This window comes from Callithrix jacchus, chromosome 19 (genome assembly GCF_049354715.1).
Source record: "Callithrix jacchus isolate 240 chromosome 19, calJac240_pri, whole genome shotgun sequence".
NCBI classification, from domain to species: domain Eukaryota; kingdom Metazoa; phylum Chordata; class Mammalia; order Primates; family Cebidae; genus Callithrix; species Callithrix jacchus.
Window position 1 is genome coordinate 37,858,146 of NC_133520.1, and position 66,200 is coordinate 37,924,345.

General features: G+C 37.9%; 2 pseudogenes across 1 annotated transcript; both read left to right on the forward strand.

The window, feature by feature from the left end:
* The first annotated feature begins 14,930 nt into the window (after window positions 1-14,930).
* Window positions 14,931-23,451, forward strand: LOC108589112 (olfactory receptor 2AK2-like; annotated as a pseudogene). Its single transcript, XR_013529634.1, has 2 exons — window positions 14,931-15,106; window positions 21,010-23,451. The product of XR_013529634.1 is annotated as an olfactory receptor 2AK2-like (transcript).
* Window positions 23,452-44,231: 20,780 nt separating this feature from the next.
* On the forward strand, window positions 44,232-45,542 carry LOC100414123 (olfactory receptor 2L3-like; annotated as a pseudogene).
* The last annotated feature ends 20,658 nt before the right edge of the window (window positions 45,543-66,200 follow it).

Genomic DNA, 66,200 nt, shown 5'->3' on the forward strand with positions numbered 1-66,200 from the left:
AAATATCCATTTCATTCTTTTTTTCACTCTTTTATTTCTTTATTGGGATGCTTTATTTCTTTGTTGAGCCTTCTTATTTATTTATTTCATCTGTGTTTAAAGTTAATCACTTTTTCGTTTTTCACAATATCTCTATTAAAGTCCTTGTCAGAGAAATTGAACACCTATGTTTTCACTATCGACCTCTGTTAGTCATGATTTTCATATAGCCATTTTCTCACTTATTTGTATAAGAAGCTATATTCAGTTGTATTCTGGGCGATCGCGCTTTTAACTTTGGATCTTATTTAAACCTTCCATTTTACTCAATCTTCTCTGACACCTTACTGTTGGAGGAAGAGGGTTGTCACGTTGTTTCAGCCTGGCGGGAATGCAATTCAAGTTTTCCACACCGTCTCATTTGACACCTTGTGGCAGAGACGCCTCACCACTGCTCCCAGATGGTTTCCACTCACACTTCTAGAGCTGGCCTCGTTATCAACCAGGGGGTAATGATGCATGTGCATGAGTAATGGACACTGATATGTATTATTTAGTGTAATTTCTCATATCATGATATCAAAGTTTTGTTAAACAACATGAGGTGGGATATGTTCCTTCCTACTCTATGTTATTAAATTGTTGTTTAATATCAGTAGTGTTATTTTTCCCTTAAATAATTGATTGAGTATACTGAAACCATATGGACAAAGATTTTTTTCTTTTTCTGAGACGGATTTTTTTCTCTTTTTTCGCTCTTGTTGCCCAGTCTGGAGTGGTGCAGTGGTGCCATCTCAGCTCATTGCAACCTCCATCTCCCAGATTCAAGCAATTCTCCTGCCTCAGCCTCCCGAGTAGCTGGGATTACAGGCATGTATCACCACGCCTGGCTAATTTTTTATTTTTAGTAGAGATGGGGTTTCTCCATGTTGGTCAGGCCGGTCTTGAACTCCCGATCTTAGGTGATCCACCCACCTCAGCCTCCCAAAGTGCTGGGATTACATGCATGAGCCACTGTGCCCAGCTGGACCAAGATTTTTTGTTACTAAATGTGTTAATAAATTACATGATTATTATCATTATTTTTTGTTTGTTTGTTTTAGGCTTTTTGCTGTAATTTTTTTCTTTTACCCTTCTTTTGATCTAGAAGTTTTCAACCTAATTGAAAAAAAAAAACCCTCAAATGAAATAGAAAAAGTAAACAAGTATGGAAAAGTGGCAGAACATGGAGTACAGTTCAAAACAAAACATATTGCATTTATTTCTACAACTATATATAAAACGTTTAAAATAAACATTTTGATTAAACCAAATAACAACATGCATAAAAATAAATGTATGAAAATCTATGCAAGATGTTTATTTTTGATTTGATAAAAATTTTCTTAGAAATATTTTAGAAAAATTAATATGTAGATAAATAACACGCTTTGACTAAAATATGATACACTTAAGAAAACACAAATCTCGGTTGATCTATGGACTATATAAATATTAAATCTATAAAGCTCTAAAAAATAAGATGCCATATTTTAATTCTTGGAGTATCTAATTTTTTTGTATAGGGAATGCATACACATAAGGAAAGCCCACTAATTGTATAAAACAAAATTATATATTGGACTTTATAAAAATTGAAATCTCTGCTCTGCAAAATATGCCATTAAAATAATAAACAGTCTAACCAAAAAGCAGGAAAAAATATTTGTAGTACAGATATTTGACAAAATACTTTCATCCAGAATAAATAAATAATTTAAAATTGAATGAAATAAACAAAAGCAAAAATATTTTGGCCAAAGATATGAAGATACTCTTCTTAAAATACCTTATATCAATGGCCAGGAAGCATCTAAAAAGGCACTGAACTTCATTATTCTCTAGGTAACGGTATATTTTAAAATGACATAAAGATACCACCACAAGAAGGGTTAAAAATTAAAATATTCAAATGCCAAACACTAGCGATGATGGAGATTAGTACCATCTCTCACACATTGGTGGTGGAGAGGTAAAATGTGATTTAAAAAAATAAAGAAAGAAGAAGTCAGATTAATTTTCTTCATCAACAATATGAAAATCTAGAAAAACCAAAGACAGCTAAAAGGCTCCTGGAACTGTTAAACAACTTCAGCAAAGATTTAAAATACAAAATAAATATACAAAAATCAATAGCACTTTTATACACCAGTAACATTCAAGCTGAGAACAGGTACAGAAAAACAAATAATGCATGTTCTCACTTACAAGTGCAAGCTAAACATTGAGTACACAAGGACACAAGCACGGGAACAAAGGACACAGAAGACTACTAACAAGATTGAGGAGAGGGAGATGTGGGGTGAAAACTTACCTGTTGGGTGCTATGCTCACTACCCGGGTGAAAGAATTGTATCCCAAACCTCAGCATCATGCGATATACCATGTAACAAACCTGCACATGTACCCCTTGAATCTAAAACAAAAGTTGAAGTTACAAATAAAAATAAAAATTTTAGAAGACATAGAAGAAAATCTTCAGGACTTGGGAGTCGGCAAATAACTCTTCCGCACAACAGCAAAGACATGATCCATTAAGAAAAAATGTGTAAGTAGGACTTAATGAAAATTAAAACCTTTTGTTCTATAAAAGGCAGGTTAGGAGAAAATATTCACCAGTTACATCTTCGTTAATGGACTTGATAGAGAATATACAAATAATTATAAATTTAACAGTAAATAAAAACTAAATGCAATCAGACTATTAGCAAAAGAGTTAAATGGACAACTCACAAAGGAAATATACGTATGTCAATATATGCAAATCACAAATAAGACAAAGGGCTATTCTCTAGAATGTATCAAGAACACTAAAAGTCAACAGTGAAAGTAAATGATAGAAGACATTAAGAGACATTTCATCAAATAGGATAAACACCTAAATAAGCAAAACAAGAAAAACACTAAAGTGGTTTCCAATATATTTTCATAAAGAATATTAAATCTGTGATAAGATAAACTACATACCTATCAGAATAAAAGTATTGATTATACCAGGTGCTAAGGAACATGCAATACTTACTGCAATCTCAGTTTAAAAATTACAGCAGTTTTGTGTCTGAAATTACAAGCAGATTCTAAAATGTCTACAGGAACGCAAAGAATCAAAAACAGAAAAACTTGAAAATAGAAAGAAAGAAAAAGAACAAAATGGGATGATTATTCTACCTAATATCAAAGCATTTTATAAGGCTACAGAAATCAATCTGATGTGGTATTCGTTCAGGAATAGAAATATAGATAAAGCGTAAAAATAACCAGTCTATTAATTGTCCCACATGGATACATAATTAGTAATACTGAATATGCCACTGAGGCCTTTCCAATAAATGCTGCTGGGTCAGTTTGTAATGATCATAAAACATATTTGCAAAAACTAATTTGAAAAGATTTTTAACGTTAACATAGTAGACCATGTTTATGACTTAGATTATGCCAAGATTTCTTAAAGAAGACCAAAAGAAAAACCATGAAATAAAAGCTTGATGAATTTATCTTTATACAATTAAAACTTTCTGCTCATGAAACATCTCCATTAAGAATAAAAATTCAAGCCACACATTGGAAGATATTGGGCAAAATATTGATATCCAACATGCATTTTTTTTTTTTTTGAGACAAGGATTTGCTCTTGTTGCCCACACAGGAGTGCAATGGTGAAATCTCAGCTCACTGCAGTTTCCACCTTCTGGGTTCAAGCGATTCTCTTTCCTCAGCCTCTAGCCTTCCGAGTAACTGGGATTACAGGCATGCCCCACCACACCTGACTAATTTTGTATTTTCAGTAAAGACGTGGTTTCTCCATGTTGGTCAGGCTGGTCTTGAACTCCTGACCTTAGGTAATCTGCCTGCCTCGGCTTCCCATAGTGCTGGGATCACAGGTGTGAGCCACTGGGCCCAGCCAGGAATTCTTAACAAATCAGCAAGAAGAGTCAGTCAGTTCTCCTTCTCCACCAATATCTTAGAATAATGATTTCTTTTGTGAAGGTATTGACTTGGAAGAGACAAAGGAAGATATAAAGAGTATCACATAATCTTTGTTATAGTTACACAGATGCATACATATGTAGACAAATTATTAAGCTGTACAATTGAGATTTGCATTAACTGTGTTAAATTCATCTGTAGTAATGTATACAAATTGCACCTTGAAGATGAATGAATTCTTTATTTTTCATTGTATTAGGTATTTGTTTTAATTTTTTTATTATACTTTCAGTTCTGGGTTATATGTGCAGACCCCGCTGGTTTGTTACATAGATATACATGTGCCATGGTGGTTTGCTGCACCCATCAACCTGTCATCTACATTAGGCATTTCTCCTAATGCTATCCCTCTCCTACCCCCCACCCTCCAACTTGCCCCAGTGTGTGATGTTCCCTTCCCTGTGTCTATGTGTTCTCATCGTTCAGCACCCACTTATGAGTGAGAATATGTGGTGTTTGCTTTTCTCTTCTTGTGTCAGTGTGCTGAAAATGATGATTTCAGGCTTCATCCATGTCCCTGGAAAGGACATAAACCCATCTGTTTTTTATGGCTGCATAGTATTCCATAGATGGGCATTTAGGTTGGTTCTAAGTCTTTCTATTGTGAACAGTACCACAATAATCATGCTTGTGCATGTGTCTTTCTAGTAGAATTTATAATCCTTTGGGTATATACCCAGTAATGGGATTGCTGGGTCAAATGGTATTTCTAGTCCTAGATACTTAAGGAATCGCCACACTGTCTTCCACAATGGTTGAACTAATTTACACTCCCACCAACAGTGTAAAAGTGTTCCTGTTTCTCCACGTCCTCTCCAGCATCTGATGTTGTCTCCTGATTTTTTAATGATCGCCCTTCTAACTGGCATGAGATGGTATCTCAATGTGGTTGTGATTTGCATTTCTCTAATGACCAGTGATGATGAGCTTTTTTTCATATGTTTGTTGGCTGCATAAATGTCTTATTTTGAGAATTGTCTGTTCATATCCTTCACCCACTTTTTGATGGTGTTGTTTGTTTTTCTTGTGTATTCGTTTAAGTTCCTTAAACAAATTCTGGATATTAGCTCTTTGTCAGATGGGTAGTTTGCAAAAATTATTTCTCATTTTGTTGGTTGCCGGTTCACTCTAATGATATTTTCTTTTGCTGTGCAGAAGCTCTTTAGTTTAATTAGATCCCATTTGTCTAATTGTGGCTTTTGTTGCCATTGCTTTTGGTGATTTAGTCATGAAGTTCTTGCCCTGCCCAAAGTAATGTATAGGCTCAATGCTATCTCCAACAAGCTAACATTACCTTTTTCACAGGGTGGAAAAAAAAACACCTTAAATTTTACACCTACAGCCATCTGATCTTTGAAAAAACTGACAAAAACAAGCAATGGGGAAAGGACTCCCTATTTAATGAATGGCGTTGGGAAAACTGACTAGCCATAAGCAGAAAGCTGAAACTGGATACCTTCCTTACACCTTATACAAAAATTAACTCAGTATGGATTAAAGAGTTAAATGTAAGACCTAAAACCATAAAAACCCTAGAAGAAAACCTAAGCAATACCATTGAGGATGTAGGCATGGGCAAGGATTTCCTATTTAATAAGTGGTGTTGGGAAAACTGGCTAGCCATACACAGAAACCTGAAACTGGACCACTTCCTTACACCTTATACAAATATTAACTCAAGACGGATTAAAGGCTTAAACCTAAGACCTAAAAGGACATAGGCATGGGCAAAGACTTCATGAGATGAAAGTCATGAATAAATTCTAGTCAGAGCTGCAACATCATTTTTCTTAATGACTTAAAAATTATACATTAAGGAGAATATATAGGCAGTGTAAAAGAAAGAACCAGAAGGATTGAAGATAGCAGGAAATATCCAAGATCAGTTCAATGCCTCATCCTGATTCGACTTTTCTGGGTGCTAGAGCTTCGTACATTCAAAGTAACTCCTCATTCAATATTTTGTTTCTACCGTTTATACTGTGGTATAATCTGTCTCTATCAGGTACTCTTTCTTTAGAGATTCATGAGAAACATATCTGCTCATACATTTTGAAGATTTTCTATGCAAAATTTTATTAAGAAATTAAGAGTAGAAACATCCCCAAATTACAAAAACAATAAGAAATGAACATATAATATCTAAAATTATTTCAAAATTTTATTTTTGATTTTATATTTAATTTTGTTGAGGTTGGACAGTCTGTAACATCATTTCTTTGAAACATATTTCTATTTTTATAAGTATTTTGTCAGTTTTTATTAATGCCTTACATTTGCTTGGAGATAATGTTCATTCCGTGTTTTTGTTGTTTCTGTTGTTGTTTTAGTTTTCTAAAACTATATTAGGCTTATTAATTTTCTGGTTAAAATATTTTATCCGGCCGGGCGCGGTGGCTCACGCCTGTAATCCCCGCACTTTGGGAGGCCGAGGCGGGTGGATCACGAGGTCAAGAGATCGAGACCATCCTGGTCAACATGGTGAAACCCCGTCTCTACTAAAAATACAAAAAATTAGCTGGGAGTGGTGACGCGTGCCTGTAATCTCAGCTACTCAGGAGGCTGAGGCAGGAGAATTGCCTGAACCCAGGAGGCGGAGGTTGAGGTGAGCCGAGATCACGCCATTGCACTCCAGCCTGGGTAACAAGAGGGAAACTCCGTCTCAAAAAAAAAAAAAAGAAAAAAAAAGAAGACCTGTATTGTTAGGTCAGACAGAGAAAGAAAAATGCCACATGTTCTCTCTTATAAGTTTGAGTTAAAAAGTGTGTATACATGAATGCAGAGAATGGCATGATAGACAATGGAGACTCACAGTGTGTGGGGTTGGGAGTGGTAGATGATAGGAAATTACCTAACAGGTACAATGTGTGTTATTTGGGTGATAGATACCCTAAAACCACAAGTTCACCACTAACCAATCTATGCATCTAACAAAATTACATTTACCCCGTACATTCGTACAACTAAAAAGAGAAAAATAAGTAAAAGTCTGTTTTTTAATCTGTAAGTATTTGGAGGTTTTCCAGGTATCGTTGTTATTGATTTCTTGTTTAATTCCATTGTGGTCTGAGAGTACGTACGCCTTGTATAATTTGTGAACTTCTAAATTTGTGAAAGTCTGTTTCGTGGCCCAGAATGTGGACTACCTCAGAGAATGTGTATTTTACTGTTGTTGATGGCGCCCTCTAGAGATGTGAATTAGACCCAGCTGCTTGACGGTGCTGCTCAGTTCAGTTATATTCTTGCTGGTTTCCTGCGTGTTGGGTCTATCAATTACTAAAAGAGGGTGAGTCTCCAACCTTAATAGCAGATTTATCTGCTTCTCTTTTGTTGTTCTGTACGTTTTTGCCTCACATAGTTTGCCTCACTCTGTTTTTAGGGGCACACACATTAAGTATTATTACATATTCTTTGAAAATAGATACTTTTATAATTATGCCCTTCTTTATCCCTGATAATCTTCCTTGTTCTAAAGTTGGCTTGGTCTGAAATTACTAAAGCTACAAATAAATATTTCTCTTGATTGGTTTCGGCAATGGTATATTTTCCTCCCTCCCGGGATTTTTAATCTATATGTCTATTTATATCTAAAGAGGGCTTCTTGTACACATGTAGTTGGGTCTGATTTTTTGATATCTGACAGCCTCTGTCTTTTACTTGGTGTGTTTAGACAACAGGTATTAAAAGTGGTTATTCATATAGTAAAATTAATATCTACCAAATTTGTTACTATTTGTTCTTCTATTTTTATTTCTATTCTTTTTTTTTTAACCTTCTCTGCTTTTTGGTTTATTTTTGTTGTTGTTGCTTTTATGATTTGTCTCCTTGGCAAGTAACTGAACCTCTCTCTCAGCGTGGGCTCCTTGCCCCGAAAGACAGGAACCAGAGTACCTATATCTTTGAGAGCTATTGTGAGGTTTCACCCAAGCAGCACAAGCAAAGCAGTCAACAGCAAGAACAAGTGGCACAGAGGATGCATTGGAATGCTGAGCAGTATCTCCTATAATAATTACACGCTAGAATAAAGACTTCCTACACAAAATAGCATGATTAGTGTTGAAAATCTGGTGGAGATCCCAGGAAGTGTCCATCTTAGATGGGGCTTTGGAGAATAATGAATGTGGAAAAAAATCACAGAGGATAAAGTTCAGTATTACAGTGGATAATAGGCAAGAAGACTACCAAAGAGAAGAAAATCAGTGACTATTTCATGGGCTAAACAAGAAAGCAAACACACCACTATGGGAAAGAATAAAGGTTCTCACTGCTCCAACCTGTGTCTGAGAATAAGAGGGTGATCTGTGCACCCGGTTTACCCATTTTTGAATGTAAATTTTTACTAAAATTGTGTTACATCTCCATCTTTTTGTATATATCTTCTCAATGAGATTGCACAGCTTTTCTTTTGATTTACATTTCCAGAACCTGAAGAGCTAAAACTAGATGTTTGGAGGAAAGCTGTGCCTTATTCAGATATCCAAATTTTGAGACAAATACAAGAACAGAATTGGACTTTGGAGTTTGTTTTCCTGTGGAGAGAGCACGACTATGTTCCCGAAACAGTGAGAAAGGTAGGTGTGTGTGATGGACAGGCAGAGAAATGTTTCATCCTAAGAGAAGAGGATCTCAACATTTTAGGGATTTTCTTCAACCACGAATTTCATCGTGAAAAATCATCTTATTCCAAAGTTTTTAGTGTGTTGAAGAAGACAAGTATGCTTGAGACTATTTTATACCCATTATCTGTGCTCCTCTTTTGGTTCTAATGACATTTCTATTTTCATGAATGACAATGTAATCTTCGGCCTTTTTCTCCCCTTCTGCTGTTTGAGGGTGCAGCAGAAGGCCCTTACCAGGCACTGAATGCTGGCGCCTTGATCTTAGACTTCCTAGACTCCAGAACAATGAGAAAAAAATCATACTGTTTATAAATCACTCAGCATCGGGTCTCTTGTTAGAGCAGCACATGCAGACTGAGGCATTTGCCACCAGTTCTGCATAAAGAACAACACAGAGGGAGTTGTTGCTTATGAGGCCCATCTACCAGTTACTATTTCGCCAAATTGGTTTTAAATATGAGCCAAATTTGATACATTGTCACATCAATCTTTTACAAAAGTGAAATTTTCCTGAAGTTAAATTCATGACTCTTATTCAAATGTGGAAGGAATGTCTGCCAAATGTATATTTAACTCATCCAAGATGGAACCAGCGTGGTGTTAGTGCTGGTTCAAAGACTATCTGAGTTCAATAGAGCTTTTTATAATGCTCTAGGAAAGCCATACTGAATGAAATGCTATTGATTTTTATTTACTGCAGTCTTCTGTTGTATAATGGGAAAAATGCTTGTTTTTTCTTTCCAGTTCTTAGCACAGACTTTCTAAAACTATTGCAATTTGCTGAGTGCTATAGGTGATAAGAGCACATTTTGTTCTAATGATGCACCTTTAGCAGACCCATACATATTTTCAGAATGGTGGCTTGCTGTCACAAAGATTAAATCTTGATTAAAACTTAGAACTTTATTCCTATTGCCCAACTTCTGGGCAGGGGAGAGAGGCTGAAGGTTGATTTAATTACTAACAGCCGCATCATGCCTATAACAAAACTTCCGTTTAAAAAAAAAAACCTAGATGGGCCAGTCTGAGTGCACACAAGAATGCCACAGCCCCATTTATACTGGCACATTGCCCCAGCCAACACGTGTGCACCCGTCTGCATTGTGGTTGCTGCTGCCACGCATCAGCAGGCATAAAATGAAGCAAAAACAAACAAACAAATCCATCCAAGGAACAGGAGACTCAAAGGCTGAAGGAACATCAGCCCGCACAGGTAAGATAGAACCAGCACAGAATAATGGCAATGCAACAACCTGGAGACCTTACCTCCCACTCAACAATCTTACCTCCATATGATCACATTAGTTCCCCATCCGTGGTTCGTCACTAGGCTGAAACGGTCGCAATGACAGAAATAGAATTTAGAATACAGGTGAAAATAAAGATCATCAAGATTCAGGAGAAAGTAAAATCCCAGTTCAAGTATATTAGGAAGTAAAGCAATAAAAGAGATGAAAGACAAAATGGCCGTTTTAAGAAATAACCAAAATAATCTGACAGAGCTGAAAAACTCTCACTTCAAGGATTTCAGAATAAAATCATAAGTATTAACAGGAGAATTACCAAGCTGAAGAAAGAATCTTAGAGCTCAAAGAGTCATTCTTCAAAATAACTCAGAAAAAAACTAAATAAAAAACAATGGGAAAGAAAGAACAAAACCTCTAAGAAAAATGAGATTATAAGGAGATCAAATCTATTACTCATTTGCATCCTTGAAAGAGAGGGAGAGAAAGCAAGCCACTTGAAAACCATAGTTCAGGTTATCATGCATGAAAATTCCTCAACCTCACTAGAGAGACCAACACTTAAATTCCGAAAATGCACAGAGACCCTGTGAGATACTATACAAGATGACCATCCCCAAGACACATAGTCATCAGATTCTCGAAATGAAAGAAAAAATATTAAAGGCAGCTAGAGATATGGGGAAAGTGACCAGCAAAGGAAACTCCATCAAGCTAACAGTGGGTGCTTCAGCAAAAACCCTACAACCCAGATGGGATGGGGGCTTACATTCAGCATTCTCAGAGAAAACCAGTTACCACCAAGAGTTTCATATTCAGCCAAACTAATCTTCATAAGCAAAAGAGAAGTATCAGAAGTAATAGCCTTTTCAGAAAAGCAAATACCATGAGAATTTGTTACCTCCTGCTTTGCAAGAGGTCCTGAAGGGAGTGCTAAATATGGAAAGAATATGGAAAGGAAAGATGATTACTGACCACCAAAACACACACACACACACACACACACACACACACACACACACACAGGAGTACAGAGACCATTGACACTATAAAGCAGCCACACAAATCTGCATAAGCAGCTAATGATACAATGACAGGATCCGATCCACACGTGTAAATATTAACACTGAATGTAAATAGGCTATATGCCCCTAATTAAAAGGTGCAGAGTGGCAAATTGGATAAAGAAGCAAGACCCAACAGTATGCTGTCTTTAAGAGATCCATCACACATGCAATGATACCCATAGGTTCAACATAGAGGAATGGAAGAAAAATGTACCAGGCAAATGGAGAAAAGGAAAAAGCAGAGTTACAATCTTAAATTAATACGAAAAGGACTTTTTAAGTCAACAAAGATTTTTAAAAACAGACAAAGAAGAATGATACATAATTGTAAAGGTTTCAGATCAGCAAGAAGACCTAACAATCTTAAATGTATATGCACCCAACACAGAAGCATTCAGATTCACAAAGGAATTTCTTAGAGACCTAGGAAGAGACTTAAATAAGCACATAGTAACGCTGGAGTACTTCAGCACCCCATTGACAGTATTAGACAGATCATCCAGGCAGAACACTAACAAAGATATTTGGGACTTGAACTTGACACTTGACCAGATGGACATAAGAGACATCTGCAGATACCTCCACCCACAAACAACAGAATATACATTCTTCTCACGTGCACACGGCATATACTCTGAAATCAACCACACACTCAGCCCTAAAAAAAACCCTCACTAAATTTTAAAAACACAGAAATTATACCAACTATACTCTTGGACCACAGTGCAATTTTAAAAAAAGAAATCAGGGCTGGGCACGGTGGCTCACACCTATAAAATAATCCCAGCACTTTGGGAGGCTGAGGTGGGTGGATCACGAGGTCAAGAGATCCAGACCATCCTGGTCAACATGGTGAAACCCCGTCTCTACTAAAAATACAAAAAAATTAGCTGGGCATGGTGGTGCGTGCCTGTAATCCCAGCTACTCAGGAGGCTGAGGCAGGAGAATTGCTTGAACCCAGGTGACGGAGGTTGCGGTGAGCCGAGATTGTGCCATTGCACTCCAGCCTGGGTAACAAGAGCGAAACTCTGTCTAAAAAAAAAAATCTGTACTAAGAAGGTAGCTCAAAAATATGCATTTACATGGAAACTCAACAACCTGCTTCTGAATGACTTTTGGGTCAATAATGAAATTAAGCCAGAAATCAAGAAATTATTTGAAACAAATGAGAACAAAAGTATAGCATACCAGAATCCCTGGGGCACACCTAAAGCACTGTTAAAAGGGAAGTTTAAAGAGTAAAATGCCCATGTAAAAGGGTACAAAGATCTCGAATCAACAACCTAACATTACACCTACTGAAACGTGGCAAAACCCAGTCTCTATTAAACTATAAAAATGTTATTTGGGGGACGTGGTGATAGGCGCCTGTTAACCCAGCTACTAGGGAAGATGAGGCAGGAAAATCACTTGAACCCAGGAGGTGGAGGTGCAGTGAACCGAGATCACACCACTGCACTCTAGCCGGAACAGCAGAGCAAGACCCCATCTCAAAAATAATAATAAAATACAATACAATAAAAAGCCTTAATATGCCTGAAGGAAAGCTGCATGACATAATGATTCATGTAGTCTGCTTTCTTCATGATGTATTTCCTTTAACTTCTTTATTAAACTTAATCAAGTTGAAAAGGTTGGACTTGTATGTTTGTTTTCTTTGGTGGGATTTAAAAGCTGAAATCTGGAATTAAAAGACTGTTGGCTCTCTGTCAGTCAGATCTGTGGACTCAGATGCCCATGTGTGTGATCTCGGAGTGGCTGCTAGGAAAAGCAGGAATTTGCCTTGAATGCAATAATGAGCCTAGAAAACACATCCTGCCATCTAAGTGGGAGGAAACCAGCCTGAGAGCTGGTTATGTGGTTTTGTTGGCCTGGGCACGTGGGCAGAGAGAGTGGCTGTGTTCACACTGTTGAATTGATATTCTCTGTCTGGATGTTCTTTGTAAAATTTTTTTCTCTTTGTTGCAGTTTTAATGTTTCTGTTTACTGAAATGTCATAGTTGTACAGACTTTGGGGCACATGTGATATTTGATATATGTAAACAATATGTAACGATCAAGTCAGGGTAACTGGCATTTCCATCACTTCAAACATTTATCTTTTCTTTGTTTCAGGAACGTTGCAATTCTTCTCAAGCTATTTTAAAAGATACAATTAATTATTTTTAACTACAATTTTCCTACTGTGCCATCAAATATTAGAACTTACTCCTTATAGAACTGTGTTTTTCATGATTTAAGCATTTTATCTTTGGGCCAAATGGCTTAATTTGAATAAAAGAAAAAACCAGGAACTCATTGGTTGCTTTTTTATTCATTTTCTGTTGTTGAGAAAAAAAAGAGTCTTGCTCCACAGACTGAAGTGTGATGGCGCGATCATAGCTTAGCACAGTGTTCAACTTCTGGGTTTCAAGCTAGAGAATCTCACCTCAGCCTCTCAAGCAGCTGAAACTATAGGCGTACTCCACCGCACCAAGCTAATTTAAAAAATAAAAAAAAAACTGTAGAGATGGGATCTTGCTATATTGTCCAGGGTGGTTGGTCTGAAACTACTGGCTCAAAGAATCCTACCACTTCAGCCTTAGAGTCGCTGGACTGCAGGTGAAAGCCACCACACTGTCTGCTCTTCTTATGCAGACTTTAACTCCTTCCTTTCCATTATGTCTGGGGAGAACATCTACCACTGAAGTTGACTTTTGAAAAGCAAATAATACAGGAAAATGACTCACAATGTCTGGCACAAAACAAGCCCTCAATAAACATTATTTTAAATGATGACTAATGTTGTTATTGCTGATATTATTGTCTTTTTAACGTCATCATTCTATGACTATTACAAGAAAATCAAAAAACAGCAGGTGCTGGTGAGGTGGAGAAAAGGAATGGCTTCACACTGCTGGTGGGAGTGTAAATTAGTTCAGCTAATGTGGGAGCCAGTGTGGCAACTCCTCAAAGACCTAAATGCAGAAATGCCGTTCAACTCAGCAATCCCATTATCGGGTCTATGCCCAAAGGAATATAAATGGTTCTGTTATAAAGACACATGCACGCATATGTTCATGGCAGCACTACCCACAATAGCAAAGACATGGAGTCACCCTAAATGCCCCTCAATGGTAGACTGGATAAAGAAAATGGTACATACATACCATGGAGTACTATGCAGACATAAAAAGAATGAGATCACGTCATTTCCCCCAGCTGCAGAAACAGGGATGCAGCTGGAGGCCTTGGAAAACTGATCCAAGAACAGAAAACCAAATCCTCTATGTTCTCACTAAGTGGGAGCTAAATGATGAGAACACATGGACACATAGAGTGAAATAGCACACGCTGGGATCTATGAGACGGTGGAGGATGGGAGGAGGGAGAGAATCAGGAAAATTGATAGGTGTTAGGCCTAATACCCGGGTGACAAAATAATTTCTATGACAACGCCCCATGATACAAGTTTACCTGTGTAACAAACCTGCACAGGTACTCATGTACCTAAAATAAGTTAAAATTATCATTCTATGTAAACTAAGTGGCTTCAGAGGTGCAGTCATTCACTGCTTTGCTCCAAGGGAACACAAACCCCTTTAATACTTATCCATGGCCTGGCGCGGTGGCTCAAGCCTGTAATCCCAGCACTTCGGGAGGCCTAGGCGGGTGGATCACGAGGTCAAGAGATCGAGACCATCCTGGTCAACATGGTGAAACCCCGTCTTTACTAAAAATACAAAAATTAGCTGGACATGGTGGCCTGTGCCTGTAATCCCAGCTACTCAGGAGGCTGAGGCAGGAGAATTGCCGGAACCCAGGAGATGGAGGTTGCGGTGAGCCGAGATCGCACCATTGCACTCCAGCCTGGGTAACAAGAGCAAAACTCCGTCTCAAAAAAAAAAAAAAAAAAAAACGTATCCACTTCCCATTGTGACCTGGTCTTATGAATCCATAACTGCGTGGGAGAACAATCGGTGAGTTCCTGTCCTATTCAGACGGAGCGAAGCCATCCCGCCCAGCTCCCCTCCCCATAGCAACTCTGTTCACTCCCGCGCTCAGTGTCTGACGTACCTTCGTTCAAGTTAATTTTCTCATAACCTTTCTAAATCACTTACTTTTCGGGATGAAATAACCTCAAAACATATTTCTCATGCAATATCAAGTGAAAATAATAAAGCAAAATTGGTAGGTACTGCTGAAATGCATTACAACGATATATTCAGAGGCAGACGGGAAGCTAAAGAAGCCTAGTATCGGAGCCTCTCCTGCCCATAAGCCCTTCCTAAGCTGTATCTTGATTTTGTGGTTGTATTTTTTTTTCTGGAGGGAGCCCCCAACACAATGTTTCTGGCTTTGCAAAATGAAGGTTTGTCCTTCAATATTCTCCAGATATCCCTGTCAGTGATTTCCTTCAAAAACTTACATTCAGTGATGTCTGAACACTGGAGTCTTCATTCTGTAGAAATTATTGTGAGTTGTTTTACCAAAAAAAAGCGAGGCAAACTAGTCCGTACTAAAGAATATGATATGATAGTGACAGAAATGAAGAGATATGTATGATTGTTTACCTGGAACTTTCAGCTCAAGGAAGTACTGAACAGAGTAAGCCTGTGTATCTTCCCTTTAAATTCTAGCTCACATCACCTTGTCTCCTAAGCTACTGTACTTCTCTTGTTTTTATACCTGAGCAAAGGGGTTGCCTTGTGGCATCTTTGAAATTTTGTAGAGAGACTGGTTAAAATTAAACTTCACATTAATGTTCCCAGATTAAATAAACCTGTTGTAACCGACAGGTAAATACATGGCATTGTCTGACTTCCTCTCTGTAAACCTGGGCACAAAGAACTGTTAGTGGTTACAACAGCTATCACTCTATCTGTGGACTTACAGATATTCTGACTTTTCTGTTCTATGACCATAACAATCTTTTTAAATTCCTTTTAGAAAAATATATTGTAATATGTTATACAGATCATTTCCTGGGTTATGTAATTCCTTAGAATGTCATTGTTATGTTGTTTGCAGAAAAAATTTATATCGGTTGGTTAATTATGCAGAAACTAGTCTGTATGTTTATCTTAAATGAAGAATAGAATAAGAAATATTTTTTTTAAACTCATCAGTTTAAAAATCCCGGTTGCTTATCATTTAAACAAATATGTTTGAGCATTCATCCTTATCTCAATTTTATCTTCTCTTTTGTAATTAAAGCCAGCAGTTCTAGTAAGTGCTTAATTGCGGTCTAGAGACCAAGTTTTCCCAGAAGGTCTTTTACACAAGAATATGAGGCTCAATCTTGATTAGGCAGTTAACCCATTTAATTAGAGATATCGGCAGCCTTATGTAGAATGAATTTTTTGTTTAAATTCTGCTTTCCACTGAATTTCTTATGCTAAATGAATGAAGGCTTACTGTGTGGGGTAAAAAGAAAAGAAAAAAAAGACTGTCTTACAAATTCAGTGTGATAACAATTCCTAAAATGTGTTTCAAATTAGATTTTAAAATATAAGACTTATTTTTCAGAAGTATCATATTAAATAGCTTAACTATTTAGAATATAGGTGGTTTTGCTGTTTCTCTTTGATATATATAGTCTATAAGTACTATAATTTTATTTGAAAGTTAATAAGAAAGAATTGCTGTGGGCCGGGGGCAGTGGCTCACACCTGTAATCCCAGCACTTTGGGAGGCCGAGGCGGGTGGATCACGAGGTCAACAGATCGAGACCATCCTGGTCAACATGGTGAAACCCCGTCTCTACTAAAAATACAAAAATTAGCTGGGCAAGGTGGCGCGTGCCTGTAATCCCAGCTACTCAGGAGGCTGAGGCAGGAGAATTGCCTGAACCCAGAAGGCGGAGGTTGCAGTGAGCCGAGATTGTGCCATTGCACTCCAGTCTGGGTAACAAGAGCGAAACTCCGTCTCAAAAAAAAAAAAAGAATTGGTGTGACTTTGTAGCTACTACCTCCAATGGGGAGGCTCATTCTTGTAGTTAATTTTGCAGATCTGTTAAGACACATCTCCTATTACTTAAAAAAAATATCTTTTCTTTCTGGGAAAAAACCCTTGAAGAACGAGATTTGTCTCTATGAAAGAGGTTACATATAGTTCAGTTGAAATTATGTTTTAATTAATTACTTCATAAAATAAAAGACAATCTATATGTCTGTTTATCTAGGGGAAAAAATGCTTTCAAAACCAGCCTTGGACAGTTTAAAAGACATGATTTGGTGGAGGTAACAAGGCTTATTCATGGTAGCAATCACTTAGCTAACAAACAGCTGTTTAACCAACTCATTACTGAAGCAACAGAAAAAATTGTAGCCCCTTGACAAACTTACTGTAACTCATGTAAGATAAAAATATTCTGAAACTAGTTTCAGAATAATGGTATTTCATTTAAATAATTATGTAGAATTAATTGTATTATTGGCTGCACAGATTATTCAGGTAAAATAATGTCTGCAAAAAGGATCTTGAGGTATGTATATGAGACATATTTGGCCTTATATTGAGTTTCGATAACCTCCGAGTTACCAGGATGCAGGAGCTGGGGGCATGTTGGGGTAGTGATGTAGGGCAGTGCCGGTGAGTTAAGTGCATCCCTACGTTAGGGAACACAACTTGAAGGATCTTTGAGGTCTTAATTGGGATAGAAACATATCTCTTCCTTACTTTAGCCTGAAATTTTAACATTACACTTAGTATGTAAATTATTCTCAATAATATTTTTGGAATGATGGAAACTTAACTTATCTTTGAACATAAAAGATAAATTCTCAAGATAACATAACTATATTTTGAAAAGAATTTTACCAAAAGGTCATACTGGGTTTTTCAGTCTTACTTTCATATACATAGAATTCTATATGCTGTCTTTTTCTTCATTGCAAACATATGTCTTCCTTCTTGTTCAGTTTAAAAATACATTTTATTCAGCCAAAAAAATTAGGCAAAATATTTCAAAAACACAATATATGATGAAATTTTTATTCAGTCATATCAAAATAAAATACTTCGTAAGTTGTATGGCTCCCTAGCATACAGAGTTATTATTGACACTTCCATTGTTAGAACTTTATTTTTTATTGCCTGATAGCAATAACAGTAATAAGGAGATAATATGTTTGCATATCCATAGCTTCTATTCTGCACCTTTTCTAGTTCTCATCTCCTGTAATGAGTTACCTAACATCTTTCCATCTTTCTATAATAAGAATTTGTATAAAAGCAGAATGCAAACTTCAAGATAAATGTGGAGGTCAATAATGCCAAAATATATGTAGATGATGATAAGAATGACAAGAGGCCATATTATGAAAATAACAATGAATTAAATTCATACTTCAAAAATTATTTAGGGGAAAATGTGTGGCTTTCAGTTTATGGGTCCAGTAAGAGTAAACTAGTTCTCAAAACGATCATGATCAGCAGAAATGATAACGTTGCCTCCTCTCTACCTGGTGAAGGACTGGGAGTGGTTTAGAAAACACTTCAGATGGATGTTTCATTAAGTTGCTGAAGGTCCAAGCCACTACATAATGGAGTAGGCTACATTATAATTATATGTCTTTGAGGTTGGAAATTGCAATTTATTGAATGTATTGGTGAATAGAGTATCATAAAATATATCATGCTTAATAGATTTATTTTACATTAATTTCAATTGAACTTTTTGTTTGGAATTTCATCTAAATAAAGAAAAGTGTGGTGGTTCAGGCCTATAATCCCAGCACTTTGTGGGGCCAAAGCGCTGGATCACCTGGGGTCAGGGGTTTGAGACCAGGTTGGCCAACATAGTGAAAACTGTTTCTACTGAAAATACAAAAATTAGCTGGGCCTGGTGGTGCATGCCTGAAACCCTAGCTACTCAGGAGGCCGAAGCAGAAAAAAATCACTTGAACCCTGGAGGCGGAGTTTGCAATGAGCCAAGATCATGCCATTGGACTCCAGACTGGGCAACAGAGTGAGACACTGACTCAATAAAAGAAAGAAAGAAAAGAAAGTAATATTTGCTATTGGGTGAGGAGGTTGGGAGTTGAGAAAATTCTTTCTTGGGACTAAGGAGACTCTGGATGTGTTTTAGGAGCTTCTGTGTTCATCTTAGCACATCTCTTTCACCTGTCAGGTAAAATATTTATATTTATAAAACATTATATTTGCTATAGCCTTGGTCTTCAGCACTATGAAGAGAATTTTGTAGCATTTAATGTTGTTGATGTTTACCAGAGGATTATGTTTTGTAATTAGAGGTGGGAGAAAATTTGATTAGAAAATCTTCCAATGCACTTAACAAACAGCTTAGGGATTCTGCTTAATTAAAATTAAATGAGGAGGATGATGAATAGATCTTTTTAAATCTCACAGAATTTTAAAGTGTATTTAATGTTTGGTAGGTAGTTGGGTGTGATTAGTATTCCTTTAATATCTCTTAACCACACACTCTCAGCAAGTTGATTTGTGTAAAGAATCTAATTAAGCCTGACATACCAAGGCCTATGTCGGAAAGGTACTGTAATTAACATAGAATTTTACTAACAACGCAATTTAGGAGGAGAACAAGAGCAGCATACAAGGCAGTCTTTTGCTTGGCTGTGGAAAATGGAAGGGAGGCATGGATTTGTTTCGGGAGTTTAGTGAAACCGGTGGCATGCTTCATAGCCAAGTAAGATTTGCAACATCAAAACACCAGTGTGTTTCTGTTCTGGAATATTCTTTTGATGTTTCCAATCATAAAGCATTTTTGACTGAATTATGACCAGTAGGTATTGTAATTGTTTATTTGTATGTGTATATGCAAAATCTCTATTTGTCCAGTTTTTATAGCTACTTTTTGAACATGTAACATGTCATCAGATTAATCATTTAAAAAAAATTTACCATGTGCTTTTCTAAACTGTTCTTAGAGAATATATCATCTTTAACATGTTTATACCAAAGATGCATTTCATATATTATGCAAGTAAAATTGCCACTAATAAAACTGCTAGTCCAAAATGTATGCAAATGATAAAAGTTTACCATAAAAAATAATTTTTAAAAAATCTATCATGTGTTACCAAAAATATATTAGTGTACATTGAATCACATTCTTGACCTTTTAAAAAGTAACTTAATAAGGTTGTTTTATTTGCATGACATTGATTTAGGCTTAGATAGGTAATTACCCTATTTTAAACTTTCTATTTTTTTTTTATGAATCGCCTATTTATTTCTTTTTCCTGGTTATTCAGTCAGGTCTTTTTTTTTCTTTCACTTAATAGAGCCTTTATATTTAACACAGTAAAAAATTAACTTTATTGCCCTAAGAATTTTCCGTGTGTTCTTGTTAAAATCTATATTTTTCTGCATGTATTTTTTGAGAAGTAAACACTAATAAGTTTGAAAAATGATCATCATATGATGACATGATAATTCCAACAATTCCAAAACTGTTGCTCATCTTCTTATTTTTATTTTTAAGGCAATTTCCCTACCCTGTAAAAGTGATTGATAATATATATTATATGAGATATATTACTGTATTTTATATAGTAATTTATTCTATTACATAAATTTTATTATAGCTATCATATTATTTTTCTATCATACTCAATTATACCCAATATTTTATTCATTTACCTCTATACAGTCTTATTGTTCTATTTCCTTCCTGTTAGCTTTTGGTAAAGAATTTTCACTCTTGTTTTGAGTTAAATGTCTTCTTTCTAGATTTTATAAAAATAATTATGTCAAATCTGAAATATATAATCTTAAAATTTAGGTTGAATTTTTATTAATTGGTTTAATAAGTATTACCTTATGATGATATTTATTTTATGAATTCAGTGACATTCCATATTTTATATTGCATACATATTTTATAATATAATCCTTCTGGTATAATATTAGAATATAGTTTAAATATTAGTGAGCAATTGTAATTAGTTATGTGACAATATTTTACACTAGTACAAAAGGAAAGATAACTCAATATTACTAGTTTCATGTAATTATAAGTTTTTAAATCAATTTATATACTTGCAGCAACTATTTGTATTATTTTTAGTTTTTCAAAAATAGCCAAGCTCTTGCCATGCTCTTTACAGTGACTCTGACGGGAAATACCATGCTGATCCACCTCATTCGACCAGACACCAGACTCCACACTCCAGTGTACTTTCTGCTGAGTCAGCTCTCCATCACACTCCAGTGCACTTTCTGCTGAGTCAGCTCTCCATCACTGACATGACGGACGTCTCCACCACGGTGCCCAAGATGGCAGTCAACTTCCTCTCACAGAGTAAGACCATTACATTTTTGGGCTGTGAGATTCAAACATATGTGTTCTTGGCCCTTGGTGAAACTGAAGCCCTTCTTGGTTTTATGTCTTACCATCACTGCGTAGCCATCTGTCATCCTTTACATTATCCTATACAAGCAAGAAGATCTGCTGCCTCATGGTCGCACGCGCATGGGCCAGTAGTTCTGTCAGCACTTTCATGCATACGTTGTATGTGTTTCAACTTCCATTCTGTAGGTCTCGGCTCATCGACCACTTTTTCTGTGAAGTTCCAGCTCTACTGTCATTGGCGTGTCAGGACACCTCCCAGTATGAGGATACAATCCTCCTGAGTGGATTTACTATTCTGCTGCTACCATTCTTGGCCATTCTAGCTTCCTATGCCCGTGTGCTTATTGTGGTATTCCACGTGAGCTCAGGAAAAGGACAGGCAAAAGCTGTTTCTACTTGTTCCTCCCACCTGACTGTGGCAAGCCTATGCTATGCAACTGCTCTCTTTACCTGCACAAGGCCACACGCCTTGCATTCCCCATCACAGGGCAATTTTACACCATTATCACACCTCTACTGAACCCATCCATTTATAGCCTGTGAAATAAGGAAGTCATGGGGGCAATGAGGAGACTGTTGGGATAATGGCTATGCTATGGAAAATGCGACTGTAGAACCCTGTATCGATTGAGAATTAACATCAAAAGCTGTTCCTGAAAACTATCTGGAAAGATATAAATATGTGTTTTCTGTATAGAAGTCACAAAAACAATGTTTATCAAACTTCTTTAACTTCTAAAGAAATAGAATTTAACCTTCTCAACTCAGTGTTCCCCTGGCATGTTCATATTTTGACTTGCCCTCTTGAATGCTCTGAAATGTGAACCATAGAAGTAAAATCTACCTAAACATGTAACATCAAGATAATCTATATCACAACAAAAGTTGACAGAGAAAAAAATGTGTAAGACATTCATTCATTCTTTCACTCAGGTGTTTTAATGCTTTAATTTTGTGTGAGACACTGTTACAGGCACTGGTCATGTGAGAGTAAACAAAAAATAAATGCTGACAGAAATCTCTACTGATCAGCAACCTTAATTCCGTCTGCCACCTTAGTTTCCCTTTGCCACAGAACCTGATGTATTCACAGTTGCTGGAAGTTAGGCCTTGTGGACATCTTTGGTGGGCCATTTTTCTCCCTCATGTGTAGTGTTGTGTACAATGGTGTATGTTTAACAGAAGAACACCAAGGCCAACTCCTGGCAACACTAAGGCCTAACCGATAAAAGCCGGTCATCCCTGAATTGCAGGGACTGCAATTTTCCAGGTGAATCAGACTTAAATGAAAAATCTTTAATCTCTTCACTTAGATCATGTCCACCATACTGAACATGTGTCTCCTTTGGATTCATTTTCCTTACTATGATGGTTTCCTTTTATTTTGTTCATCTATATTCAATAATGTTTAAAATATGATTACTTCAATAACACATTTTAATCTAGTATGAAGAATTGTGCAAACCAGGGTCCCAGTGATTGATGGTGTGCTATTGCATTTTGTAACAGAGAGTTCTCCTCAGTTATGCTTCTAAACATTCACTAGGAGGGTAACAGCATTACATCCTAAACACTTCTCAGTAACCAAGTACTATGCAAAGCTCAGAAAGCATATTTTGTTAATTAACACACACATACTAAAACCTTATTCAATGGTTTGAGCAAGTATCACTGTGTTATCTTCATTATATAGATTGAGACCAAAGTTTACAGTGGTTAAGAACTTCTCCATGAACAACTCACTGATAAATAGACAAATCCTGATATGAACTATATTGCCTGATTCTCAGATCCTCCCCCCAAATTAATGACTCTATTACGATTTAAGTATTTGGTACAATGTAAAAAAAATCTTTTTAGGACCCAGCAATCCCATTACTGGGTATCTACCCAAAGGATTATAAATCATCCTATTATAAAGACACATGAACATGTATGTTCATTGAGGCACTGTTTACGATAGCAAAGACTTGGAACCAATGCAAATGCCCATCAGTGAAAGACTGGATAAAGAAAATGCAGCACATATACCCCCATGGAATACTATGCAGCCATAAAAAAGGGTAAGTTCATGTCCTTTGCAGGAACATGGATGAAGGTGGAAACCATCATTCTCAGCAAACTGAAAGCCAAACAGAACAGAAAACCAAACACCACATGTTCTCACTCGTAAGTGGGAGCTGAACAAGAAGAACACATGGACACAGGGAGGGGAACATCACATACTGGGGCCTGTTGGGGGGTAGGGGGAGCTAGGGGAGGGATAGTAGGGGTTGGCAGTTTGGGGAGGGATAACATTAGGAGAATTACCTAATATAGGTGATGGGGGGATGGATGCAGCAAACCACCATGGCATGTGTATACCTATGTTAACAATCCTGCACGACCTGCATATGTACCCCAGAACTTAAAGTATAATAATAGTAAATTAAACATTAGTATATCACATTTATTTAAAAAATTATTTTTAGTGGAAATTATGTTTACTAGCTAATACAGTTTTTTACACTGTTGAAGAATGCCAGTGTTATGATAACTAACTCCTTTGGGAATAGTAAATGGTGTAACATCACAGCCAACTTTTTGTAAGGGAAGAAACATGAGGAAGTGTGGATGGCTGGGCTGATTATAGTGTTTAGAGAGTGCACATCATATGGATTCTACAAAGTCAAAGTTTTAAAGCATAACCCAGATGGAAACCAGGGAACCCTACCAAACGCTGTAGATAACAAAGCTAGAGAAAAAGAGACTATGTCAAACATTGTGAGCTGGTATCGTGGCCACAGGGTTATGAAAAGATCCTGCATGATATGAGCCATTATGGGAACTAAGGTTTGTAGATATTAGGAGAATTCAGCCTCAACAACCAATCGTGTACTGGGGACAGGGGAGAGAAAGGGGAAAAGCTAACAAAAAATCTATCACAGACCACTTAATAACTTCGTATTTCTGAAGATTTGTTTGAGAAAACAATTCACTTGTGTGTGGACAGATAGACAGACTTCCTCTTCCTTAACGTCCTAGGAAAGTCAGGAACCACAGTGCTACAGTATCTGCAAAACGAATATAGAGTAAGTGATTTCCAGCAGACTCAGAAGTGTTATTAATACACAGAAATATATTAGCATGAAAGTTTACATTTTAGACCCAGTTAAATAACATCTAAATATATTATCTTCTTTTTCTGGTTTGTGTGTGTGTGTGTGTGTGTTTGTGTGTGTGTGGTTTTCATGCCTGATTAATGAAAGTTAAGAAAATCCTGTGACTGAAGTTTATTAATATTTAATGATGTATTTATGGGAAGGAAATTGCTGTTTTCTCTTCTAAGCTTGAGTAAGGGAAGAGTCAAAGCTTACAGCATCTGAAGGGAAAATCAGGGCAGGTGTCAGCAGAAAAGAGAGTAGGGTAGAAAAAAGACAGGGGTACCTATGATGTGACTCTTTTCCTCCTGCACCATAACACCCTTTGCGCATGCACACACACACACACACACACACACACAAGCTGCACACCCAGGCCCATCCTGGCACTTCTGCCAAGTTCCTTTAAGGGGGATTACACAACTGCTTTCCCATTGCCTCTATTCTCATAAAACATTCTAAGAAATTTTCAGATTTAGTCACTATTCCAACCTGGAAATTAATGCCCTTGACTTTGAATCCTAGATTTTACTCATATTATGGCTTCATTTTGGGTAGTTACATAACTTTATTGAGACAAGTTTTCTCATCTATAAATGGGGGAAAAATACAACACCATTTCACAGGCCAACTCAAGTAAAATCAAGCAGTCATTTATTTATTTATTTATTTTCTTTTTAAGATTGAGTCTTGCCCAGGCTAGAGTGCAGTGGTGACACAATCTCAGCTCACCACAACCGCCGCCTCCTGGGCTCAAGCGATTCTCCTGCCTCAGCCTCCCAAATAGTTGGGATTACAGGCACCTGCCACCATGCCCAGCTACTTTTTGTATTTTATCAGAGACAGGGTTTCACATGTTGGTCAGTCTGGTCTTGAACTCCTGATTTCAAGTAATCCTTCTGCCTTGGCCTCCCAAAGTGCTGGGATTACAGGTATGAGCTACTGTAGCCAGCTTCAGTCATTTCTTAATGCAAAATTAATATATTGAGTCATTGTTATTGATACTATTAATGTTCTTTAATATTGTCAATATTATATTATCAATAATTCAATTATTTCGTATTTAATCAATTTGTCCATAAAGACCAGCTTTTGATTTCTATTTTTGCTCTTTTTCCTCTGCTCTCTTACGTCATTGGCTGCCTATAATTACCTACCTATTTGAATATGAATCTCAAATAGCTCTTTATATGTTGTTTTTGAGAACCCTAGTATAATTATTAAAAATAATTCCACAAAGTCTTTTACTTTCTTACTAGTTGTGTAAGTCAAAATGAAAATATAGAAACAAGTCTATAAATTTAATATTTTATTTGGGAAGAACAAATTACAATTTGGGGCACACTGGTAGTCATCGGTATGCCCAAAGAACAAAGAGGTTAGAAGTGTTATAAAAAAGAAGAAATGTTACATATTACTCTTTGAAAAAAAAAAAAGTTTATTGGCACTAGTGAGAGTTTGGGGAGCTGGCAAACTCTGACTGGAGAACAACTGCGGTGGGCAAAATTAGCCCTAAAATTGCAACAAGTTATCTCAGAAGCTGTAGATAATCTGGCTTCTGGCTACAGTAGCAGTTTCAGCAGTCAGGGTTGCAGAGAATTACATCCTTTTGGAATGTTTTGTACCCTCAGTGCTTTTTACTTCCGGTTTGTCAACTCCATGTTAGTTGGGTAGGGCAAGGATGACCCAGTTCTTATGATCACCTTAGAAACGCAGAACTATACTTCAGGCAATTACCGAATGCTTACATTTTGGTCATGACACAGAATTGTAATAATCTGCCAGACTTAGGAAAATCTTTGTTGTCAGGAAGGACTACTTTCCTCCTCCTCCTCCTCTTCTTCTTTCTTCCTCTTCTTTTCTTCTTCTTCTTTCACTTCTTCTTCTTCCTCTTCTTTCACTTCTTCTTCTTCTTCCTCTTCTTCCTCCTCTTCTTCTTCTTCCTCCTTCTTTTCTTCTCCTTCTTTCTTCTTCCTTCTTCCTTTCTTCTTCCTTTTCTTCTTTTTCTTCTTCCTCTCTTCTTCCTCCTCCTCCTCCCCCAACCCTCCCCCTCCTCTCCTCCTTCTCCCTCTCTCCTTCTTCTCCCTCTCCCCTTCCTTCCTTCTCCTTCGCCTCATCTTCCTCTTCCTCCTGCTCTTCCTCTCCCTCCTCCTTCTCCTTTTATTCTCCTTCTTCTTCCTTTTAAATCTCTTCTCATTATTGTGTATCAGATCAGAAATTGAGACTTTGTTAGATGGTAGAAAGAAGAGAGGAAGAAACATTTGTTTGTATGTAAAAAGGATATGTCTGGTGCTTTTTGTTCATGTATAAACTTCATGAATAATTATAATAATTATAAAGAATAAGATATAAACTTTATAAGAGGAGACTATGACTCCACTTTTATGAATAAACTGAATGTCGGAGAGTTTATGTAACTTACCCCAAATCATAAAACTAGGCAGTTTCAAGTTTAGAAGAGTTCAAGAGAACCATCCCCCTTTAGAAGAATATCTTTTGGGGGAAGACATTTTTATAACACACTATCCCCTCTGTAATTACCAGCTGTTTCTTGACACATTGGTTATTACCAAAGTGTAATCTAGCAGGACTGGGTGCTTTCTCTGGAATAAGATAATTACTTTACGAATGCTATCTCATTTAACAGTATTTCATGCAGACCTCACTTGCAAATCACTCACATCCTGATGTTAGCAGTATATTAGCAAAACAGGTCATTTTCCGCAGGGATTAAATATCTCAAAATTTGAAATAATCTGCATAAAATGGTAGAAAATATTTCGTAATCCATATTCTCCTTAATGTGATCCAATTGGCATCTTCAGAGCCTGAAGCTAAGGGCTCTATTCTGGTGCCTTGCCTTTATACCAGGAACACAAACACCAGTGAGATCTACATGGTGATTCACGGGGCCAGAGCCATGTAACACTAGGAAGTTTCTTTGTGGTGACTCCTCCTGATGCAGATTAGTGCTGAGACTCTGAGACTGAGTGCGTACAACATGGCATGGCGTTCTCTGAAGTTTCCCGGCTAGCTCACATGCAGAGCAATACTTCAGTTAATGAGTGAATGTTTACGTCTTGGTCATGTACTACAGCATTGTAATAATCTGCCAGAATTAAGAAAACCTTTGTTGCCAGGGAGGACATTTTATTTATTTTTTTATTTACAAAATTATTTCCACAATTTTAAGAATTGCATCACAATTCATAGCATTTTATAAACAAAGCATCTGGATCTCTCCTAATAATTTAATAACTATTCCATTTTACTGTCTCTTATGTACATTTTATAAAATTTGCAAAACATGACATTGGCCTGTCAATTAACATGGTCTCTGAGATCACCCTGACGGTTGTATTGTATTCCATGGTAACAATGTAATATCTGTAATAGTTCCTCTTGTTATACATTACAAAGAACCTTGAGGAAAAAACCCACCATCTATATGTTTTTTATCCCCCTTTCTTTTGGGTTACTGCTTAGACTGCAACTTGGAACATCTATCAATGGTACCAAGGGATAAGGCTAACTCTAAAGTTTTCATTCTATATTGTCAATCCAATTGCATAAAGATTTTTTATTTTTACTCTACAACCAATCTTCACTATCTTCCAATTGGCAAAGCATATCATAAAGGAACACATAAATTTTTGGATGAGTCAGTAGGAGGTATATGAAGGGTGTAAGAGTCGTAGAAGTGTTACACCAGTAACTATTCGTTCAGATCCATTGCAGCCCAGATCCCAGCGTCTGGTGTAAGGGCTATTTTCTCAGCTGGTGCACAGAGGGTCACCTCCCAAGGTGTCTTTATGGCTTTGTGCATGCAGGAAGACACTGGTCAGCTGGGCTTTCCTGAAACAACCATTGCGCCTATGTTTTTAATTCAAAGTAATCAATATTCCAATTTTTGGAATATTGGGGGATGGCATGCCCTTCACTCCTTTACTGGCAAATGATTATGTAGATATAGTAATTTTCAGGAAAAAAATTTGGCACTTTTAAAGAGACTGTTGATTTTACCAAGGAAACAAACATAAACATATTTATTTCCATATCAATTTATTTATAAATATATACTCATGTGATAACCAAAGACAAAATTTAAATCGAAAAATCAACTGTAATTCAATAGTTTCACACACTTACAGACTGTTTTTTTTCTTTGCTTTTTTTAGTCTGAATCTTTTCTTTTCTTCAAATAAGGAGCAGAGGAATGTAGAGCAGACACTATCAGAAAACATCAGCCACTGAGATCCAGGTTGGAAGGTCCCTGCAGTACTTTGGAAGTGGTGGCACCCAGGGATTGAGGCAGAGAAGAGGGAAAGAAGCAAAAATGAAGAGAGGGAAATGGAGAAGAGGAGGGGGAAAGAGAAGGAAAGAGAAAAAAAAAGAAAGGAGAGAAATAGTGTGAGCAAACTGCCTAGAAATTTAGAATGCATGGTGAAGGCAGGTAGAAATCATATAATTGTTTATTAGTATTAACTCTGGGCCACCCATTTTCCTAAAGAAACATCACATGTAAATGTGTTTTTCTTTCAAAGTGAGGATTGTAATCTAAATTTTTGAGTAAGCAAAGTAAAGTCCCAGAATGTCAGTGGACCTAAAATTATGAGCCTATAACCGGCAAAATTAGATTACAAATAAAAATGTGTCTAACAGAAAACCCTACTTTCTGATAATGATATCTCTAGTACATTTATACTGGCTACCACTTTATGGTTATAGCGTAAGTTTCTCTGAACAATAAAGAGCAATTAGTTGATTCCTGCACTTCATTAGTGGCATAGAAAGAGAAGAAAGTGATGGGAAATTTAAAATACTGGCAAAATCTACAAAAACTCTGATAATTAGAGAAAAAATAATATAAAATGAACAGTCTTTGGTACCAGGAATTACCAAGCATTATAAAGGAAAAATAACTTGTCTTCTACTCAGCCACTTACGTGCAAAGAATAACCATCTACCCTTGACAATCTACAGTACTAGCATGATAATGGCTCTTCTGAGGCAAAGTTTCAGTCTATAGCACTGGCACAATGGATGGAAACACGCAGACCAATTGCTTTCAAAGCCATTTAATTTCCTTAGTTAGATCTGGAACTAATCAATTTGCCTGCTTTATTATGAGAAAAAGTTTATATTTTGGGCCAGGCACGGTGGCTCATGCCTGTAATCCCAGCACTTTGAGAGACTGAGGTGGGCTGAGCATGAATGAGGTCAACAGATAGAAAGCATCCTGGCCAACATGGTGAAACCCCGTCTCTACCGTAGTCCCAGAAACTCGGGAGGCTTAGCCAAGAGAATCACTTGAACCCAAGAGGCAGACGGTGCACCACTGAGCCAAGATTACACCACTGCACTCCAGCCTAGTGACAGAGTGAGACCCTGTCGCAAAAAAAAGAAGAAAAGTTTATATTTTAATTATATTGTTTGATCATTTTATAATCTAACAATTTAACAAGTATATATTGCCCTTTAACATATTTCAGGAATGAGAAGTATTTAAGGCAGATGGCTGATAATCTTAATTCTGGAAGTGGTGAGTTAAGTGGCAGTTTACAGTGTGTTCAGTGCAACAGGAGCACGTTGTTACTTTATTTTACTGTCCAGGTAGTCAACTGTTGAGCAAGTGTGGTCAAACCGTGCTGCTATTTTTTTTTCCTGTTTATATTTTGAATTACTTATCATGAGGATGAATTATCTATTGATTTACTCTATTGTCTAATGGCATTTTTGTCTGTTTTGATTATCCAAAGTATTACATTAAATGTTTAAATGCAAATACACTTAGATTACAGAACACATTATTCCTGAAACGTTAACATGAAAACATTTTTGTAATTTAGCATTCACTAGTAACTACCATCTTCATCATCTCATAAACCATCAGAACATCATTTTGAAACATGAGCTTTATAACATACAGATTATTAGAAAAGAGCTGATAATATTAAATCACAAAGTAATTGAAAAATATCTAGGAATCAATAATTTGATTGATTTTACTAAATAGTACGTTGGCCTAATAAAAAAATGTTAATGCCTCATTAAGACTTTTTGATTTACTGTAGTTTTCAAGAGAAGGATTGAGACCAATTCTGGAAGGAATGTTTTTCTTATGCTAATAACTCAGCAGCTGATAGAGGACAAAGTCTGTCGCATATTTGAACAAAGGCTTTCCTGTTTTGAGATGAAGGTGCGTGCAGGTCACTCTGTGGGGCAATAGCAGGAGAGGATTTCCAGGGAAAACAGCACTGCAATCCAGGGTGTCGCTTCTTCGTCACAGGGGTCAGTAATCACAGGGAGAGTAACCATCTCCCCATTTGTTCTTGGAAGTTGGGGAAAGGCCCAAAGAATGGATGCTAATAATATTTGTGGGGAAACTATGCGTAAAATGTTCACTATATATTATAAACTGTAGGTATATGAAGCAAGAAAATTATGTAAAAAATACAGAATCAATTTAGAATTAGTTTCTATTAATTAACACAGACCCCATTCACACTTAGATCTATAGTGATGTGTCCATGCTCATCATTTAAACAGACTTGCTTCCAGAGCATCACTGTGTTCTAGACATAAAAGTTATGAGTCCAACAGGAATGTGCAGAGATGCAGCAAGAAATTCAGTCTAACTGGTTATATTTCACTGGAAGTGCTGGTAAATCACTAATGAAGCGACCTTTCTATTCAGCCTGTTTTGCACAAAAGAACCTGTTTCCAATATGTATTTAGAGGTTACAAAATGTGTCTAAGTGATTATTTTACATCATGTAACATTACATCAAACAAGAGAAATATCCTTTGATCAATTTAAGTCTGATGAAGTCACCAGTGTTCTCAGAAATTTTCTTACTAGATGAACAATGTTTTTGATGGGTTGACTTCCATCACGGAATTCATTCTCCTGGGTCTGTTGCAACACACCCCAACGTACTTCTGTCTCTTTGCACTTATCACCTTGCTATTTCCTGCCACACTGACTGGAAACAGCCTCCTGATCCTGCTCACCGTGGCTGATCCTCGTCTTCACACCCCCATGTATTTTTTCCTTTGGCAGCTCTCTTTCATGGACATCCTGTTCACACTTGCCGTTGTCCCTAAGATGATGTCTGACTACCTTCTGCACAACAGCATCATCTCTGTTTCTGGCTGTGGGACCCGGATTTTCCTGGGACTGGCCCTAGGTGGAACTGAGTGTATCCTCTTGGGCCTCATGTCCTATGACCAATATGTTGCCGTCTGCAAGCCTCTGCACTATCCTCTCCTCACGAACTGGCCCCTCTGCAGGCAGATGGCTGTGGGCTCATGGATGAGTGGTGCTTTCAATGCCATGGTACATACTGTCTACACCTTGAGATTCTCCTTCTGTGGACCCAGAGAAATCCATCATCTCTACTGTGAACTTCCCAGTGTCCTGCGTCTCTCCTGTGAAGACACCTTGACTTATGAGACAGGGGTGTTGATCAGTACCATCATTTGGCTTCTTATTCCATTCCTGGTCATCCTTTCCTCCTACACACTCATCCTGGTCACCTCCAAATGGTTTCTGCTGAGGGTCAGAAGAAAGCATTCTCCACCTGCTCATCTCATTTGACCATGGTCAGCTTACATTACGGTGCCATCATTTTTATGTAGATGAGGCCAATCTCTTCCCATACTTCAGGCCAAGATAAAGTGGTATCTGTTTTCTACACCATTCTGACACCCATGCTCCATCCCATGATCTACAGTCTTTGAAATAAGGATGTGATGGGTGCCTTGGGAAAAATTCTATGGAAGTGTCCATTACATTCTAAAGTCTGACTATAAAGATTCAATGGTTGTTGTATGTTCTTGGATATAACTATTGCTTTTACTGTATGGTGACTTTTTAACTATCTGGTAGAGTAAGAAACATATAAGTCTGTTGGGCAACGTGTTGTATTCAGTCAATTAACATAAACTAAGCTTGTTCTCTAAGAGATAGACCTAAATAGAGCACAATGCTATAAAACGTCATTGAATTACTTTTTTTTTGACAAAGTTGTGCTCTGTCACCAGCCTGGAGTGCAGTGGCACGATCTCAGCTCATTGCAACCTCTGCCTCCTGGGTTCAAGCAATTCTCCTGCCTCAGACTCCTGAATAGCTGGGACTACAGGTGTGCACCACCATGCCCAGGTAATTTTGTATTTTTAGTACAGACAGGGTTTCACCATGTTGGCCAGGATGGTCTGGATCTCCTGAACTCGTGATCCACCCACCTCAGCCTCACAAAGTGCTGGGATTACAGGTATGAGCCACCGCACCCAGCCATTGTATTGCTTTTTGTATTGAGAACGCAGTTCAAATAATAAATTCCAAATCTAGAGCACCAATTAAAAAAAGAAGTCTAGAAGCCATATTATCGCCAGGCAATAATCAGAAACATGAACCCAGACTTTCGTGTGAAAGGACAGGAAGAAAGCAAGGTAGCAGGAATGGGAGGCCTTCCCACTGTGTTTAACCCCACCTTGGCACCAGCGACAGAAGTATGAACACCTTATGCCATTAAAGCCTCACTGTTTGGGGGTGCTCCATCAGAAAGCTGTAGCTTCTAGGCTTTTTCTCCCTGCTGGCTTAGAAATAATCCCAGCACTTCGGAGGCCAGGGTGGGCAGATCACGAGGTCACGTGTTCAAGACTAGCCTGTCCAACATAGTAAAACCCTGTCTCTACTAAAAATACAAAAAAATTAGCCTGGCATGGTGGCAGGTGCCTGTAATCCCACTTACTTGGGAGGCTGAGGCAAGGAGAATCACTTGAACCTTAGAGACGGAGGTTGCAGTGAGCCGAGATCGCACCATTGCACTCCAGTTCCGACAAGAGGGTGAGACTTCGTCTCGAAACAAAACAAGAAATCAACCTTTTACAATTTGCTAACAGTATCAGAATCCCTGAGCCTTGGTGTCCCGTTAAGTGTATTACAGCCTTGGGCAATGATCTCAGTAATGGTATCATTGATTGATTGTTACTGTTGCTAAGTTAATATTATGAACTGAAAATAAGCCACCATTGTGCCTCATAACTGCTGTGTAAATGCATATTCATCAAGTTTGTAGTCTCAGCTAACACCATTTTAGAATCTAAAGGCAGATGAAGAGACCCTGATGCTATGCAGGAAAAGAAGAAATCAGGATGGAATATCGCATTTGCTCTCTGAGCTACACAGCGAGTATGAGGGAGGAAATGTAACTTAACTTGTCTCAAGGATGCTCAGCAAGACAGCAGCTAACAACTCAAGTAGAAAGAATGAACAGCCATGCCTCTAACCTTGTATGCTTTCTTCTAGAATTTCAAGTTCATGGCACAAAGCCTTTACCGCGGCAGGTCAAACAGGGGCTAGGACAAAAGGGGCCCTCTCCTAAGTCCCCAGCGTCCTCATCACCACCTCCCCTGGAGGACTGGATGAGGCACAGAGGTCATGAGGCAGTGAGTTCAAAGTGTAATAAGCCCGTGGCATAAAACCTACTGACCGGATGATAACATTATCAATTTGCAGACAAGTACAATTAATAAAGTTGTCTGTCTATTAACATAGCTAGACTAGTTTAGTGAGGAAACGTACCAGGCATCCATTTTTTTTGTCTCACCCAGTATCTAATGAAATCGTATAAGGTAATTTGTTTAAGTTTAGTATATCGGTTTCTGCACTTGTCAATTGTTACAAAATAATGTTATCCTCACAGTAATACCCTGAGGATTAAAAGAAAGTTTCCAGTAAAGGGCTTATTTGTGATTTTCTCTATCTCTTGACCCCATCTACGGTTATATATTCTTATTTTCATTCACATTCATTTAAGTATTTTAACTCTCATTTGAAAACAAATTTTTCTGTACCAGGACAAAGAAATAAAAATTAAATAGAAGAAATATCTAATTTTATTACCACCCCTATTTAAGTAGATAAATGGTGAGTCTACTCACTTAGTCTGTGTATTTTTCCACCCCATGAAGCATTTGTGCCAAAGACAGTGCTTAACGCATACTCAAGTGATCTTCCATATTTCCTGGCTTCCATGGAATTAAAGTCGTAGCTGTGTAAAAACCTATGCAAAGGTTTAGGAAAATGTAAATAACTAGATCAAATCTTTCTAAAATATATATAACTTCCTCAGTCAATATGAATTCTCTTGATATTAATTATTAAGAACTTTGAGATTATTTGACTGTGTTTTATTATAAAGCAGTGATCTGGAAACTAAAGTTATCTAAGATTGTCTGAAGTTTCCCATATGTGAAGAAATACATGACGTGCTATAATACTCTGAGGATACTCTCTGGAAATAGCACAGGTAGTCACAGGCTTCCTGAATGTGTTATGATTATCCACGTTTGTATCTGCATTCTGGTGATTTTTATTTCCTTTATACTTTACCTTCTGTACTTCACCACTCTGAAATGTTAGTTTATTTTTCAAGAACTGAACTCACCTAATCTCATGAGGCCCTACTTTTATTCACAGAAGGAAAAATAAAAATAAACTTCCGCCTATGAGTGAGAGTTGCATGTTCTTCACATGTCCCCCAAAACCTAAAATGCAATAAAATATCTATTAAAAATAATAATAATAATAATAATGAACTTGCCCCTCCCAGGCGTCCGAAGCACATATGGATTTGCAGCTGGTCAGTGTAAGGCTAATCCTCTGCTGAATCACTCCCCTTCCCCCTGCGACTCAGTGAAAACAGAGGAGTGTCCTGTGTGTGCCTCGTGATAACAGCCTCACTTGGGAACTGCTTTGTGGTCTGAGGCCTTCCTGTGGTTCTCACTGACCTACCCTCAGGCATATCGATTCCAACTATCTGCACGAGTCGGATTCTGATGCATCCCCGTTTTGGCCTCAAGAAACTCCTAGTGGGCTCTCCAAGCACCGGCACTGCACTGTGGGAAATGTGGGGCGGGGTCTTGGCATTAAGCTTCACACACTAGCTTGATCTCCACCTCTCACTTCCCCGGCACCAAAGGGCTTCTGAGCCCAGCCTCATCCTCCAGTGGCTCTTTGCTCCAGCTCACAGCTCAGGCAGGTGCCAAGACCCCGCTCGGCATGCTCAGGGCTGTGGCTTCTCCTGGGAACACAGGCAGCCATCCTGACCTGTCTATGCTTCTGAGGCCACCACACACCCTGGCCACTGCGGTCCCCTGAGGATGACTCTGCCCTGAGGCTCAGATCAGAAACATCTCTGGTTTCATGTGGCCACATTTCCTGCCCTTGTTTGTCATCCTCAGTGGGTCGTTGTCAGGCAGGGTCTAAAACGTCTTCTTTCCCTTTACCATTGTTTTGTTACCGCCCTTCACAGGCCAAATAAAGGTTCTTGACCACTCTTTCCCCACAGGCACTTCTTGTCCTCTGAGGAAGGTAAAATAAGCGCTTTGGTTTTCATATGCAAAGCTATGTTTTTTAATGTGGAAAACCAACTGTTTGGTCTTCAAAAAAGATCACTTTTTGAGTGTCTTGAAATGACAAATTTCATGCACTTTTAGTTTGACAAAATTTTCTTTGCCAGGGAATTTTAAACATTTTCTATTTCAAAACTTTGAACATGGTCCACATTACCATTAACTCAGTGATGGGAGAGCACGGAAGCATGACCAGGGATAAATATTGCATTAGTGTGCGTTTCCAAAATGACACACATCGTAGGGAGTAACACTCACTTTCCTTAATAATATACATGATTTTATCTGAAATTTCCAACAAAATGAGAAAAAAAATAATACCTTGTACTAAAAAGTTTTAATGATACCATTTAAATGGTGTGAAAAGTTAAATATTTCAGCCATATCCACTATGTATACATTATACAATTTAAAAATTTTTAAATCAGTTATATATAGGTATGTGTATGTTACACAGGTATGTGCATGTATGTGTCTTTAACTGAATTAATCCCAATTTATTTATTTTTTTTTTAATTTTTTATTGCATTTTAAGTTTGGGGGTACATGTGTAGAACATGCAAGACAGTTGCGTAGGTACACACATGGCAGTGTGCTTTGCTTCTTTTCTCCCCTTCACCCACATTTGGCATTTCTCCCCAGGCTATCCCTCCCCACCTCCCCCTCCCGCTGGCCCTCCCCTTTTCCCCCCAATAGACCAGTGTTTAATAATCCCCTCCCTGTGTCCATGTGTTCTCATTTTTCATCACCCGCCTATGAGTGAGAATATGCGGTGTTTCATTTTCTGTTCTTGTGTCAGTTTGCTGAGAACGATGTTCTCCAGATTCATCCATGTCCCTACAAACGACACAAACTCATCATTTCTGATTGCTGCATAATATTCCATGGTGTATATGTGCCACATTTTCCCAATCCAGTCTATCATCGATGGGCATTTGGGTTGATTCCAGGTCTTTGCTATTGTAAACAGTGCTGCAATGAACATTCGTGTGCATGTGTCCTTATAGTAGAACGATTTATAGTCCTTTGGATATATACCCAGTAATGGGATTGCTGGGTCAAATGGAATTTCTATTTCTAAGGCCTTGAGGAATCGCCGCACTGTCTTCCACAATGGTTGAACTAATTGACACTCCCACCAGCAGTGTAAAAGTGTTCCTTTTTCTCCACATCCTCTCCAGCATCTGTTGTCTCCAGATTTTTTAATGATCGCCATTCTAACTGGCGTGAGATGGTATCTCAATGTGGTTTTGATTTGCATCTCTCTGATGACCAGTGATGATGAGCATTTTTTCATGATTGTTGGCCTCATATATGTCTTCTTTTGTAAAGTGTCTGTTCATATCCTTTGCCCACTTTTGATTGGGCTTGTTTGTTTTTTTCCTGTAAATCTGTTTGAGTTCTTTGTAAATTCTTGATATCAGCCCTTTGTCAGATGGGTAAACTGCAAAAATTTTTTCCCATTCTGTTGGTTGCCGATTCACTCTAGTGACTGTTTCTTTTGCCGTGCAGAAGCTGTGGAGTTTGATTAGGTCCCATTTGTCTATATTGGCTTTTGTTGCCAATGCTTTTGGTGTTTTGTTCATGAAGTCCTTGCCTACTCCTATGTCCTGGATGGTTTTGCCTAGATTTCCTTCTAGGGTTTTTATGGTGCCAGGTCTTATGTTTAAGTCTTTAATCCATCTGGAGTTAATTTTAGTGTAAGGTGTCAGGAAGGGGTCCAGTTTCTGCTTTCTGCACATGGCTAGCCAGTTTTCCCAACACCATTTGTTAAACATGGAATCCTTTCCCCATTGCTTGTTTTTGTCGGGTTTATCAAAGATTGTATGGTTGTAGATATGGTGTGTTGCCTCCGATGCCTCTGTTCTGTTCCATTGGTCTATATCTCTGTTTCGGTACCAGTACCATGCTGTTTTGATTACTGTAGCCTTGTAGTATAGTTTGAAGTCCGGTAGTGTGATGCCCCCCACTGTGTTCTTTTTGCTTAGAATTGACTTGGCTATGCGGGCTCTCTTTTGGTTCCATATGAAGTTCATGGTGGTTTTCTCCAGTTCTGTGAAGAAAGTCAATGGTAGCTTGATGGGGATAGCATTGATTCTGTAAATTACTTTGGGCAATATAGCCATTTTTATGATATTAATTCTTCCTAACCATGAACATGGAATGTTTCTCCATCTGTTTGTGTCCTCTCTGATTTTGTTGAGCAGTGGTTTGTAGTTTTCCTTGAAGAGGTCCCTTACGTTCCTTGTGAGTTGTATTCCAAGGTATTTTATTCTTTTTGTAGCAATTGAGAATGGCAGTTCGTTCTTGATTTGGCTTTCTTTAAGTCTGTTATTGGTGTAGACGAATGCTTGTGATTTTTGCACATTGATTTTATATCCTGAGACTTTGCTGAAGTTGCTTATCAGTTTCAGGAGTTTTTGGGCTGAGGCGATGGGGTCTTCTAGGTATACTATCATGTCGTCTGCAAATAGAGACAATTTGGCTTCCACCTTTCCTATTTGAATACCCTTTATTTCTTTTTCTTGCCTGATTGCTCTGGCTAGAACTTCCAGTACCGTATTGAATAGGAGTGGTGAAAGAGGGTATCCTTGTCTAGCGCCGGATTTCAAAGGGAATGCTTCCAGTTTTTGCCCATTCAGTATGATATTGGCTGTTGGTTTGTCATAAATAGCTTTTATTACTTTGAGATACGTTCCATCCATACCGAGTTTACTGAGGGTTTTTAGCATAAAGGGCTGTTGAATTTTGTCAAATGCCTTCTCTGCGTCAATTGAGATAATCATGTGGTTTTTGTTTTTAGTTCTGTTTATGTGGTGAATTACGTTGATAGACTTGCGTATGTTGAACCAGCCTTGCATCCCCGGGATGAATCCTACTTGATCATGATGGATAAGTTTTTTGATTTGCTGTTGCAATCGGCTTGCCAATATTTTATTGTAGATTTTTGCATCTATGTTCATCATGGATATTGGCCTGAAGTTTTCTTTTCTCGTTGGGTCTCTGCCGGGTTTTGGTGTCAGGATGATATTGGTCTCATAGAATAATTTGGGAAGGATTCCTTCTTTTTGGATTATTTGGAATAGTTTCAGAAGGAATGGTACCAGCTCTTCTTTGTGTGTCTGGTAGAATTTGGCTGTGAACCCGCCTGGACCTGGGCTCTTTTTGTGTGGAAGGCTCTTAATTGCTGCCTCGACTTCTGCCCTTGTTATTGGTCTATTCATAGTTTCAGTTTCCTCCTGGTTTAGGCTTGGGAGGACACAGGAGTCCAGGAATTTATCCATTTCTTCCAGGTTTACTAGTTTATGTGCATAGAGTTGTTTGTAATATTCTCTGATGATGGTTTGAATTCCTGTGGAATCTGTGGTGATTTCCCCTTTATCATTTTTTATTGCATCTATTTGGTTGTTCTCTCTTTTATTTTTAATCAGTCTGGCTCGTGGTCTATTTTGTTGATCTTTTCAAAAAACCAGCTCTTGGATTTATTGATTTTTTGGAGGGTTTTTCATGTCTCAATCTCCTTCAGTTCAGCTCTGATCTTAGTTATTTCTTGTCTTCTGCTGGGTTTTGAGTTTTTTTGGTCTTGCTCCTCTAGCTCTTTCAATTTTGACGATATGGTGTCAATTTTGGATCTCTCCATTCTTCTCATATGGGCATTTATTGCTATATACTTTCCTCTAGAGACTGCTTTAAATGTGTCCCAGAGATTCTGGCATGTTGTGTCTTCGTTCTCATTGGTTTCAAAGAACTTCTTTATTTCTGCCTTCATTTTGTTGTTTTTCCAGTCAACATTCAAGAGCCAGTTGTTCAGTTTCCATGAAGCTGTGCAGTTCTGGGTTGGTTTCTGAATTCTGAGTTCTAACTTGATTGCACTATGGTCTGAGAGGCTGTTTGTTATGATTTCAGTTGTTTTGCATTTGCTGAGCAGTGCTTTACTTCCAATTATGTGGTCAATTTTAGAGTAGGTGTGATGTGGTGCAGAGAAGAATGTATATTCTGTGGATTTGGGGTGGAGAGTTCTGTAAATGTCTATCAGATTTGCTTGCTCCAGGTCTGAGTTCAAGCCCTGGATATCCTTGTTGATTTTCTGTCTGGTTGATCTGTCTAATATTGACAGTGGAGTGTTAAAGTCTCCCACTATTATTGTGTGGGAGTCTAAGTCTCTTTGTAAGTCATTAAGAACTTGCCTTATGTATCTGGGTGCTCCTGTATTGGGTCCATATATGTTTAGGATTGTTAGCTCTTCTTGTTGTATCGATCCTTTTACTATTATGTAATGGCCCTCTTTGTCTCTTTTGATCTTTGTTGCTTTAAAGTATATTTTATCAGAGATGAGAATTGCAACTCCTGCTTTTTTTTGTTCTCCATTTGCTTGGTAAATCTTCCTCCACCCCTTTATTTTGAGCCTTTGTGTATCCTTGCATGTGAGATGGGTTTCCTGGATACAGCACACTGATGGGTTTTGGATTTTTATCCAATTTGCCAGTCTGTGTCTTTTGATTGGTGCATTTAGTCCATTTACATTTAGGGTTAATATTGTTATGTGTGAATTGGATACTGCCATTTTGATGCTAAGTGGCTGTTTTGCCTGTTAGTTGTTGTAGATTCTTCATTATGTTGATGCTCTTTAGCATTTAGTGTGATTTTGGAATGGCTGGTACTGGTTGTTCCTTTCTATGTGTAGTGCCTCTTTTAGGAGCTCTTGTAAAGCAGGCCTGGTGGTGACAAAATCTCTGAGTACTTGCTTGTTTGCAAAGGATTTTATTTTTCCTTCACTTATGAAGCTCGGTTTGGCTGGATATGAAATTCTGGGTTGAAAGTTCTTTTCTTTAAGGATGTTGACTATTGGCCCCCACTCTCTTCTGGCTTGTAGAGTTTCTGCTGAGAGATCTGCTGTGAGTCTGATGGGCTTCCCTTTGTGGGTGACCCGACCTTTCTCCCTGGCTGCCCTTAGTATTTTCTCCTTTATTTCAACCTTGTTGAATCTGACGATTATGTGCCTTGGGGTTGCTCTTCTTGCGGAATATCTTTGTGGTGTTCTCTGTATTGCCTGCAATTGAGTGTTGGCCTGTCTTGCTAGGTGGGGGAAATTTTCCTGGATGATGTCCTGAAGAGTATTTTCCAGCTTGGATTCATTGTCTTCGTCACATTCTGGTACGCCTATCAAACGTAGGTTAGGTCTCTTCACATAGTCCCACATTTCTTGAAGACTTTGTTCATTCCTTTTTGCGCTTTTTTCTCTGATCTTGGTTTCTCGTTTTATTTCATTGAGTTGATCTTCGACTTCTGATATTCTTTCTTCTGCTTGGTCAATTCGGCTATTGAAACTTGTGCATGCTTCGCGAAGTTCTCGTATTGTGTTTTTCAGCTCCTTTAATTCATTCATATTCCTCTCTAAGGTATCCATTCTTGTTATCATTTCCTCAAATCTTTTTTCAAGGTTCTTAGTTTCTTTGCATTGATTTAAAACATGTTCTTTTAGCTCACAAAAGTTTCTCATTATCCACCTTCTGAAGTCTAATTCTGTCATTTCGTCACAATCCCAATTTATTTTATTAGATATGTCAGGCAGATTAATGACAACTAGCAAATTGTGTAGTATTTGTAAGCGCAGTATAACTATGCACTTGTTCAATGTTAGTTTACAAAATATAGAACATTTCAAGAAAATAATACTTTTAGGAATCCAAATAAATAACATTTGGCTCGTTTCCCAATGAACTGATGATGACTGAGTCTGTGAAAATATCTGGACATTAACCAGACCTCTCCCCCAGCACTGGCCTAAGGCTGTCCTGGGGTATTAACCTCTCTTCCTCTATTGCCCTGGTCTCACGGAGCCTTACCAGGTGAACAAAACAAAACAACACATCTCAGAGCTAACCTCCATGTAGAGAAGCCTAGAGCCATGGATGCAGGTGTGCGTCCATACATGTGCCTGACAGATCCAGTACAGTATTGAGGGGTGAGTGTGTGCTTTTCCACAGAAAGTCCTCTTGGAAACTTGCTGAGTGGTGCGTGTGACACTCCCCAGAAATAAAAAAGATGATGACATTCTGGTTCTAACCTTTGTTTTTAGGAAGAAACATGTAAATGCTTTAGTAAACTTTGATTACAATTAATAAAGTGTTCCCTTGTGGCAAGAACTGGAATAGGTGACTGATGATTTCATCAACTGATTGACTCCACTGGAATTTAATGAGCATGGCATTGCCATATATGGTTCTTTAAAAATAAAAGTTAAGGAAGTAGATGGCCATTTCTGAACTTTAAAACAAAGTTTTCTTTGTGCGTTAAACATATACCTCGCCTTCAATTGAGAAGTTTTGTAACAAAAACTTATCTGTATTGCAAGTGGTTGATGTTAGGCATGAAATGAGATTCCTACCTGAGACTGTGGGTGGAAAGTGTAAGCGCCCGAGCAGGAGACTGAAGCCTCAGCCAGTTCCTGTTGAATAAATAGAACAGAAAGAAGAATACGGTTAGGAATAAGCAGCATAGGTGACTAGATATTTGTCTTATTGAACATTACGCCTTGATTAAAGCCTTCTTGTGCTTTATGCATGATTACCTGTGGTCAGCGACTTAAGAGTGGACACTATGGAATGTGGCCACGAGGCAAGAGCCTTAACACCTGGTGGCGATCAGCAGAGACAACCCAGGCCTCTGTCACACCCGCAGAAGGTGCTGGAGGGCATCTGAAGTCTCTGTGGCAGCGCCAGTGCCTGGGGAAGCACCTGCTGCTCAGCAGACCTCGGAAGGGAACGTCCCTGTCCCCGGGGAGCTGGAGAACACTCCACGCCCGCGCTCTGGCGGAAGGGCCAAGATCCTTCCAGAGGGACCTGCCTGTCTCCGTGCGGTGCTGCGCGATGTCGCCCATATCTGCGTCGCCTTCACTGCCCCTGCTGAACCGGTCCCCTTTTGTAGAGTAAGAAGTAGCACAGGCCGGGCGCGGTGGCTCAAGCCTGTAATCCCAGCACTTTGGGAGGCCGAGGCGGGTGGATCACGAGGTCAAGAGATCGAGACCATCCTGGTCAACATGGTGAAACCCCGTCTCTACTAAATATACAAAAAATTAGCCAGGCGTGGTGGCGCGTGCCTGTAATCCCAGCTACTCAGGAGGCTGAGGCAGGAGAATTGCCTGAACCCAGGAGGTGGAGGTTGTGGTGAGCCGAGATCGCGCCGTTGCACTTCAGCCTGGGTAACAAGAGCGAAACTCCGTCTCAAAAAAAGAAAAGAAAAGAAAGAAGTAGCACAGTTCCCGAAGCCTTGTTCGCACTCAATGGGCACAACACAACGTGCTGCCTCGTCCCGCTGCCCGCGCTGCGGCCACTCGCAGGCCCCGGCCAGTTCCTCAGACGCGTGACCTGCCTGACCCCGTCAGTCACCCTGGAGGACTCACCCTGCTCACCCTGACCCCTGTTCGGTGCAGGCACCCGGGGCCCTGCCGGCCTCCGACCCGGGCCCAGCTCTTTTTCTCTGGATCTCGGTGTACCGGGTCTTTAATACACCGTCTCTCGTCTCCGCGCAGGTAGAGAACGCTCTCTAGACCCAGCCCGGCTCGACCCTGCAGAGATATGAGGAATCAGACAAAATCTGCCGTCAGTACTGCTACAGATTTTTCCTGTTTGTAGTAAAATTAATGCTGATGCTTAATTCTCAATGTTTATGGAGGATCGAAAGTATTGTAAGGGGAAGATTTTGTAAACAGAATGTAGATAAGTTACTTTCTATTTCAATGGTGAGCAACAGAAAATAAGGAGTAAAAATAATTTAATATTAGTTTGTTTTCACATGTAAAAAATGGCTTTTTTAACTTTAAACATTTACTTGATATGATTGAATTCTTGTTAGAAAGATATTGAATCTTAATAAATTCATGGTTAAAATGGTATAACTAAAAAGATGCACACTTTTTAGTCAAAAAATCAGCTGTGATATCCCTGTGACCCTCTTCAAATCCCTCACTCACCTCTTCCTCTCTTATCTTTGATTCTACATTAATATTAAGAGGTTTTACCACAGAAAGCCCTTTATAGAAAATAAATGATGGGCAGTGACAGTAAAAGTGATTTCAAACATTGCTGTGACAACAGTGTGAATAATTGAGACTACTGTAAATTATGTATTCTGACCTCAGTTTAATATGCTGTGTCCTGTACTGAAAACCAAACTACACTGAATGAAAAGAGAACGAAGAAAGCAAATGATTTGCTGTTTTTCAGTGACTATGTCAGGAGTTATCACCGGTCACACAATGATCAAGGATGAACTGATTCCGTGCTTGGGAATCAAGAGACTGCAATTAAGTTTGTTTCAATTTTTTGAATATTTGAATATTTTGTCATCACAAGAAGAGAGAATATAGTATGATAAGATATTTTGAGAGAAAGAGACCACATTTACATAGATTTTATTACAGTGTATTTCTATAATTGTTCTATTTTATTATTTTTGTTAATTTCTTGTCTAATTTATAAATTGAAGGTTATCGTAAGTATGTATGGATCCAGTGAAATCGTGTGTATAAAATTCAGTGCTATCCTTAGTCTCAGGCATCCACGGGGGGTCTTGGACTGCGTCGATTGTGGGTGAGGGGGAACTACTGTATCTCACTCACTCTTGTGTCTCCCTTCAGGAAGGATCGTAGGAATGCCCCATGGAAGATTACAATCAAATGTCAGCTGATTTCATCTTGCTGGGGTTCTTCCCATCATCCAGACGCGGCCTTTATCTCCTCATTCTCATTGTTCTCATTTTCCTAATGGCTCTGGTTGGCAATGTGTCCACGATTCTTCTCATCTCTTCTCATCTTGGACAACCAACTCCACACACCAATGTGTATCTTAGTCAGCTCTTCCTCATTGACCTAAATTACATCTCCACTATTGTCCCCAAGACGTTTTCTGATTTTCTGTTTGGAAACAAGTCTATCTGCTTCACTGGGAGTGGGATTCAAAACTTCTTTTTGACTTCAGCAGATGCAGAAGCGCTGCTCCTGACATGAATGGCTTATGATCTTTATGTGGCTATTTGCATTACTCTCCAGTATTCCATCCATATGAGCAAAAGAGGGTATGATGATAAGCCTTACCTACACTTGTGCTCATGCTTTATATATGCTCCATATCCCTGTTGTGCAGCCAGGGCCATCAATCACTTCTTCTGTCATGTCCCAGCCATGGTGACTCTGGCCTGCATGGACACCTGGGTCTATGAGGGCACAGTGTTTTTGAGCGCTGCCATCTTTCTCGTGTTTCCCTTCATTGGTATTGCATGCTCCTATGGCCGGGTTCTCCTTGCTGTCTACCGCATGCACTCTGCAAAGGGAAGGAAGAAGGCCTATATGACCTGCAGCTCCCACCTCACTGTAGTAACTTTCTACTATGTGCCTTTTCTCTACACCTATCTACGTCCAAGATCCCTGCGATCTCCAACAGAGGACAAGGTTTTGGCTGTCTTCTACACCATCCTCACTCCAGTGCTCAACCCCATCATCTACAGCCTGAGAAACAAGGAGGTGATGGGGGCCCTGACACGAGTGAGTCGGAGAAACTTCTCTGCAAAAATGTAGACAAACTTTCTGCCCTAGAGTCCAAGCACTAGCTTCAAGTCAACTTAGCAGTGTACAGCAGTTATGGAAAATAATATTCCATGCCCACAGTGTGGAACAAAAATTATGCTAGAAGGTATTTTAAAATGTAGTTTTCACATTACAATTGCATAAATCAAGGTATGAATATTTTTGTATATGTTTCTTTTTATCAAAATGTAGATCATATATTTTCCAGTTAATTGTAGGCAATTGGGTTTCGTTAATGTGAAGAAATCAAAATAATAAATGTCCAAACCAATCATATTATTCAGCATAATAGTTATATCATATGTTGTTTATCTCTCATTATTATTAAGAAAAGAGAACAATGAATTATTTAACATTTGAATATAAAATAGTATTTTATTTACTCTCAACTGGTAGGTATAGCTTCCTTATTTTCCTAAAGTAATGATTTATTAATATGTTTACCTCAGGATTAATAATTAAGTTTGGGGAGAAGCAATTTGTCTTTAGAAAAACAAGAGTTTCTTTATAAGAGTTTCTGTAGAAGTTACAGGGTACTGAGTGTGGAGTAGATTACTTGAACCATTTCTCAGTCATGTCACAACACACTCAATTTTTGCCTCCTGAGTAGCCACTGGTATTCTCATACAAGACATTCTCTCTGCACAATTTCATTTCTACTTACTTTTCTCATAAATCAACAGGTCTACAGAGCTTGGGTTGGGGTTGGCTTCTCTGCTCCACTGTTTTTATACCAGCTTAGGCATGTGCCTAAAAGGGCCAACATTATTTCCATAAGAGTTATCTGCTTAGGTCCATTCTCTGAGTGAAAGGCCATTGCTCTCCAGAAAAGCCCATTCCTGAGAAACTTTAAACCTCTGAGGAGAGGAGACAAGAAGGAAGGAGGAATGAACAAGCAAGGAAAGCCCTGGATTATCCAAGCGACAGCAGTGATGAATGACTGAAATGCACTGAACCTTGAACAAGACAGATTCAAACCGTGAAGGTCCACTTACCTGTGGATCTCCTTCTGCCTCTGCCACTCCTGAGACAGCAGGACCAACCTCTCCTCGTTTTCCTCCTCTTCAGTCTACTTAACTTGAAGACAAGGATGAAGACCTTCATGACAAACCACTTTCACTAAATACACAGTAAATATAGTTTCTCTTTCTGTTGATTTTCTTTTTCTGGCTTACTCTACTGTAAGAATACAGTACACAGGACATATAAGACACAAAGCATGAGTTCATTGACTATTTATGTTATAGGTTACCATTAGTCAGGTTTCGGGGAGTTCAAAGTTATACCCAGATACGTTTTATTTCAACTTCTATTTTAGATATGGGGGTACATGTCATGGGAATACTGCATGTTGCTTAGATTTAAAATGCAGATCCTGTCACCTGGTAGTGAATGTAGTACTCAATGGGTAGTTTTTAATCCCACCCTCTACTAATGCTCAGTATCTACTGTTACCATATTTATTTCCAGGTGTGGTCAAATCCTACTTCCCAATTAAAGTGAGAACATTCAGTATTTGGTTTGCTGTTCCTGAAACAATTTGCTTGGAACGATGGCCTCCAGCTCCATCCATGTAGCTTGCAAAGGGCATGTTCTTACTTTTTTTTTTATAGCTGTATAGTATTTCATGGTATACATGTACCACATTTTCTTTATCCAAATCACCGCTGATGGACACCAACGTTGATTGTAGGTCTTTGCTATTGTGAATAGTGCGGCAATGAGCATATGAATGCATGTCTCTTTTTGGTAGAATGACTGTGTGTGTGCGTGTGTGTGTGTGTGTGTGCGTGTGTGTGTGTGTGTGTGCATAGTGAGCACTGGAATTGCTGGGTCAAATGGTATCTCTGCTTACATGTTTTGAGAAATCTCCAGACTGCTCTCCATTAGTGGCTGGGATAAATTACATTCCCACCAACAATGTAAAATAATTCCCTTTTTTCTGCAGCTTCACCGTATCTGGCATTAGTGACGTGCTCTTTTCCTCGAGCCCAGATGCTGCTTGAGTACCTGCTCCACATTCAAAGGATTCACACCTCAAAGCATGTGTAGCTGTTCTTAGCCCACTGCATTTTCACATAATAATTACAGTCAGCCTGCAAAGTGTCTACAGGAAAACAGTTTTGTGTTTCAGTGTGATTTCATATAATCTACAGCATAATTTGTGGAATAATAATTTTTTTCTATATCAAATCTCCTCATTCATTAATGAAACATAGTTTACTACATATATGTCTATTTATGAGGAGCAGCAACCCATCCATATCTCAGTGAATATTCATGGGAATGAATTTTTTTTTAATGATTCACCTGGATGTTTTTTTTTTGAGACACCATGTTACTTTGTTGCCTAAGCTGGGTTAAAACACCTAGGTGCAAGCCATACTGAAACCATCAACATAAAATAAATAAAATTAAATTGCTAGGTTTTGAAACAAAAGCATACACTTTTAGCAGAATAATAAACTAAGTATTAACCAGCTTGCCCTATAGTCCACTTCTGTATGGCTGCTTACTGTTTAAAAGTCATGTAGCCCCTGTTCACAAGGTCCAAACTTCCCTTAATTGGTGCAGTGGCGTGATCTTGGCTTACCACAACCTCCGACTCCCTGGCTCAAGCAGTTTTCCTGCCTCAGCCTTTCAAACAGCTGGGACCACAGGCATGAGCCACCGTGCTCAGATAACTTTTTTTTTTTTTTTGTATTTTTAATGGAGATGGAATTTCACCATGTTGACCAGGCTAGTCTCAAACTCCTGATCTCAGGTGATCCGCCCACCATGGCCTCCCAAAATGCTGGGATTATAGGCGTGAGCCACTGCACTTGGCCAACTGCTTCTTAAAGTATCATCATTTTTAATTTTAGGAAACTTCAAGTTTTCTATATAAAATGTTATTCAGTCCTATTGGTCCACAGCTGAGTTCAAGTGATGAACGTCTTACTTAATTTTCAGTCTCATTGACCTAATATTGACAGTGAGGTTTTAAAGTCTCCCACTATTATTATGTGTGAGTCTAAGTCTCTTCGTAGGTATCCAAGGACTTGCTTTATGAATCTGGTTGCTCTTGTATTGGCTGCATATATGTTTAGGATAGTCAGCTCCTCTTGTTGCACTGATCCCTTTACCACTATGTAATGCCCTTCTTTGTCTTTTTTGATCTTTGTTTAAAGTCTGTTTTATCAGAGACTAGGATTGCAACCCTTGCTTTTTTTTTTCTTTCCAGTTGCTTAGTAAATCTTCCTCCATCCCCTTATTTTGAGCCTATGTATGTCTTTGCACATGAAATGGGTCTCCTGAATACAGAAAAACGATGGGCCTTGACTACCCAATTTGCCAGTCTGTGTCTTTTGATTGGGACATTTAGCCCAGTATGACTAACACTGTTACATGCATATTTGATCCCGTCAGCATGATGCTAGTTCGTTATTTTACACATTAGTTGATGTAGTTTCTTCATAATGTTGCTGGTCTTTATATTTAGATGTGTTTTTGCAGTGACTGGTACTGGTTCCATATTTAGTGATTCCTTCAGGAGCTCTTGTGAGACAAGCCTGGTGGTGACAAAAACTCTTGGCATTTGCCTTCCTGGAAATGATTTTATTTCTCCTTCACTTATGAGGCTTAGTTTGGCTGGATAAAAAATTCTAAGTTCAAAATCATTTTCTTTAAGAATGCTGAATATTGGCCGCCACTTCTTCTGGCTTGTAGAGTTTCTTCAGAAAGATCCGCTGTTATTCTGATGGGCTTCTCTTTGTAGGTAATCTGAGCTTTCTCTCTGGCTGCCTTTAACATTTTTTTCTACGTCTCAACCTTCGACTCTGGAAGACAGTGTGGCAATTCCTCAAGGATCTAGAACCAGAAATACCATTTGACCCATCAATCTTATTACTGGGCATGTACCCAAAGGATTATAAATCATTCTACTGTAAAGACACATGCACACATATGTTTATTGCAGCACTGTTCACAATAGGAAAGACTTGGAGCCAACCCAAATGTCCATTAATGAAAGACTGGATAAGAAAATGTGTTACATACATTTCCAGGAAGGCAAATGCTGAGAGTTTTTGTCACCACCAGGCCTGTCTTACAAGAGCTCCTGAAGGAAGCACTATGCAGCCATAAAAAAGAACGAGTTCATGTCCTTTGCAGGGACATGGATGAAGCAGGAAACAATCATCCTCAGCAACTTCAGACACAGGAACAGAAAACCAAACACTGCATGTTCCCACTCATAAGTGGGAGTTGAACAATGAGAACACATGGACACAGGGAGGGGAACATCACACACTGGGGCTTGTTGGTAGGTGGGAAGAAAAGGTAGGGAGAGCATTAGGACAAATACCTAAGGCATGAGGACCTTAAAACCTAGATGGCAGGTTTATAGGTGCAGCAAACCACCATAGCACACAGATACCTATGTAACAAACCTGCACATTCTGCACATATAACCAGAACTTCAAAGTAAATTTTTTTTTAAAAAGCCATCCCCAAATATCTCCAGAAAGTTGATTTGAGGCTTCCTTTCTTTCCTCCTTCAGCTGACCACAATTATTTAGCTGTTTCTGTGCTGCAACTCCCACTGTCTTGGTGGTCTTGGTGTTTTGGTCTGCTACCACTCCATGTGGCCGTGTAACAACCCTCCTGCCTCAGTGTCCCCATGGGTGTAATTACAGGCATGTGCCACCATCCATTGCTGTTTTTACAAAAGATTGACATAAATGGTTATCATCTGAATCTTGTATCTTTGGGACATAGAATGAGGTTTTTGTTTTTTAAGTAAATATAATTGTTCATTTAAAGAACTGTGACTTAATGAATAATTCAAATGCACTGAAAACAGACATTTAAAAATGTAAAATAAACAGCTCAGTTTTATTTACATGCCTTATTCTCATCTCTTCTTTCAGAATAAACCAAGTTGTGGCCGACACTATGCTCAATTTTATGGTTTCTACTGAAGAAGTGTGAAATAGTCCATTCCTACTTCCAGAACACTCTCAGGGAGAAGAGGGGTATTTATGCAGGAAGTTGCTGACTCATAGTTCCCATATTTGCATCCATGACCCTAGTGGTTAGTTTTGAGGTATACCTAAAAGTCTTTATTTTTTACAGAAATTCCCTTGAAGCCTGTCTTCCTACATCAAATAAGGATTCTTACCTTCTCTTTCAGCACACATGGGCTTTGTCTTCTGTCTTGTAAAGATGTGAAAACAGTTCCCTGGTTGCATTAGACTTGGCACCTGTCTAAAAAGCCAAGGTTGTAAACTTAACACAGGAATTTTTCAGCTTTTCCAGTGCAGGATATCCATGCAGTTTGAGTTTCAGGAAATTGCCCTTTCCAGGAAAGTACACTAACTACCCTGACTGCATCATTATACAGTATGTACATGCATAAGTATATGGTCCAGCTAACTGATCACCACCATTTACAGGTTCCTGGTTCCTTCACCCCCACTGCTTCGTGTGACTGGCCTATACATATCTATCTATCTATCTATCTATATGTAAATACAAATCAAAATATATATTGAAATACATCAAACTATAATTTGCCAATTAAATACATGTTTTAAAGATTCAAATATTTTTAAAACTCAAAAAAAATTAAAATGAACCAATATCACTTTTCCCAGGTAGATGATATAATTAATTCACTTACTGGAAACAATAAGAAATTCGAGAACATTGAAAGCACTCTGCTAAATAAAAATTCAATTCAATTATTAAATATTTTCTAAATATTAATAAATAGTAACATAATTTTATCATCTAATAAAATAAAATAGCTTTATAGTTTAATGAGCATTTCCAAAAGAAAAGACAATTTGAACATGTATAATATGTAAAATATGTTTCTTTCTCCATTGAGTTTACCCTTGACATGCCTTCAAACATCTAAATACATGATCAGAAGTCATTTCTGAACCTGGACTAAGGCCATCCTGTGTTATTAGTGACTTTAAGCTTAGAGTTCCAAAGTCTCAGTGGACATTCCCCAGTGACTTCCAGCAAACAACTGGTAATCTCATTCTCCGAGTCAAAAATGACTGGATTCATGGTGGCTACTAAATCCCCATGAAGGTCTCTGAAATCTCCTGTGCAGGGATGAAATATATATACATTTCTTTAAACAATATTCTTAAAACTTGCTCGGAAAAATGACTTTGTTCTTATGATGACTGTAGGATCGCTGTCGCTAAATAAGGCAGTGAGTGTCTGAAATTGAGGAGAAAATACAAGATACTAATTACATTTGTATTTTTAAATTTTTATTGATTCTAGGGAAGAAGGAACTCTAGCAAGTGCTTAAGAGAACTTTGTTTCAGAAATGAAACTGAAGTGAAGTCTGAGCACCAGTGACTGTATTTCTGTAAAACCATTCAGCAGAAATCCTGGAGTATGAAATGCAGACAAGCGAAAGTGCTTTTGCAGCTAATAAATGAATGTGTTTTCTAGACGAGAAGGGAAATTATGGTAAGTGAAGGGGCTAAATTATGTCAGAATACGCTTTTATGGGCGCAACTGAAATGAAAGAGCCCACATTCACAATAATGGGTGTAGGGAGCAGCACTGCCTCAGTCCCACTTGGCTGGTGTTTTGTTTCCATTTCTTTCATCGTAAGTGATGACTGGTTATATGATGCTCATTATCATCTTATTGCTGCTTCTTACTTCTATTTTACCTTATATAAATCCAGTCTTTCTAATGAAATACCTGAAAAGTACCAGTGTTGTTACTTTAAAAGGGCATTAAAGTAAAGGCACAACAAGAATGATTAAAATTACCAGTCTGTAGGGCAATGATAAATTTTCTGACATGAAGGATCTCCTTCTGGAAATTACGAAGGTAACCATATGATTAGCAGCTGTGCTACAGTTATCCAGATTTCGTTTTTATACCCAATTTTTGCCAAATTGTAATACTTTGTGCTTTGAACTTTTTAAAGTTAAAAACTAGAATTATGAAAACTAGAATTCCTTTTAGTATTAAACTGAGCCTTTCTCCCATGAACTTACACAGTGAAGCAGAGTAAGCACATCCTCATTCCAGAACAACACTGAAAGGATGTACTATCACAGTCAGCTTCTATCCATCCATGGAAATGTCTGTCTGTCCACTTACCTATGTATCTATCTGTGAGAGCTGATGTACCACCGTGGACCTTAATGGCAGGTTGTGACTTGGAAGCACACGTACATACAAGCAAATATTCACTTTCTATTCTTTAAGTCTTTACACCTTAAAGAGTTATGGTTCTCCAACTTCATACCCTTCTTAGCCATTCAGAATACATGTTGTGTAAATATTAATAAGACAAGTTATTCCTAAGTCAGTTAAATTCAACACTATGTACTGTGTCTCTTCTTAGGAGAATCTATTGCAGAGGAACTTGAAGGAAGGAGGCATCTCCTATAGGATTCCATGCCAGTATGCTGTGGAGAGCTGTCCTTGTCTCGACTCCAGAAGACACTCTACTGTGTCATCTGGATGACATTCTAGACAAGTGTTGTCAATGTTAAATAATTCTTACTATAGTCATGCAGATTCAGGTACAGACAGATTCTTTTAAGGAATTAAGGCTGACTCATGGGGTCAGTCACTTCTCAGTCCTTCCAGTGAAACTGATCCATTGCTGTTTTATCATTTCCAAGTCCTACATGTAAGTAGGGGAAATCACTTTCTGGAAGTTTCAGAGGTTCTGAACTTTAGGATATTACAGATATTGCTTCGGAACAGAGGAAGTAATCCAGATTGTGCAAAACCCCATAAAGAGTGTCTTGGATTTTGCAGATATTTTAAAGTTCAGTCTGATTTCTTGTAAAACTTCCAGTGAAGTCAACTTGTGCCCCTGCCTCCCCAGCTTTTTTTTTTTCTTTTTTGGTAAATCCACAATTTTTCTGCACCAATACAAATGATCATACCAACTTTAAGGAGAGCAGCCTTATTTTGTGATGAAGAATGTTTTTTCCTTGAGAATACTTTTGATCAAAACTGAGGAAAGTATAGGAAATAAATCTGTGTCTCAGTGGAAAACTGCATTCTATCTAGACTCAAGAGGACTGTCCCCCTTGGTTCCCAACTCTATCACTAGGTCACTGCACAGTCATGAGGAACTCTCTTCAAATCTCTGTGATTCAGTTATTATTCCTTCTGATAGTGAGAATATAGATGAAAAATCTTTGTCTTCTATGAATATATGAATCACTAAAATTAGGCTATTTTCTTTATCTCACTTTCAACTCTAAATTGAAGCATAGTAAAAATGCTATGATGCTTTTTTACTTCAAAGTTATAATATGTAATTCATTTGAAACATGGGCAGTGTTCGGAGAATTTTAATGATTACGCTGAATGTGCACATCCTCAACTTGATTTACACAGGAGATTATAGGGGTGTGTTGTTTAGTGAATTCCTCCAGTAGGGAATCTTTTACATTGGGAACAAGATGGAAAGTATCTTTCATTTAGATTTTCTGAGACTATTTTTCTGTGAAGATATATAATTGCTGCCAGATGAAGTGAAAGTACAGTAAAATAGGTGATATGAAGAAACAGAAGATTTGTAATGACTACATTTTAATCATTAAAATCCTACTTGTGTTTAAAATGTTTACACTTTCTCAATTATTTACCACTTGTATGAAGTTTTAATTTTAATGAATTTAATTCTTTTTTTTTGGGGGGGGGTGATTTAAGAAGTGAGCCACCCTTATTTTAGATTTACTGCCAAAAATGTTTGAGGGATAAATTAGATGACACATTTTTTAAAGTTTATATTTATTTATATATGTGTCACATTTATTCATAGATGTGTGTGTGTAAATGTGCATATATGTATGTTTGTGGATCTCGAGTTTACTGAAAATCTCTGAATCTCAGTTTTGTCATCTATAAAATATCAGTGGTGATATCAATCTCAAGTGCTGTTTTTATTAAATCCAATATAATCTCAGAACAAATCCTGTTGCATTCCAGGTGCCAGTGTGTGCAGAGAGTCCGTGAAAGTACATGCCTTCCTGTTTTCTTTCACGTGAAATGCAGTTCAGGTTTAAGGTTTGTGGGTCCTACTCATTCTGAAATCATGACAGAACTTTTTCTGTGGGTTCTTTCCCCCTGTGTATTATGTCATTAATGCTGATGCCTGCATACTGAATTTTTAGTGAAAAAAAATTTAAAGTAAAGATGTTTCTTAATAGGCCGAAATACCTTCCTTATAGCTATTTCTGTGGACAAAAAAGTTAAAGGGCCAGAAATAATCCATTCAGATTTATCTTTACATGAGAAAAAAAATATCCTGTTTACATTATTAAAACAGGAATATCGTGGCTGAGGCACCTTCCTGTCAGGAAGTAGCCTCTAATTTTATTTAAATAATATTATACAATAGGATACTAGAATGTTAGAACCTTGAACATGGAAAATAAAAAAGATGCTACATTGGCAGTCATAAAACATGGCATTAAATATCAGATCTGATGTGCCATTTATTATGCTGTTCTATGTTCTTTTTTCCTCTCTTTCAAATTAGGGTAATGTTAACTATCTCTTGGACAGTTTGTCATAAAGAGCCCTATGGAAAACACAAATGATAGAAATGTTTGAAAGGTTAATTGTGTTAGCAATTTCAAATATTACATGTTCTACTCCCCAATAATTAAACTAGTAATATAAATTATATAGTAGTCCATTAACCTTAATGCCAATCTCATATTGATTCCAAATAACATTTATGAAAATAATTTGCTCTTCTACATTTTCTTTCAAAAATTACCAGATGTCATAAAATAACTGAAAATATATTGCTCTGCAGAGGCTTAGAAACTTGCCAAGATTTTTAAGAAATGAATTTGGAAATCCAAATTGAAATAGTTTCAATACATTTAAGTGGTTTTTTATTAGGAAAAATATACATAAGAGAAACACCATTTTAATAACCTTTGGAAATGTGGAGTTGTGTGTCATTAGGTACATATGTTGTTGTGCAAACATCATCACTACCATGCGTCTAGCTCCAAAACAGTTTCATTGTCTCCAACTAACACTTTGTTCTTGTTAGTCAATTACTCTCCTTCTCTCCCTTCAGGCATCCTCTAGGGTCCAGCATTCCACTTTCTATCTCTATGAATTTCACTGCTCTGGTTACTTCATGTAAGTGAACTTGTACAGTATTTGTCTGCTTGTGACAGGCTTATTTCACTTAGCATAATATATTCAATGTTCATCCATGTGGTAGCATTTGTCAAAATTTCTTCACTTTTGAAAACTATATATACAGACTACATTTTTATTGATTTCCCTGTAAACACTTAACTTTGTTGCTGTCCTTGGGTTACTGCAAATAATGTTGCTATGAACATGGGCATAGAAATATTTGTTTACTGCATGTTCTCAGGTATAAGAGGAAGCTAAACGTTGGGTACAGACAAACATAAAGATGGGAACAGTCGACATTGGGGACTCCAATGGAGGAGAGTGAGGGAGGAGGCAAGGGTTGACAAGGTCCCTAGTTTGTTCTGTGTTCATTATTTCGGTAAAGGGTTCAACAGAAGCCCAAACCTCAGCCCTCAGTGTCACGCAACATATTCATGTAACAAACCACAAACATACTCCCTGAATAATCATTTTTTTAAATCCAAAAGTATCTGTTCAAGGGTCTGCTTTGATTTCTCTGGTACACATTTGAACTGAAATAGTTGTATCATGTACTAATTCTATGTTTAAATTTTGGAGAAATTACTATACAGACGGTTCCAGATTTACCAAAATTTGATGGATTTTGACTTTGCGTTGAGTTTATAGGAACATAAGCACATTGTGGGTTGAGGAGCACCTAAACATATGATGGTTTGACTTGCAATTTTTGACACTGTGATGAGTTTATCTGGATATTAAATGCATTTCTACTTACAATATTTTCAACTTATGATGGGCTTATAGGGTGAAACTCCATGTTAAGTTGAGAAGCAGCTGTATCATTTTCCACAGTGCTTTTATTATTTCACATTTCTACCAACTATTCTTTTATAGTTTTATCTCTTGCATTTAGATTTTTTATTCATTTTGACTTAATTTTTCCATGTGGTATAAAGTAAACAACCAGCTTCAATAACTTGAATGTAAGTAAATATTCACTTTGCCAAACACCATTTATTGAAAAGACTGTTCCATCCCCAATGAATGAACTTAGTTCCCTTTTTGAAAAAAGGTTACCATGTATATGAGAGGCTATTTCTTGACTCTGTTTTATTCCATCGACTATATGTCTGGCTTTGTGCCATTGCCACAGTTTGATTACTATACCTTTAATTAAGTTTTAAAATCAGAAAGTATGAGTCTTTAAATTTGTTCTTTTTCCAAAATGTCACAATGTTTTGACTACTGAGGGTCCTTTAAGATTCATATAAATTTTAGGATGGGCTTTTCTGTTTCTGAAAAAAAAATTATTTGAATTTTGATAGAGATTTTACTGAATCTTTTTTATTTTTTGCTTTGTATACTTTATTATTATTATTATTATTATTTTATTGTTTGGTTTTACATGCTGGGGTATATTCAGTAAGAGCAGTTTTATTACATAGGTAACTGTGTGCCATATAGTTTGCTGCACCTATCAAGCCATCACCTAGGTATTAAGCCCAGCATGCATTAGCTCTTTTCCCCAATGCTCTTCCTCATACCACACTCCCAGGATGGGACCCAGTAAGTCAATTTGTTCTCATTGCTCACCTCCCACTTATAAGTGAGAACATGTGATGTTTGGTTTTCTGTTCCTGCATTACTTTGCTGAAGATAATGAAATCCAGCTTCATCTTTGTTCCTTTTTACGGCTGTATAGCATTCCATGGTGCATACATAACATAGTTTCTTTATCCAGCCTATCATTAATGGGCATTTGGGTTGATTCCATGTCTTTGCTATTGTGGATAGTACTGCAATGAACATATGCATGTCTGTACCTTTATAATAGATTATATATTCCATTGGGTATATACCCAGTTATGGGAATGCTAGGTCAAATGGTATTTCCAGTTATAAGTCTTTGAGGAACTGCCACACTGTCTTCCACAATAGGTGAACTAATTTATACTCCTACCAATAGTATAAAAGCATTCCTATTTCTCCACAGCCTCGCCAGCATCTGTTGTTTCTTGACTTTTTAATAACTGACATTCTGATTGACAGGAGATGGTATCTTACTGTGTTTTTGATTTGCATTTCTCTAATGATCAGTGATGTGCTTCTTTTCATATGTTTGTTTCATATGTTTTTCATATGTATGTTTCTTGACTTTTTAATAACTGACATTCTGATTGACAGGAGATGGTATCTTACTGTGTTTTTGATTTGCATTTCTCTAATGATCAGTGATGTGCTTCTTTTCATATGTTTGTTTCATATGTTTTTCATATGTATGTTTCTTGACTTTTTAATAACTGGCATTCTGATTGACAGGAGATGGTATCTTACTGTGGTTTTGATTTGCATTTCTCTAATGATCAGTGATGTTGTGCTTTTTTTCATATGTTTCATATGTGCAGCTGCACCTGTCTTTTTTTGAGAAATGTCTATTCATATCCTTTGTCCACTTTTTAATGAGGTTGTTTTTTTTTTTCTTGTATATTTGCTTAAGTTCCTCGTAGATTCTGGATATTAGACCTTTGTCAGATGGATAGATTGCAAATACTTTCTCCCATTCTGAGATTGTCCATTCTGATGATAGTTTTGGTTGCTGTGCAGAAGCTCTTTAGTTTAATTAAATCTCATTTGTCAATTTTTGCTATTGTTGCAATTGCTTTTTGAGTCTTTGCCATAAAATGTTTGCCCATGCCTATTTCCTGAATGGTATTGCCTAGATTTTCTTCTAGGGTTTTTAAAGTTTTGAGTTTTACATTTCAGTCTTTAATCCATCTTAATTTTTGTATAAAGTGTAAGTAAGAAATTGAGTTTTAATTTTCTCCATATGGCTAGCCAGTTTTCTCAGTGCCATTTATTAAATAGGGAACGTTTTCTGCATTGCTTGCTTTTTTTCAGGTTTGTTGAAGATCAGGTGGCTGTAGACGTGCAGTTTTATTTCTGAGTTCTCTAGTCTGTTTCATTGGTCTATGTGCCTGCTTTTTTTCCCCAGTACCATATGTTTCTGTTACTGTAGCTTTTAGTATAGTTTGTTGTCAGGTAGCACGATATCTCCAGCTTTGTTCTTTTTGCTTAGGATGATCTTGGCTATGCAAGCTCTTTTTTGATTCCATAGGATTTTAAAATAATTTTTTTCTAATTCTGTGAAGAATATCAGTGGTAGTTTAATGGGAATAGTATTGTATCTATAAATTGCTTTGGACAGTATGGCCATTTTCACTATTTTGAGTCTTCCTATCCATGAGCATGGAATGCTTTTTTCATCTGCTTGTGTCCTCTGTGGTTTCCTTGAGCAATGGTTTGTAGTTCTTCTTGAAGAAGTTCTTCACTTCCCTTGTTACCTGTATTCCTAGTTATGTTATTCTCTTTGTGGCAATTATGAATGGGAGCACATTCATGATTTGGCTTTCTGCCTGTCTGTTGCTGGAGTGTAGGATTGCTTGAGATTTCTGCACATCAATTTTGTATCCTGAGAGTTTGATGAATTTGCTTATAAGCTTAAGAGGCCTTTGGGCTGAGTCAATGGGGTTTTCTAGATAGAATCATGTCATCTGATAACAAAGGCAATTTGACTTCCTTTCTTCCTATTTCAATATCCTTTATTTCTTTCTCTTCATCAGTTGCCTTGGTCATACCTTCCAACACTATGTTGAATAGGAGTGGTAAGAGAGGGCATCCTTGTCTTGTGCTAGTTTTCAAGGGGTATGCTTCCAGCTTTTGATCATTAAGTATGATACTTGCTGCATGTCTGTCATAAATGACTCTTATTGTTTTGAGGTATGTTCTTTTAATACCTAGTTTATTGAGAGTTTTTAACATGAAGGGATGTTGAATTTTACTGAAAGCCTTTTCTCTGTCTATTGAGATAATCATGTAGTTTTTGTCTTTAGTTCTGTTTATGTGATGGATTACATTCATTGATTTGTATATGTACAACCAGCCTTGCATCCCAGGGATGAAGCCAACTTGATCATGGTGGAAGAGCTTTTTAATGTGCTGCTGGATTCAATTTGTCAGTATTATATTGAGTATGTTTGCATCACATGGTTCATCAGGGATATTAGCACGAAGTTTTCTTTTTTTTTTCACTGTGTCTTTGCCAGGTTTTGGTATCTGGATGATGCTGGCCTCATAATATGAGTTAGCGTGGGATGTGGGCTGGGCATGGTGACTAATGCTTGTAATCCAGCACTTCGGAAGGCTGAGGCAGGTGGATCACCAGAAGTCAGGAGTTAGAGACCAGCCTGGCCAACGTGGTGAAACCCTATCTCTACTAAAAATACAAAAAAATTAGCTGGGCATGGTGTTGTGTACCTGTTGTGCCAGCTACTCTGGAGACTGAGACACAAGAATCATTTGAACCCGGGAGGTAGAGTTTTCAGTGAGCTGAGACTGTGCCACTGCACTCCAGCCTGGGTGACACTTAGACTCCGTCTCAAACAAACAAACAAAAAAACATGAGTTAGTGTGGAGTCCCTCCTTTTCATCACTTGAAACAGTTTCAGAAGAAATTATAACAATGCCTCTTTATACCTCTGGTAGAATTAAGCTGTAATTCATCTGAACCTGGGCTTTTGTTGGTTGGGGCTGTTTATTATTGCTTCAATTTAAGAACTTCTTACTGTTCTATTCAGGGATTCAAAGTCTTCCTGGTTCAGTCTTGGGAATTTATCCATTTCTTCTAAATTTTCCAGATTATTTGCATAAAGGTGCTTATAGTATTCTTTGATGGTCATTTGTATTTCTGTGGGGTCAGTAGTGGTATTTCCCTTATCATTCTGATTGTGTTCATTGGAATCTTCTCTCTTCTTTATTATTCTTGATAACAGTCTATCTAGTTTATCAATTTTTTTTCAAAAACCAACTCCTGGATTCGTCAATTTTTTTTTTTTTTTTTTTTTTTTTTTTCTGAGACAGAGTCTCACTCCATTGCCAGGCACCAGGCTTGATCTCGGCTCACTGCAACCTCAGCCTCCCAGGTCAAGCAATTCTCCTGCCTCAGCCTCCCGAGTAGCTGGGATTACAGGCATGCACCACCACGCCTGGCTAATTTTTGTATTTTTAGTAGAGACGGGGTTTCACCATGTTGGCCAGGATGGTCTCGATCTCTTGACCTCGTGATCCACCCGCCTTGGCCTCCCAAAGTGCTGGGATTACAGGCGTGAGCCACTGCACCCGGCCTCATCAATTTTTTTAAAGGGTTTTTTTGTGTCTCCCTCTCTTTCAGTTTCACTCTGTTCTTGGTTAGTTCTTGTATTCTGCTAGTTCTGGGGCTTGTTTTCTTACGGTTCTCTAGTTCTTTTAGTTGTGCCGTTAGGTTGTTGATTTGAAATCTTTCTAGCTTTTTGCTATGGGCATTTCAAGGAGCTTGCTTTATGAATCTGGGTGCTCCTGTAGTGGGTTTACACACATTTAAAATGGTTAGAAATTCTTGTTGAATTGAACTCTTTTACATTATGTGATGCCCTTCTTTGTCGTTTCTGACCATTGTTGGTTTAAAGTCTATTTTTTCAGAAACTAGGTTTGCTACTCCTGCTTTTTCCTTCTTTCCATTTGCTTGATAAATTTTCCTCTATCCCTTTATTTTGAGTGTATGTGTGTCTTTACCCATGAGATGTGTCACTTGAATACAGCACACTGATGGGTGACTTTGGGTACTGTTGACATCTTAACAGTATGAAGCCCTCCAATCGATAAATATGCAGCATGCATTTCCATTTGCTTGATAAATTTTCCTCTATCCCTTTATTTTGAGTGTATGTGTGTCTTTACCCACGAGATGTGTCACTTGAATACAGCACACTGATGGGTGACTTTGGGTACTGTTGACATCTTAACAGTATGAAGCCCTCCAATCGATAAATATACAGCATGCATTTCCATTTACTTGTGTCTTCTTTAATTGCTCTAAACAGCGTTTTGTCATTTTCAATGTATAAACCTCCTACCTCCTTGGTTAGGGATATTCTGAAGTGTTTTGTTTCTTTTTGTTACTACTGTAAAAAAAATCAGAGTGTAATTTTCAGATTGCTCGTTGTTAGTGTACAGAAGTACAACAGTCTTTGGTTGTTGTTGATGTTGCATCCTGTTATTTTGCTAATTTTATTTATTTATCCTAAGTTTTCTACATATATAATTATGTCGTATGCAAACAGAAATATTTTCTTTCTTTCTTTTGAATTAAGGCAATTTTTATCTCTTTTCTTGTTTAATTGTTTTGACTGAACTTCCAGTAATATGTAGAATAGATACAGAGAAAGTGGACTTTTGTGTCTTGTTGCAAATCTTTTTTTTTTTTTAATTTTTTATTGGATTATAGGTTTTGGGGTACATGAGCAGAGCATGCAAGACAGTTGCGTAGGTACACACATGGCAGTGTGCTTTGCTTTTCTTCTCCCCTTCACCCACATTTGGCATTTCTCCCCAGGCTATCCCTCCCCACCTCCCCCTCCCACTGGCCCTCCCCTTTTCCCCCCAATAGACCCCACTGTTTAGTACTCCCCTTTCTGTGTCCATGTGTTCTCATTTTTCATCACCCACCTATGAGTGAGAATATGCGGTGTTTCATTTTCTGTTCTTGTGTCAGTTTGCTGAGGATGATGTTTTCCAGATTCATCCATGTCCCTACAAACGACACAAACTCATCATTTCTGATTGCTGCATAATATTCCATGGTGTATATGTGCCACATTTTTCCAATCCAGTCTATTATCAATGGGCATTTTGGTTGATTCCAGGTCTTTGCTATTGTAAACAGTGCTGCAATGAACATTCGTGTACATGTGTCCTTATAGTAGAACGATTTATAGTCTTTTGGATATATACCCAGTAATGGGATTGCTGGGTCAAATGGAATTTCTATTTCTAAGGCCTTGAAAAATCGCCACACTGTCTTCCACAATGGTTGAACTAATTTACACTCCCACCAACAGTGTAAAAGTGTTCCTTTTTCTCCACATCCTCTCCAGCATCTGTTGTCTCCAGATTTTTTAATGATCGCCATTCTAACTGGCGTGAGATGGTATCTCAATGTGGTTTTGATTTGCATCTCTCTGATAACCAGTGACGATGAGCATTTTTTCATATGATTGTTGGCCTCATATATGTCTTCTTTCGTAAAGTATCTGTTCATATCCTTTGCCCACTTTTGAATGGGCTTGTTTGTTTTTTTTCCTGTAAATCTGTTTGAGTTCTTTGTAAATTCTTGATATCAGCCCTTTGTCAGATGGGTAGACTGCAAAAATTTTTTCCCATTCTGTTGGTTGCCGATCCACTCTAGTGACTGTTTCTTTTGCCGTGCAGAAGCTGTGGAGTTTGATTAGGTCCCATTTGTCTATTTTGGCTTTTGTTGCCAATGCTTTTGGTGTTTTGTTCATGAAGTCCTTGCCTACTCCTATGTCCTGGATGGTTTTACCTAGATTTCCTTCTAGGGTTTTTATGGTGCCAGGTCTTATGTTTAAGTCTTTAATCCATCTGGAGTTAATTTTAGTGTAAGGTGTCAGGAAGGGGTCCAGTTTCTGCTTTCTGCACATGGCTAGCCAGTTTTCCCAACACCATTTGTTAAACATGGAATCCTTTCCCCATTGATTGTTTTTGTCGGGTTTATCAAAGATTGTATAGTTGTATGTATGTTGTGTTGCCTCCGGTGCCTCTGTTTTGTTCCATTGGTCTATATCTCTGTTTTGGTACCAGTACCATGCTGTTTTGATTACTGTAGCCTTGTAGTATAGTTTGAAATCCGGTAGTGTGATGCCCCCCGCTGTGTTCTTTTTGCTTAGAATTGACTTGGCTATGCGGGCTCTCTTTTGGTTCCATATGAAGTTCATGGTGGTTTTTTCCAGTTCTGTGAAGAAAGTCAATGGTAGCTTGATGGGGATAGCGTTGATTCTGTAAATTACTTTGGGCAGTATAGCCATTTTCACGATGTTGATTCTTCCTAACCATGAACATGGAATGTTTCTCCATCTGTTTGTGTCCTCTCTGATTTCGTTGAGCAGCGGTTTGTAGTTCTCCTTGAAGAGGTCCCTTACGTTCCTTGTGAGTTGTATTCCAAGGTATTTTATTCTTTTTGTAGCAATTGTGAATGGCAGTTCGCTCTTGATTTGGCTTTCTTTAAGTCTGTTATTGGTGTAGACGACTGCTTGTGATTTTTGCACATTGATTTTATATCCTGAGACTTTGCTGAAGTTGCTTATTAGTTTCAGGAGTTTTTGGGCTGAGGTGATGGGGTCTTCTAGGTACACTATCATGTCGTCTGCAAATAGAGACAATTTGGCTTCCACCTTTCCTATTTGAATACCCTTTATTTCTTTTTCTTGCCTGATTGCTCTGGCTAGAACTTCCAGTACTATATTGAATAGGAGTGGTGAGAGAGGGCATCCTTGTCTAGTGCCAGATTTTAAAGGGAATGCTTCCAGTTTTTGCCCATTCAGTATGATATTGGCTGTTGGTTTGTCATAAATAGCTTTTATTACTTTGAGATACGTTCCATCGATACTGAGTTTATTGAGGGTTTTTAGCATAAAGGGCTGTTGAATTTTGTCAAATGCCTTCTCTGCCTCAATTGAGATAATCATGTGGTTTTTGTTTTTGGTTCTGTTTATGTGGTGAATTACGTTGATAGACTTGCGTATGTTGAACCAGCCTTGCATCCCTGGGATGAATCCTACTTGATCATGATGAATAAGTTTTTTGATTTGCTGTTGCAATCGGCTTGCCAATATTTTATTGAAGATTTTTGCATCTATGTTCATCATGGATATTGGCCTGAAGTTTTCTTTTCTCGTTGGGTCTCTGCCGGGTTTTGGTATCAGGATGATGTTGGTCTCATAAAATGATTTTGGAAGGATTCCCTCTTTTTGGATTGTTTGAAATAGTTTTAGAAGGAATGGTACCAGCTCCTCCTTGTGTGACTGGTAGAATTCGGCTGTGAACCCGTCTGGACCTGGGCTTTTTTTGTGTGGTAGGCTCTTAATTGCTGCCTCAACTTCAGACCTTGTTATTGGTCTATTCATAGTTTCAGCTTCCTCCTGGTTTAGGCTTGGGAGGACACAGGAGTCCAGGAATTTATCCATTTCTTCCATGTTTACTAGTTTATGCGCATAGAGTTGTTTGTAATATTCTCTGATGATGGTTTGAATTTCTGTGGAATCTGTGGTGATTTCCCCTTTATCAATTTTTATTGCATCTATTTGGTTGTTCTCTCTTTTATTTTTAATCAATCTGGCTAGTGGTCTGTCTATTTTGTTGATCTTTTCAAAAAACCAGCTCTTGGATTTATTGATTTTTTGAAGGGTTTTTCGTGTCTCAATCTCCTTCAGCTCAGCTCTGATCTTAGTTATTTCTTGTCTTCTGCTGGGTTTTGAGTTTTTTTGATCTTGCTCCTCTAGCTCTTTCAATTTTGACGATAGGGTGTCAATTTTGGATCTCTCCATTCTCCTCATATGGGCACTTATTGCTATATACTTTCCTCTAGAGACTGCTTTAAATGTGTCCCAGAGGTTCTGGCACGTTGTGTCTTCGTTCTCATTGGTTTCGAAGAACTTCTTTATTTCTGCCTTCATTTCGTTGTTTACCCAGTCAACATTCAAGAACCAGTTGTTCAGTTTCCATGAAGCTGTGCGGTTCTGGGTCGGTTTCTGAATTCTGAGTTCTAACTTGATTGCACTATGGTCTGAGAGGTTGTTTGTTATGATTTCAGTTGTTTTGCATTTGTTGAGCAGTGCTTTACTTCCAATTATGTGGTCAATTTTAGAGTAGGTGTGATGTGGTGCTGAGAAGAATGTGTATTCTGTGGATTTGGGGTGGAGAGTTCTGTAAATGTCTATCAGGTTTGCTTGCTCCAGGTCTGAGTTCAAGCCCTGGATATCCTTGTTGATTTTCTGTCTGGTTGATCTGCCTAGTATTGACAGTGGAGTGTTAAAGTCTCCCACTATTATTGTGTGGGAGTCTAAGTCCTTTTGTAAGTCATTAAGAACTTGCCTTATGTATCTGGGTGCTCCTGCATTGGGTCCATATATGTTTAGGATCGTTAGCTCTTCTTGTTGTATTGATCCTTTTACCATTATGTAATGGCCTTCTTTGTCTCTTTTGATCTTTGTTGCTTTAAAGTCTATTTTATCAGAGATGAGAATTGCAACTCCTGCTTTTTTTTGCTTTCCATTAACTTGGTAAATCTTCCTCCATCCCTTTATTTTGAGCCTTTGTGTATCCTTGCATGTGAGATGGGTTTCCTGGATACAGCACACTGATGGGTTTTGGATTTTTATCCAATTTGCCAGTCTGTGTCTTTTGATTGGTGCATTTAGTCCATTTACATTTAGGGTTAATATTGTTATGTGTGAATTTGATACTGCCATTTTGATGCTAAGTGGCTGTTTTGCCTGTTAGTTGTTGTAGATTCTTCATTATGTTGAAGCTCTTTAGCATTCAGTGTGATTTTGGAATGGCTGGTACTGGTTGATCCTTTCTATGTCTAGTGCCTCTTTTAGGAGCTCTTGTAAAGCAGGCCTGGTGGTGACAAAATCTCTGAGTACTTGCTTGTTCACAAAGGATTTTATTTTTCCTTCACTTCTGAAGCTCAGTTTGGCTGGATATCAAATTCTGGGTTGAAAGTTCTTTTCTTTAAGAATGTTGAATATTGGCCCCCACTCTCTTCTGGCTTGT